Raw genomic sequence first — 72,089 nt, forward strand, 5'->3', positions numbered from 1 at the left:
AGAAAAACAAGTAACACACAAGACAATTAATTTAAAATCGGAGTCCATTGAGTTATGAGCTGGTAGCTAGGAAGAAGAGATTTCCAAACATCCTATTAGGGCTGCCATTATCTGGAAATCTGAAGCTTCTATCAGTTTTCTGTCACTGCAATTTTTGTTTTGATTTGCAGAAACAAATAAGTGCCCTGGCTTTTGAGATTGGATGGATTTCTTGTAAGGTGGGCATCTCCAGTTCACAAGCACACTCCTCCACCATCAGCATCTAGGTTGGTATTCATCCAGTATAGAATTCCGTGTGAGCCTGATCTCTCCAAGATCAGCAGAAGAAGTTCTGCCAGATGCTGTGTGCTGGGAGGTATTGCTTCCAGCTGAGCTGCTTCAGCAGGGCTTACCAGGGCTTCAGAGAGATGGAGCAGAAGAGCAAGTGGTTTAACAGCTTCAGGAAGGAAGCCTTTATTCTACCAGATACAGAAATACTTCAGTGAGACTCAAGCAAACCACGTTTTGGTCCAACAACTCTCACAATGTGGAGATTCCTCCGGCTGAGCTTTTTGGGTGGTAACAGGCACCAAAGCGAGCCTTGACTTGTTTGTTTGATAAATGTAACTTAACCACACAAACTGGGGAAGGGGATGCCTTTTTGTTGCTCCCTTCGAATTCAGCATGTTTGCTTAGGGCAAAAAGGGCTTATGTTTTAATAGCTGCAATTGTACAGCTTATTGAGAGCTGCTTCACTTTAGCTCATTCTATCCATCACATCCAGTATTTCTGCATTGCATGGCCTTTGCAAGTTTGGGGAAACATATTGCTGCATTTTTAAAAAATAGTGCCTTAGTATTTGTGGAAAGGGGGAGATTATGCTGTCAAGAACTTGTGAAAGATCATTGCAGTTGAGAAATAAATTGAACACATTCCTAAATGTTAGCAATATTTCAGGGGTGTGTGGATTTTATACTTACCAAAGCCTAACCACACAAATCCTTAATGTGCAGGAAACCTCCTATTAAAGTAGGTAAGGATTGCAAATATTCAAAATGAATTTTCAATAGCACTTGAATCACATCATCGTCTGTACTGGATTAAAAGTGGGATTTCATTGCTAGAGCCCAAAGTTTGCATGGAAAAGCACCCCCAAAACAAGGGGTTCAGCTCTCACTTGTTCCCCATATCTGAAACATTACCCCTTCTGTCTCCCCCCCCCCATTTTTTCTGGTGCCACACTGCCAAAATGTACTCCTATTATTCAATGTAGCATCATGATGAAAGTTATTTTTAAACTGAGCATGGTGATGGCTGCTACCTCAGGCATAGCTTTAACAAATTTAAAATGTCTGGTGTTTTAGATTCATCCTTTTAAAGAATAAAGAACATGTGTATTTATTTTATTATTTTATTTGAATAACATATTGAATAACACTTAACTACTTGTCTCTTGGGGCGCGTGTGGCGCTGTGGTCTGAACCACTGAACCTTGGGCTTGCCGATCAAAAGGTCGGCGGTTCGAATCCCCACAACAGGGTGAGCTCCCGTTGCTCAGTTCCAGCTCCTGCCAACCTAGCAGTTCGAAAGCACGTCAAAAAGTGCAAGTAGATTAATAGGTACCGCTCCTGCGGGAAGGTAAACAGTGTTTCTGTGTGCTGCTCTGATGTCAGTGTTCCACTGCGCCAGAAGCGGCTTAGTCATGCTGGCCATATGACCCCAAAAAACTGTCCGCAGAAGCAGACAAACACTGGCTCCCTTGACCTATAAAGTGAGATGAGCGCTGCAACCCCAGAGTCGTTTACGACTGGACTTAACTGTCAGGGGTCCCTTTACCTTTACTTGTCTCTATGTGCTTTACAGAGATACAATACCTAAAGTAAGAATCAGCTACACTATAAAATCAGACTTCAGTTAAAATGCTTGATGGAACAACAACAACAACAAAGATTTCAGTAGGCACCAGGCGTTTGTTAGGGCACATTTGCTAGATTTTGTTTGTCTGATTTCACCTGGAAGGGCGTTCCATAAAACTGGGCCCACAGAGCTCTGGGTAGATTTGGGTGATGCACTCAGACCATGGGTGGCTGCTAACAGTGATTCTGCTGAAGGTCTCAATTATTGGGCAGAGATATAAGGAATAAGACAATCTTTGAGGAATCCTGACCCAAATAGTTAAGGGCCTCGTAAATTAATACAAGAACTTTGAACCTAGCCTGGTTGCAAATGGGCAGTCGGTGCAGATTTTTGAGCACTGGCTTTATGTGCTGGCGATAGTCTGCAGGAACCATTTAGCAAGCAAACAGAAATTAAATGTTGGGGCTTGAGAGCCATGGAATATGTAGCTCAAGCACAGGGAGGCAATTTGTCCCTTATGAAGTGGTCTGGCGATATTGGAATGCTGTGTGAGGTGAATTTAATTGTTCTCCATTGCTCTGTGCTGCAGCTCTGTACTACTGTTTTCTTTTTTTGTGACACTGATTGGTTTAGTGGTTTCTATTTCCAAATGATTTTCAAATGTACAGTTTTAATTGTTATATTTCCGTCACCTACCCTGAAAGGTGGGCTATGAAAGCAAGTATATCATGAAATAAATTGTTCTTTTGGGCAAAGAAGCAACAGGGAAGCACTTGGAGTCAGCAGCTGTCAAAGTTTATGACATGGCATTCACCTTCTAAACTTACTACATCCTCTGTGACCTGAGGATGTTCACTTTGACAGCAAATGGTGGAATATTAGCCATATTTGTCCATGGCAGCAAAAACCACAACAAGACTGGCTTGAAGGCTGCCAGTATTTATTGAGGCAAAGACCGTTTAAAAGGAGAGGCTATTGACATGGACTTTAGTGAATTTAGACAGACAGAAGTTCATATGAGCCATCTCAGAAAGGTAGTTTGTATGTAATGTGCTTGCATACCATTTCAAGCAGAGATCTAATGTTACATCTCTCCCTTTACCACTTTATCAATTAGTGTTCTGTTTCAGTGGTTTGACATCTGTAACCAATATAACAGTGTTTTGCACAGAAGGGCATCCCCAGTGTCCTACAGACTGATCAACTAAGTGCCTTTGGTGTGTTAAAACGGACAAGGGGGGGGGCACTATGAGGGGCAGTAGTCCAACGGGGATTTTATTTTGTTAACTGTTAGGATTTAGCTTGCCTAGAAAAGTTGTCTGTAAATGATTTAGTCCTATTGAACTCAGAAGAACTACAGTACACCTCTGGATGATCACTACTATGGTTACTGTTATTAACATGCTGTCTTGCTCACGGAACGCTGCACTTGCTGGCTAACCCCCCAACCTCCACCCCAAATACATGAGTTACATTGCTGGCACTGGGCCATGCTCCCATATAATTCCCAGAAAACATATATCTGAAATAGATGGCTGGTTAAATACTCCATATGTTTCCCTAGGAAAACGATACTTCCTTTTGCTGCACAATTTCTCTGGAATTCGTATCGTTTTAAATTTGAAGTTCTGCATGCTTCCCTTATTTTTATTTAGAAGGTTTATAAAGCACTTGGCCAAAAAATGTCTCCAAGTGGTATACAAAGATGCAGAGAATGGTAGTTTCCAGTGGCCACGAAAGCTTCAAAAGTGAGTATGAGCATGTGACTTGCACTTCCTTTTCTGGTAGTTCTAGGCCATGGGTCAGCAAACTTTTTCAGCAGGGGGCCAGTCCACTGTCTCTCAGACCTTGTGAAGAAGACGAAGAGTTTGGATTTGATATCCCGCTTTATCACTACCTGAAGGAGTCTCAAAGCGGCTAACATTCTCCTTTCCCTTCCTCCCCCACAACAAACACTCTGTGAGGTGAGTGGGGCTGAGAGACTTCAGAGAAGTGTGACTAGCCCAAGGTCACCCAGCAGCTGCATGTGGAGGAGCGGAGACGCGAACCCGGTTCCCCAGATTACGAATCTACCACTCTTAACCACTACACCACACTGTGGGGCCCGGACTATTCTTTTTTTTGGGGGGGGGAATATGAACGAATTCCTATGCCCTACAAATAACCCAGAGATGCGTTTTGAATAAAAGGACACATTCTACTCATGTAAAAACATGCTGATTCCCGGACTGTCTGCCGGCCAGATTGAGAAGGTGATTGGGCCGGATCCAGCCCCCAGGCCTTAGTTTGCCTACCCCTGTTCTAGGCCTTTGCTGAAGGGTAGAAGCACACATCTCCTTTGGTGGGAGAATTCCAGTATTTCTCTCTGGATGTGAGAACTGTGCTGTGGGAAGCCACTTTTGTAAGCCAGCAGTCGTAGAACAAAGCCAGAAGTAAGGACTGGAGGATAACCAAACAGAAAAGAACTCTGGAAGACCTTGTTAGTCATGAAAAGCTTAACTGGAACAGAAATCCCTAATATAGCTGTTTCTTACTAAGAGAATCCAATGGCCAGCAGGGCCATTCATAGGCTAGAAGATACTAAACAGCCCTAGAAAGATGTTGCAACATATACTTCAGTGCCTTATCACACAGGATAATTGCATGCAGAGCTGAAGGTTGCCAGTTCAAATGCTAGCAGCTCCTAAAGGAAAACTGAGCATCTTCCTGTTTTGGATAACACTCAAATGGGGAGAGAGAGAGAAAAAAAAATATGAATGTGAGTCACTGGTGCTCCCCCAACTCCGTGCTTCTTCTGAACATTCAGAGTAGCTCATAATTAGCACCACCACTTCTTCTGCATAACCAAAAGTAATTAGCACCCAAGGAATTGGAGAGGTTCAAGACAGACACAGAAACACCAGAGAGCAAGTGAGGTGAAAATGAAGGAAGGCTACATGAGAAATGTCCATAAACAGCTGGAGAGATTTCTCGAATGCAGCATGGCAATAATACCACAATTGGCTTTTTACGTTTCTTTGTGTTTTTAAATCCTACTCATTCCCAAAGGCTCTGATTTATAGTTGCAGTAAATGTAAAGTAATATAACAGAAAATAAAAAAGGTTCATGTGAAAGTTTACCTCTCCTCCACTCCTATATATGTGTATGTGTGTGTATGTGTGTGTGTGTGTGTGTGTGTATACATTATTTATAGGCTTCCCTAGAATAATGATATATCTGGGCCCATCTCACAATAAAAATAGCAATTTTAAAACACAATGTAAAATAAGTGAAAGACAGCACTAGAACGATATTCCTTGTGTCTTTGATCAGTCTGATTGCAAGATTTTCTCTGCTTGCATTCTAAGTTTAGTTTCCCTCAGCACAGAAGAATGGGTTCTGCTCGGTGGGTGAGAGCAGTTGGATGCAACCTTGTCAACCACCGGAGTCATTTTAGCATTGTATGGTCATATCACCTGGAAAATCCCTCAGAGCCCTCAGAAATCCACTAGCTTCCAGGGGTGGACCATTCTAATAGGTCCTCCATCCTTACAGAGAACAGTAACTGTGAACCTAGACACCAGTAGGAAGCACTCTGACTAATCATGAAAAGAAAAGAGACGTGAAATCCTCTATTTTCAGGCCAACTTCTTTTTTCCCTAGTAAACCAAATCAAGAGCAACTCTGTGGTTGCCATAGCAAGCCGTGAAGTCCTGAGCCATCCCAGCTGCGTCAGTCAAATTGAATTCCTAAAGACTTCATCCGCCTACACCTTCTGAGTCTAAACTGGTGCTGAAGAGGCCATCCAGATTGGCACAGCTGGGAGAGAGCAACTCAGCTAGGTCAGTGGATGGATAAGAGAGAATTTATTATGAACCGACTTGTCATTTGGCAACAGCACTTTTTAGTTCCACTCTTCTAAGTTTCCCAACTTTCCAAAGTTTACAATATACAATGTATATGTCACAGCCACATTAAAACCTTCCCACCATGTTGTATCTCATGTTTCACTCAGAGAGCTCTGTCCTTCCTTTCTGATGCTTCGCAATGTATTATTTACTTATTTCATAAAATCTATATGACGATTAAAAACAACCCCCGCCGTTTCAATGAGAAGGATAATCCACTCCCTCCCCAAAAAGATCACTTGATATTTGCAAACTGTGCTATAAACTGCTGAATATAATGGCATGCCATAACTTTGTTGAAACCTGCAATAATTACAGAGTTCATTACGGCAGGTAACACGTACAACAGATCAATCAGATTTAGGCTACAATTCTATGTGCATATATTCAGAGGCTAGGCTGTGTACACACGATACCCCTGAAGCACACTCAAAGTATATTCCCCACCAACACCACCACTTCTCAAAAGTTCTGGGCACTGAGAAAAGTTTCCCCACTAGTGCTGTAGAAAACCACACTGTTAGGCTTCAGTCCTAAACACAGTTACTAATGTGTAAGCCCAATTGGACACAGTGGGACTTTTGAGTAGATATAGCTGGCATTGGACTTTGACATATTTTTTTTGTACCTTCTGTTTTGTTTATTTAATGTAACTCCTTAATTTCAGTCACCAAAATACTACAATTGAATAATAATAATAATAATAATAATAATAATATGGAGAGCAGTATTTGCCTGTGGAATGTGTTTTTTAAAAATGTATGACTTCAAGTTATCTTTTAAAATATGATGCACAACTATTTTCATACGATTTTCAACAATAGAATGCACATAATCTTCCATTTCTTTGCAATGTATACTAACGCACACTAATATTATTGTCATTATTATGTCTAAACCAGTTCATATTTTTAAGAAAAGAATCTCAAAGCGGATATCTACACTAATATGCGCTCATGTAATTGTCAGTTGTTTCCAACTTGATGCATTTTAAAAATAAAAAGTAGGCGTTGATTGTAAGTGAAATATGAATATAAATGAATCTTCAGGAATGACACCATGTATGTATGTACAATGTATACCTTAAACCTTTGAAGGACATTCTATCAATAATAGCTATTTGGTGCCACCTAGTGGTTAATAGGTTATTGAACTCGGTTTAACGGCATCTGTTTTAGGTCATTCTCAATATTTAAATTAAACACTTTGAAACTAATAACGACAGCACACTGTTTTCCCATATGTGCACAGTTCAGATATAACCCCCCCCCCCGAATACCACATAATTAGGGTTGCTTTGCAGACTTTACATGCTTACCACCATGAGTCCATGCCATGGTGGCAAGGAAACTGTGTCCAATGCCAGCTTGTTGACGTTTAATTTGTGCGCTTGCAAAGCTGTGCCTGCTGCATGAATGACCCTGGTTTTCTGTGCATGTGTGAAACCTGTGATACATGAAGCGCCCCAGAGGGTTCCATTAGGCCAGAGAGTTTGTGCTTTCAATGCATTGAATGCCCTGTTGGTTGGACTTCTGCAATCTTTTCTTGCTGTGCTTTGCACTGACGATGGGGAACCTTCATATCATTTGTACCATTTAAGGTGTCTTCACACATGTGCATTCATCACTGGGTGACAAAAAGGGAGGAACAGAGTGTGCAAAACAGCCACAAGGGGAGATACAGGACTCTACAGCCCCACTTAGCTCCCTCTGATTGCTGAGGTTTGGAGAGGCACTGAAGAAGAAGAAGAAGAAGAGTTTGGATTTGATATCCCACCTTTCACTCCCCTTCAGGAGTCTCAAAGCAGCTAACATTCTCCTTTCCCTTCCTCCGCCACAACAAACACTTTGTGAGGTGAGTGAGGCTGAGAGACTTCAAAGAAGTGTGACTGGCCCAAGGTCACCCAGCAGCTGCACGTGGAGGAGCGGGGAATCGAACCCGGTTCCCCAGATTACGAGTCTACCGCTCTTAACCACTACACCACACTGGCTCTCTGATGTGACAAATACCAGCATGGGGAGGAGGACAGCAGAGCAGAAATGGTTCATTCTCCATCCCTCAATGCTGCAGCCTCAATCCAAATCATTCAATTCATGACTGCTTTGATATTTTTATTTTTAAGAAAAGGCAACACCCATGAGCAATCCTATCCATGCGTGTCTAATTTGGCTTGTTCCTTTTTATACAGAGCCCATCTCTCTCAACCCGAGTCTCCTGTTTTAATTGCTGTATTGATTTAATGGGATTGCTTTATCCTGCCTTTTAATTGTGGATGCTTCTATTTTAATGTTTTAATGGGGTTGTTTAATTATGGATGCTTACATTTTAAGGTCTGTGTAACAGGTGTGTTTTTTATTTTATTCCTTGTAACCACTTAGAAGCCAGCTTTGGCATTAAGCAGTATATTAATGGTTTAATTCATTAATATAGGCAAAGGGATGATTGCACAGAACTTCCCCCTCCATTGAAGTTACAAAGCAAAACACCTTTGCAGGCGGAAGGAAGCCTCTGGGGGCCAAATTAGGCACAATCACTTCAAGTGCTAGGTCTCCATCTACAACCATAAATAGCCACTGAAACCTCACTATCAGTATTGCAGGAACCAAGGGATGCATCTTACTGCAGTCCTGGTGAAACCCCCCCCCCCCCCAGCTGCTATTCACTGTAAGGTGGACATTGCCTTTGGCACCAGTGGATGTTTCCCTCCATCAGCAAACAGTAGCTTTACATACCCTCCAACATTTCTCCGATGAAAACAGGGACGTCCCATTCCATAATGGCAATTTCACTATTTATACCCCACATATCTTACTGGGTTGCCCCAGCCACTCTGGGCAGCTTCCAGCATACATAAAAAACATAATAAAACATTAAACATTTTAAAAAAACTTCCCTATACAGGATTGAGGGTCAAATAATTTCACACCCTCCAACATTTCTCCTGTGAAAACAGGGACGTCCTATTCCAGACCCTCCAACATTTCCCTGGTGAAAATAGGGGTATCCTAAGGCATGGGTAAGCAAACTAAGGCCCAGGGGCCAGATCCAGCCCAATCGCCTTCTAAATCCGGCCTGCGGATGGTCCGGAAATCAGTGTGTTTTTACATGTGTCCTTTTATTTAAAATGCATTTCTGGGTTATTTGTGGAGCCTGCCTGGTCTTTTTACATGAGTAGAATGTGTGCTTTTATTTAAAATGCATCTCTGGGTTATTTATGGGGCATAGGAATTGGTTTATTCCTTTCCCCCCCAAAATATAGTCCAGCCCCCCACAAGGTCTGAGGGACTGTGGACCGGCCCCCTGCTGAAAAAGTTTGCTGACCCCTGTCCTAAGGAAAAGTGGGACATTCCAGAATCAAATTAGAAACCGGGATGGCTTCCGTTAATCAGGGATGTCCTTGGAAAATAGGAACATTTGGAGGGTCTGGCTTTGGGTGGGTTTGAGATTCATTGGGACAAAGGGGAGGGAGGAAAGAATTAAATCTCTCCCCATCTCTCTCTCTCTCTCTCTCTCTCTCTCTCTCTCTCTCTCTCTCACACACACACACACACACACACACACACACGAGTGCAGTGGCTTTTTAGGGTTATAAAAGGAGACATGGCATGTGAACCAACACATTTAGTGTGTGTTTTAGCTATCTACATGCATGAGTGTAGAAAAATAATTGAAGTGGAGTTATTTTGTGAAAGCAGTTCAACTGAAATAAGCAGGGTTCACTTTCAGGTGGGCTGTGCTGCAAGAGCCAAACCACCAGCTCTGTTCAACCCCTTGCACTTTAGAAAAGCTGGGAGCCTGCAGGTACAGCTCCAAAGTCCAAACGGATACCCCGGGGTTCTTGCTAAACCACAATATCAATAAAATCAGTGGGAGTTGCAGACATCATTTCACAGGGACATGGTGCATTCTTTGGCTTTTCAATAAACGTCTGCGTACGCTACTATCATGTGATAAATTGCACAGTTAGAAGAGGAAATAGTTTTACCAAAACATTTTATGATGGTGTTAGCAACCAGAAATCTCTAAACCTGTGTGTGTGTGTGTGTGTGTGTTTTATAATACAACAACAACAGCAGCACCTCAAAGCATGCAATGAGTTGGTGGTGATGGTAGGATTTGAACCCAGGTTCCTTAGATCCAGGACTATTGATTTTGTCCACATCATCACACTGGCTTATACTTCAACAATTTTAGAATTTTGAAATCTGTGTCTATCCAAGTGAAGAAGAGGAGTACTGTGACTTCAATCCAATCCTGATTTACCTACCAGAAAGCCCTACTGAACTCAATGAGCCTTACTTCTGAGTAGACCTGTTATACTGCTTAGAACTTGCACTTGATAAGCTATTCCGTTCTACTCTGTGAGAGTCCTCTCTCAGAGATGGTATATCTTTTTAAAAAATCAATGGAGAAATCAATACATCTTACCCAGGTTATCAAAAGTGCTCATAGATGCTTAAGTTGCTAAATAGCAGTTGGATCAACTTAGATGTATCTCACATCCTTCATTTTCAAAGTGAAAGGCAGTTCAGTTTTTTTTTTAAAAAAAAGAAGAAGATTGATTAGCAGTTTGCACAGAGACACCAATTTATTTCATATTTCGTATCGCCCCTCATTTTAATTGATTGGCATTTATTAAAAGCAAAACCGAATCAATTACCCCAGCCACACAATCATGGGAAATCAAGTCATATAGAACTGCCCTTGCATTTTATTTCTGAAACAAAGTGGCATTATTAATGAGGGTCTATGAGAAAGAGACCTTCAGGAAAAAACCAACAATGGGCAATGGAGTGTATAAAGAGGGAACAAAGACTGGAATTCACAGCAAGCTATTTCCACTGGATTTCATATCTCATCAATACATTATATTTCATGTGCATACAAATTATTTTTCATGGCAATTCTAAGAGGTAAATGGGTTGGCTTCATAATAAGTTAGGTGAGTTTAGGTCTATTGAAATCAACAGGGCAATTTAGCTCACTGATTTTAGTGGGAACGAAATTCAATTAACTTAGTCTGGATTCAACTCAGTATACTGGGCTCGGATATAAAGATTCAAATGAAGGCTGCTACCTCCGTCTTCTTTTTGGCAGCTTTTGAGTTTCCAGCAGTTCTGACGTGCCTGCATGCACATCAGCAGGGATGCAATTCTGCAACCGAGCCACTGAATTTGTCAGAGGTGTGGTTGTGTAGTCCTTCGAGGCATGGCTGTGTAATCCAAATGGGGTGCTTATCCCAACCAGACCAGCTGTAATGTGCTTCCCCACTTGTGGTGTAGTGGTTAAGAGTGGTGGACTCGTAATCTGGCAAACCGGGATCGATTCCCCGCTCCTCCACATGCAGCTGCTGGGTGACTTTGGGCTAGTCACACTTCTCTGAAGTCTCTCAGCCCCACTCACCTCACAGAGTGTTTGTTGTGGGGGAGGAAGAGAAAGGAGATTTTAGCCGCTTTGAGACTCTTTCGGGTAGTGATAAAGCAGGATATCAAATCCAATCTCTTCTTACTGTACGTAGCCTAGAAAAAGGTGGTTATCCCAAAGATGTCATAGACAGGACTCAGCAGGTATTGGAAGAAGGGATGCCAGGGTTAAACATCTGGAACAGAAGCAGAGGTTGTTCCATTGGAGGTTATTAAGATGGTGGTCAACATTTCCAATCAAAGTTAATCCAGTGTAGAAAGATTTTTAAATGCTTGTTTCCCTGATGTAAAATGCAATCCCTGCAAGGATGTCCTGGAGGTCTGAGGTTATAGAGGAAAGTGAGTGAAAAAGGTCTCTTTCAAAAGCCTCTCGATTGCGAGTATATAAATGCACACCATCATTGCTGCTGTTCTCTGGTAAGTGGTAAAAAGGGAGCATGCGGGGGGGGGGGGACGCAGATCAGGGGAGGTCTTGGATTCACAATATCAAAAGCCCTCCTATTCCCCTGAGCAAAGATCGCCAGTGTCGAAGCAATGATTCCACAACATCAACTTCATTGGACTGGTCATGTTGTGCAGATGCCTGATGATCGTCTTCCAAAGCAACTACTCTATTCCGAACTTACAAATGGAAAGCGTAAATGCTGGTGGTCAACAAAAGAGGTTTAAAGACTGTCTCAAGGCAAATCTTTAAAAATGTAGTTTAAACACCAACAATTGGGAAACACTTGCCTGTGAGCGCTCCAATTGGAGAACAGCCTTTACAAAAGGTGTCATGTGCTTTGAAGGTGCTTGAACTCAGGACGAAAGGGAGAAACATGCTAAGAGGAAGGCATGTTTGGCAAACCCTCACTGTGATCAACTCCCACCCGGAAATCTATGTCCTCACTGTGGAAGGACGTTTGGATCCAGAATTGGCCTCCACAGTCACACTCACTGTTAAGACCATGTTTATGGAAGACGATATTGGTTACGAGTGATCGCCAAAGAAGAAGATTCCCCTGAGACTGGAATGTTTATTTTCTCTCCCATTGGCATCAATAGATCTTCTATTGGGAGCCGCCCAGAGTGGCTGGGGTAACCCAGCCAGATGGGCAGGGTATAAATATTATGATGATGATGAAGATGATTATGATGATGATGATGAAAAGAAAAGAAAAAGGCTGAAAACACACCACACACTTTCCATCCTGTTGGTGTGGGTCCAGCAGGACTTGGCAGTTCCTTCACTTCCAACTCTCCCACCTCCAAAGGATTGCTCTGTCCACTAACAGCAAAAGCCTGCCGACCGCATGTTCTAGTGATATTTTGGAGAGAATTGTCACTTTCAGACAAGTAAAATCCATCACCCTTCTATCTATATTTGGCTTGTAGGCTTAGGGAAGTGTGATGGCAGTTATTAGCTGCTCAACGCAAATCCAGTAGTAAGATGGATTTATTTCTTGATTAATGGCGGAGATTATTCACATATTAATTTCAGTTTTGTATAATTTCACAAACTTGGTGCCAGCATTCTTGTTCCAGCCACCCTTAAAATTACTATGATTATTCTAATTGTTAAAAAGCTATTATTTGATTCTAATTTATGGAGTAATTATCAGCTGGTAGAACATCTGCCATTTCTTTACTACACTTCGGAGGGAATTTGCAGCAGTGGCCTCTCAATTAAAAAGAAAGAAAGAAAGATCTTCAGCTGAAGAACCACAGCTGAACAAGTCTCCTAGAAAAGCTTTTCAAGCATAACAACACTTTGGTCTTGATTGATTGTGATTTGTGATGCATGCCGTTTAATTTATTGTGTTGCATTTCAGAATTGCTCTCCGAATCAGTGCCTGGGTTTCTGACGGTCGTCTACAGTGTTTCCTGCAGCCTGCAAAACATTGAGAGGTGCCTGCATCCTCATTTATCTTTGCTTGCATATCATTCCCTATATTATATTTGGGCTCTTTCTAAAGATTCTGTGTTATTGTTAACTATTATGATTTCTTTGCATTTAAAGTTATAGGGATTCATGGACTCTCCATCTCGGCATCAAAAGTCGCTAAGCTACTAGGCACATATAGGATAATTATATCACACTTCCGTGATCAAGAGGTGAAGGAATAAAACACCTCAACCATTAATGCCAGGAGCAATGGCTTCCACTTTGAAAGTGCTGCCCTTCTGATGTGTAGATATTGCAGAAGAGACAGAATTATTAACTGCACAGTGATAGGTTTTTGAGTGCACCTTGTCCTTCAAGGTCTGTCAATGAACACAAAGCCAATAACCTGTTTGCACAAGGTAACTGAATACATTTCACCTCGATAACTGGTGATGAGCCATAACTTCTCCATGTGCTTCTTTGCAAATGGTGGAACATGGTAGACAAAGGAATGGACATTCAGGGCTGTGGCCTCAATTGAACTGAAGGAGGAAAATGCTTGTGCAGGACATTATCTGGGCACCATTGTCTTGGAATACATTCATGTGTGAAGGTGGCAGGAACAAAATGAACAGATCCCTTTTTATTCTTCCTAAAAAGATGACCAGGGGTCCGGAAATCAAGCCTTATAAGGAAAGGTTGAAGGAGCTGGGAATGTTTAACCTGGAAAAGAGGAGATTGAGAGGAGATATGATAGCCATCTTCAAATATCTCAAGGGCTGTCACATGGAAGAGGGAGCAAGCTTGTTTTCTCCTGCTCTGGAGGGTAGGACTCGATCCAATGGCTTCAAGTTACAAGAAAGGAGATTCTGACCAGTGGCGTAGCGTGGGTTGTCAGCACCCGGGGCAAGGCAAGTAATTTGCGCCCCCAACCCATGGATTTGCGCCCCCTAACCCTAACCCCCAGATGTTGCGCCCGGTGCGGCCGGCCCCCCCTGCACCCCCCACGCTACGCCAGTGATTCTGACTAAACATCAGGAATTACTTTCTAACACTAAGAGCTGTTGGACAGTGGAACAGTCTCCCTCTGGAAGTTGTGGACTCTCCTTCCTTAAGCAGAAGTTGGATGGTCATCTGTCATGGATGCTTTAGCTGAGATTCCTGCATTGCAAGGGGTTGGACTCTTCCAACTCTACACTTTTATGATTCTATGAAAAGAAAAAGACAGAAAGGGGGACATGGTTGTTCCCTTCCCTCTGCCCGGTTGGCCTTCTCTCTTCTCACCTAACCAGGTGTTGGTGGTGACAGCAGCAGTCACCGCAACAGCCTTCATCGCCCACTTTCTTCTCACAGCAGATGGTGTGGCTCTTGTGCAGTAAAGAAGCTCTATATCAGGGCACTTAACCCATTATGACCCAAGGGACACATTCACCCTGGACCAAGCCTCTGGGGGGGGGGGGCAACAATGGATGTGGCTATCCCACACTCTCTCACATACACACTGACATGCACACACATCCCCACAGGCAGGATGGGGGAGAAATGCAGTTCCTTTCATGCTTAAAGGCAAATCTATTGAATTTGAACTTTCCAAAACAATATGAGAGCTAACATGCACCCACTGTTTACAATTCGCACTTATCTGAACTTCGCAATGCAGTTAGTTAGCAAAAAAAAGATGTGTATATTAAAGTGCACATAAAAATGCACATATTGGTGGAAAGAACACACAAATAGCATTAAATTAGGAGAAATTGCTTGCAAAAATGTGTGCATTACTTCAAGCTGAATACACATTTTTGTGTTCACTAGGAGAAATTTGCACTAAAATGCTGATGAATTTGCATGAGGATTTTTAATTATTATTTAAAAGAAATCACAAATGGATGCATAAATCCAGAAAACTGAATTTGATGGGGAAAGTTAGAAACAGGTACAACCAAAATGGACAGGTCCGACACCCCCCAACCCACAGGATGCACAGAAGCAGACGAATTCCAACTCGGTTGATTTGTGCTATTTTCTGCTCTCCATCCACCAATTGATTGTTTTTCTTTTCACATGAGCCCAGAGGCACAGCACTCTGGGAAATGAACCTGGTAGGCACAACTGCTTGAAGCGTCTTTGCTCCACAGCAGTAGCAGTCTGTGAAAAGTAAATAAATGGGTAGGGAAGACATTGTAGTGACTGCCAGAGGTGCAACACTGTTCTTTTGTAGCAGGGGCTGGTTTGTGCTGCCTGGTGGTACCATTGGCACACAGCCTAAGGCAAGAACAGCTAGTTCATATAGGTAGAAAATGCACAATAATCAGCATGCACTAAATAAATCAAATAGCATTTTTTTTTGGGGGGGGGGAAGATAAACCTTCAATTTAAGATAAGGCCAGGACTGTCACAGAATTACTTATTTGCTAAATGCAGGATAAAATAACATTTCAACCAAGTTATATTACTTCTGCTTTTGCTTGTTTTCAGTCCTGAAAAATGAAATATAAAACCAATGGGGCTGAGATCTGATCAACACATTCAGGAAGATCATTTTATAAAGCCCTCTTGGAATGGTATGACTTAGAAATGCAGTGACCGGTTGCATATTCAAATAATCTCCTCTGTGGCAAATGCCCCGAACACAGAAAACTCTGGTAGGGCTACAGCAGAAACCATTCATCCTAAGAGGCCCATTTTGTCACAGGTGGATTTTTTGAACTGACGCAGCTGAACATTCAGTCAAATGATTCTCCCACAGTCACAAGAAGCTGGGAATAATGTGCTTTCCCCCTGAATATACAAATCAACCTTTACTTCAAGCAGTGTGTTGGGAACTGTCTGCCGGTATAAGAAAAACTGAGCCAGTGGAGCCATTTATAGGAGTCCGCATGACTTCAGCCTAAGCTATTTATGTCAGTCACTTGGCATTTAATATGTACACTCCAAAAGTAGCTGCACAGAGAAAAGGATAGCCTCCTGCCTTGTTTATTCAAGACACATACTTGAATTAAAACATATTTGTGCCTTTTTAAAACAAAAACATGGGTCCATTTGCCATACTCTTTGTTTGCCGTGTGATAACTCAGGTAAACACCGAGATATTGAAAGTAAACTTTGCACATATGTTCAAGACAGAATTCCATACCTGAAGTTTCAGGTATCCACAAAACTCTCACCCCCACTTTAATGTGAGGGGAAATGCAAAAGACAATGCAGCACAACATTTGCATTCAACACTGTGACGTCGGAATGAAAGTTTGTGTACACATTTCGAATGCTGTTCTAAGTTTTCAGGAGGGACTGTAAAATAGATGGCAATGTGATATCTGAAAAGAGGTCTCTCAGACACTGTGCCTTACTAACTAGTATAATTTGTATTTTGAATTATGGTAATTGTCTCTAAATGGTTTCATCTCAGGTACCAGTAGTTATCTGTGTAAGCATGTTCTCTTCCATCGCTAATCTCCCACTAACATTTCTAATCTTTCATCAAGTTAAATCTAAATTTATTAGCTGAGTTCTCTCTACACATGTTCCAGCTTCTCAACATCCTTCCTAAACTGTGGCACCTATAACTGGATGCACTATTCCAATAATACTAGCAAGAATGACTTCTAGAAAAGGATGGCACTTTTTCAGATGGCATAAAGACCCCACATTATGAATAAACATTTATGTCATTGGCTTCCCAGTCCATAGTTCCACATGAGTATGCCTAAAGAATACATTAACTGTATGGTATAATAGCCAATGCTTCTGGTTTATTCCTGTTGAAGCAGAAGATATGAGATCAGACTATCCCCATTACAATGATAAGTTCATTGTTAATAAATGTAAACAATGCAATGAACTTCACACTGAAATAGGACTATATAATGTGTTGACAGTCATATCATCGTTTCAGATTATATCAGCAGTAACTGCAGTTTTGTAAAAGTCAGCAACTCTTGCTTTATTATTGAATAAAGAAGAATGTACAGCACTAACAGCTTAAAGCTTTCTAAAGAGTAGCTATTTGCAATCATTATTGTTAAAGATAATGCTGTGAGGTTTGCTAAACAATTCCTGAACAATCACTTAGATGAAATGGTTTGTGATTTCCATGCAGCGATGTTGACTGTATTCTCTGAAGCATCATTTGCAACTGTGGAATATAATACTGACAGTGTAAAAACCAAAAGCGAGAGACACCCCCAAGCAACAGCTGTGACAATAAAAGACATCGGTTCACTGATTTGCAGTACAATGTCAGTCAAGTCTGACCCTAAGCACTCTTAATGCAAAACCAATTTCCATTAAAATAAATGAGACTCATTTCCAACAAAGCCCCAGTATTACACCACTGTCTTTTACAGCAAATACTTTTATCACGTTGTATTTGTTACAGTATGAATTGGTCATCAGGGATGAAATGTCCAGCTGAATTGGTCCAGTCCAAGTGCAAGTAGCATCCTCTCAGGTTCTGAAAGATATAGCTGAATGCATCTCCACTCTGTTGATTGAAAGGGCAGATACATAAGGAAGCAGGGAACATCTGTTGAACATTCAGGAAGATGTTATGCTGCACAGTTGAAGAACGTAACCCATAAAACAAATCAACGGAGTTCCATTTTGCTTCCCTGAATTGTATAATGGATGAAAACTTTCCATGGGAAAAACCAAAGTTAACCTCCAACCCTGGGAAAGCATTTTCACAATCAGCCCAGAGCATTTCCCAGAAGGGATCCCAAAAGTGGGGATTCATTTGAGAAGGCAAAACGAGTATCAAACAAGAGCAGTTTCCCAACGGTGCAAGGTAAGATGTGCTGTGATGTGGGTCATATTCCCTTTGGCGTCCTTGTTGGTGCAGTCTGCGGTGTTGCCGAAAGTCACCACACACAAAATTGTTTACATTTGCCAGATGCTCCAGTAATTTCCTTTGCCGTCTTCACACCTTTCCACTTGGATAAAGCAATCATTTAGTGAAAGATTATGCCTGACACTGTTTTTCCAGCTTTGGCCTCTCTTCCTGTAAAAATAAATATTTTCTTCAATATATTTGTAAATAGCAGCTAAGGTGAGCTTCCTTGTAGGTGAGGAAAGAATCGCATTAGCGATCAAAGTGATGTAAGCTAGTGGTGGCTTCTCTGGAGCATCTTTGGTTGTGTGTTTTGATAGACTCCTTTTGGCATATAGCACACCAATGCCTGGTCTGGGAGAAATTCCATTGGATGCGTCTACCTTTTCTTGGTAGGTTCCACAGGTGTTTGGAATGTCTGTGCTGCTCTCAAAGTTTCCAGTCATTGCAGTAGTCCTGAATTCCCGGGTTACTGCTTAGGTTTTACAGTATTTTATGGGAAGATTTTTGGTAAAAGTATTCATTTGATATAGCCGCTTGCAGCCAAAGTAAATGAGGTACATGCAACCTAAATGGGTGTTCAGCTCCAGCTCGTATTCTGCTCTCTCTTTTATACTGGGTTAGCTATCCATATTTACAAGAAACCAACAAGAAAGGCATGAAGATAAATAGACTGCCATTCCCTTCTGTATAATCTGGGAAAACACCCTTCAGTGTTCCCCACTGAAAGCCAAGGACTGAAGGAAAAGAAGATTGCAGTTTGATAGCATTGTGAAAGGGTTAGACCACGGGTAGGCAAACTAAGGCCCAGGGGCTGGATCTGGCCCAATCGCCTTCTAAATCCGGCCCACGGATGGTCCGATAATCAGTGTGTTTTTACATGAGTGGAATGTGTCCTTTTATTTAAATGCATCTCTGGATTATTTGTGGGGCCTGCCTGGTGTTTTTACATGAGTAAAATGTGTGCTTTTATTTAAAATGCATCTCTGGGTTATTTGTGGGGCATAGGAATTCGTTCAACCCCCCCCCCCAATATAGTCTGGCCCCCCACAAGGTTTGAGGGACAGTGGACCAGCCATCTGCTGAAAAAGTTTGCTGACCCCTGGATTAGACCCTTCGCTGATATGCAGAACAAACCGATATCACTGCTTGGCTCCTGTGCGTGACACCTAGTCAAACATGTTTGCATTTGACAGAACACATGCTTGCTTGATAAAAAATACAAATTGAAGTGAAATTTGTTGCGGACTTGGCTGTAATTATTTCCAGTCTATTGCACAAAATCAAAACAGAAGCTTTCATCTCTGAAGGCCTTCATTACTGATAGCCTAAACCAGGCATCCCCAACCTTTGGCCCTCCAGATGTTTTGGACTACAATTCCCATCATCCCTGACCACTGGTCCTATTAGCTAGGGATCATGGGACTTGTAGGCCAAAACATCTGGAGGGCCGTAGGTTGAGGATGCCTGGCCTAAACTTTTGTTAGTGCCTGACCAGGTTCGGTCCAAGAAGATTCCTGATGAAGAGCAGGACCCACAGCACTTCCAGGGTCTCTGAAGAGCAGTTGGAGCCTGCCATCCCAATGACACCCCATCAGTAGCACAAGAAGGCCCCACACCATCTGCCTGCCTGATCCAGTTCGAGATACCACCACCCCTGATCATTCTAGGCCCTCCTGGAGCAAAGGCTATGATGAGAAAGATTAGAATGAACAATGAAGCACCCCGTTAGCTGCACAAGGTCCACCTACCTATAGTCCTGTTTAAAAGATGAGGGACGCTCATGTAGGCATGTGTTCAGAGTGGGATCCAGCAGAGAGCCAAGAATAGATGGAACAGCCAGCTCTATGTTTTGATCTGCTGGTCCAACAGGTCCTTGTAGGCTCTCCTGGGGGAGTCAGTGCTCTCTCTCTCTCTCTCTCTCTCTCTCTCTCACACACACACACACACACACACCAGGTGGTCGAGGAAAAGCACAGTCTTTGAGTTCAAACCTTTCTTCTTGGTAGCCCTTACTCATGATGCTGGTCACAACTTGATCCCAGAGCAATGATCTGTAAAAAAAAATCTGCAAAAACAGTGTTGCCAACAAATTTAAACTAGAGTGAATTGCAGAGGGAATTTGGAAGATTCCTGCTGAAGCAAAACAATCATGTTTCCCCCATGCGACTGAAAGGCATGCATGCTGCCCTCAGCAGAATGAACAAGTGAGTGGAAAGGAGCCTGCCAGCTGGCCTCTGAACAATGATGAACAGTGCTCACAATTGGTTCATTGGGACCAAAATATTGTTTGGAGACAGGCCTTAGTTCAGACCAGAGAGAAGACTTCACTTCTCTGGGTGAGCCAGATCCTTCTCCTTTTACATGGATTTCTGCAAAGAAAACTTCACTTTACTCAATGTCTTAGGAGGTGTCTTTTTTGGTATGATTATAGCATGTATTTAAACAACCAAACTAACATGTGGTAGGCATCTGCTATCTCTTCAAGAACTTAATAAAATGGGTGGTAATGATAAAGTTCTTAATAAAATGGCTGCAAATAGACTTCTTCAATATTTCCAGATAAAGAGTATCATTAAGAGGAATGGAAAATTACCTCAGTTTGGGAAAAGACAGCATCTGAAACATTAATTGCATCAGTTAACTCAAAAGGTTTAGCTGGGAAATGATATTTTTCATCAGATTCAGATACCAGAATCTAATTACATGCAAAAATGGAAAAAGGGCATTGGGATTAATATTCTATAGAGAGAATGGATCTGAATGTACAATAATACTGTTAAAAACTTCATAAGTTGTTTGTTGAAGGAAACCTTTATTAAAAACACAGCTTCAATAGCACCTCAATACCTTAACCTCAAGATAACAGAAATGTATGAAAAAGCTGCCACTGATAAACAGTTATGTATAGTGCTATTTTTATTTATCATGCAAACACACCAGTCCATGAAATGCAAGCTTAGCAGGTGATAAGCTGACCACTACCAATGTATCATGTGATTGTGCAGTGTGGTCCTGGAACATGTGGTCCTAGCCAGGACCAGCCCAGTACATTTTGGCATCTGAGGGAAACCACAAAATGGCGCTCGCCCATCCACCAGGGAACAAGAGGGGACTAAAAATATCTCTGCCAGGCACAAGGGGAGGAGTGAAGATCTACACGAGGCACAACAGTGGAGTGCAGTGGCAGCAACAATGAGCAATGCATTCCTTGGAAGCCAGATCTGCCACCTAAGGCAGATCTGAGGTGTTAGGTGGCACCTAAGATCTGCCACCTAACACCTCATGGGTGTTATGATACTGAAATTCTGTACAGGCATGACTGTTGTGTGTCACATGCCTGTTTACACTCCAGCACAGCTTGCTGGGAACTTCCGTTTGTGTGTATAGCTATTGCTTTTGCTGCTTGCTCTTGGACATGAAGGGAGAAGACATGTTTTTCCTTTGTTCTGATGTATGCTGAATAAACTGCCTGTAAATATGCTCTCACAGCCGTCTCCTGCCACTTCTGTTGCGTGTTATTTACTGTGCTGATTAGAGCGTGCTCCAGCTTCTGAAGGCTTCTGAAGCTGAGGGTTGCTATTTCATGCTGAGTCAAGGACCGGAGGCTGAAGTGAAGGCACAAGACTGAGGGTTGATCATCAGTGAGCTGCGCACAGGTGAGCTGCATGCAAGCTGCTGGCCAGCCCTGTGGAGCCTCCTTTTATTGAGACAAATATGCAAGCCAGGCAAATACATTTTGGGCTGCGACCTTTACACATCTTTCGTCCCGAGATCGTGGGGTGGTACAAAGTTATTTTGGCACCTGTTTCCACCGTGTCATTTCCGCCTTGCACAGTATATGACGAAGGAGGCAAAAGGTCTCAGGGACAAAGGTTACAGGCAGGACACCACAGACTACTGAGACCACAAAAGGTCAGACAGAGGGGACGATATTCCGACAGCCGTGGCTTGTCTGAGGGGGGGGGGGTTGCCCTGCACCCCAAGGTCACGCGTGCAGGCAGACTGTTGCTGCTTGCTGGTGGGGAGTGTGCTCCCTCCGGACCCCACTGCCCACTCCGCGATTATCCCTACAGAGATTGTCCGACTTACCGGCCGGTGGGCTGGAGCCAGCTAGGAGCTTGCAAATTGCCCCCGTTTCCTTGGAAGCCTCCCAACAATGGGTGGGCCAGCGCTGGTTCTAGTTGCTGGTACGAAATCCTTCTATCTTCCATGTGCTGTGCACCAATTGTCAAATCTACAGAAAACCCACAGCTGGCTTTTGGAGCTGGAGATACTGAAGAAAAGAAGTGGTTAGCTAATAACGCATACGTGAATTGTTGAAGCAGGGATGGCTTGAATATCTGGAGGGGGCCCCTCCTGTACTTGTTGGATGCCAACTCCCATCAGTCCCAGCCATCATGGCCAATGGTCAAGATGATGGGCAATGTAGTTCAACAACATCTGGAAATCCTCCTTTTCCCCATACCAGGATAATTTTTGATAGCTTCTTGGTTTTTATTCTTATCAGTCTGCTTCTATTTCTCTTGCGGAAAGGCCAAGAAATTTGTTTGCTGCAAATGAGGTTGCCTTGGCTCAGTGAGATACAGTTTGATACACAGCACATCTGATCTAAACACACCCATGGGATAGATCAGACTGGATAAATATTTTAGCAGTTTTCATTACCTATTTTGGTGTACAGAAAGACTACACACACATTCGCCTTTTACACATGTCTCATGCATAATGAACCACCTTTTATATACATATAAAAACAGCTGAAGATTACAAAATGAACACCTAGGACAGAGGCCTTTTCATCTAGCTGTAAAAGCTTATCCAAAAGATTGCATCAATCAATTAGTTAATTAAGACCGATTCTACCTTCCATTATGGTCCAGGGACTTCCCAACTATTTATTTAAAGAATGTAAAACAATCCTAACCACAACAACTTTAAACAATTAAAACAACAACAACTAAACATTACAAAATAAAAAAGCCACGGCAACAAAAAAAGTCCAGTTTACAAAGGGCCAAGACCCTTACAAAACCATTTTACGTTCCGCTTGCCAATGTAATGTATCTAAGTACATGAAATGAAGCCTGAAAATGTACTATACAAAACAGAGACGTTAAATGTCAATATGTTGTGACTACCAATATGTTGTGACAGTAAACTGGACAGAAAATTTATGGATGTTGGTGGAGCCACATGTGAGGCCAAGTCAGAGAGTTCTTCCAACAGAAAACACCCCTGTTTCGTATTTTTCTTGCTTGAATTTTACTTGCTGAGATGGTGAAGAAATTCAGAAAGGGGTAAGACTTTTTTTATGCAATGTGTGGCGACTGCACAGAAAAAGAAAGGAAAAGGAAATTCCATGTGAGGGAATTTGGAAATGGATTAAAAATAAAACCGCCAGTATGATCATTCCCTTAATACAAGTCTGCAGTGTGGATCCCAAGTGCAATACGGTATACAGTTCTGCTCACCCCATCTGAAGAAGGCTACGTTGAGCTGGAAGGGGTGCAAAAAGGTGCAATCAGAATTCTAAGAGGTTTGAAGTAGTGTCTATTTGGAAAAGAAAGCTAAAGCATATGGGGCTTATTTACTTTTAAAAAAATGTGACGGGGGGGGGATGGATAAATGCTAAGCATTTTGATAAAATTAGACATGGCATGAAGAAAGCACATAGAGAAAAAGTATTCTTACTCCTTGTCCCATAATAGAAGAATCTGGGGTCATCCAATGAAGCTGATTTGTTGGAGATTCTGAACAGATAAAATAATTGTAATTTGTGGGATTTTGTGGCAAAAGACATAGGGATAGCCTCTGGGTTAGATGACTTTAAAAAGGATTAGACAAAGTCACATGGGGTAAGGGTGGCAGTGGCTGCTAATAATGGTGGCTATATGAAACCTGCATGCCTCTGTATGCCATTTGCGGCAGAGGCATATCAGTCGGGGCTTGTTGTATTCATGCCTTGTTTTTGCGCTCCCCGGAAATACCTAGCTGGCTACTGTGGGTAACAGGATGCCAGACTAGACGGGACTTCAGTTTAATTCAGAATTGATTCTGAATACCAATATGGAGCCTGATTGTTCAATAAACATGGACTTGCACCATATGGAGTTCCTTGTTATTCAGATGTAACTGACATCAGTGTATTCACATTCCCTGAACTGCTACATTTCTGCATCAGTTAATGGACTTTTTAAAAAAGTCCTCATGGAAATTACTGTTATTGTTGTTATTGTTATATTTCAATATATATGTTATATTGTTATATTTTTATGTTCACATTTTTATGTTCAGCATTTCTCCTAATACACACATTTTTGCAGGCAATTTTCCCCAATACAATGCACATGCATTTTTCTTTAATATATGTATTTCTTTAATATATGTATCTTTTGCAAACTGTCCCCTAAGACACACATCTTTGCACACATATGAGTGGAGAAATTTCAAAGGACGGATGAGTTTTGGCTCATATATTGTTTCAGTTAAGTGCAATTTAGGTAGGTTCACAATAAAATCCTAACCGAACCAAATTTATTCCCTACCTGTAATCTATTCAGGGTAGGCTTTATCTCTTTGCACAATGGGCAGGTGCTTTCAAATGCTGACACAAAGTCATTCCATATAGATATAAATGGGTGGAGAAAGACTATTGTAGGGGCTGGTCAAAAGATGACTCATGCAATGCCGAGAGCTACCTGATACAATGTAGTATTCAGTTATAATGGGATGATATCTGACAGGCACCATAGCAGGGCAGATTTGCCACACTTGCACCACATAGGACACATCTGTTTTGCAGTTGCTAGCTGGCAATGATCATAATCTTCTATTAAAATCCTACAACGTTCCCCGCTGGCCCTCTCTCCCTCCTTCCATCTTCCCCACAATGCTTCATGTGTTTTGACACGAGGCACTTTCATCCTTTGCTTCAAGTGTAAGGGTTAGAATCAGTGCTGTTTGTCTAGAAAAAAAAGTGCCAGAACTCACCATGATCACCTCCGTTGTTCTCTTAGAACGGCAATGGAACCCACCTGAGAGGTGCTGGAACTGAGTTCCATTGAGTTCCTGCTGAAAAAAATGCATTTGTTAGCATCTTATCTTTTGAAAAGCATTTAAGCTGAAAGTATTGTGGATTTTTAGGACACTATGCATTAAACCACAGGGGGAAAACTGTATAGAAAGGATATTAAATGAAACTTAAGGCAGCTAAAGGAATGACAGAGACAAGGAGTGGCATCAATACCAAATTAAACCAAATTAACTGATTACAACCCTAGGATCTGTCTGCAAAGTGTTGATTAACATGGTTCACGGAGGGCAGATACTGGCTCCCTGCCCTTAAAAAAATACACGTATGCAAGGCAAGTCAAACTGCCTATTTTGTGCATAACATAGAAATCTCATACAATATAGGAATCCTCAAGATGACAAAATAAACATCCCAGATCAGGAATCTATGGTTGCTTTCTATCACTTGGAATGTCAACTTAGTATATTATGAATACGTATGCTTTTATGTTTGCTTTCATGATGAAAGTGGTTTCAGGTTTTAAGTTGTTGGCTGGTTGACATCTGTTTCAAAATGGATGTTTTCACAGTAATGCTATCAGACTGAAGGCCTTTGGAGAACAGGCAAGCATAGTTAAAAAGCCATTGCTTCTATTAATAGAGCAGAGTCCCTTCTGCAATGTCAACTGTAATATTAATCCTTGTTTCAAATCACAGGTCTCAAATATCAGCTGCCACTACTCAGACGGGTCTCTTTCAGTTTATATCAGAGAACCCAATGGAGTCTTTTGAAGAACCTGGTCAGGTTAGTACGGTGAACTTATTAGAAGTTCCCACTTTAAGCGATTCTCTCTCAGAAGATGAAGATGTTAAAGCTACACTGCAGCACCGCTTCTCCCCCAGCCCCCGGAGGCGGAATTCAGATTCTTCTGAAGAAATGGAAGCAGAAACCCCATCCACCATTGCAAGAAAAGTTTCATTTGCTGATGCATTTGGTTTTGACCTTGTATCCGTTAAGGAGTTTGATACCTGGGATGTTCCAATTACATTACCAAATGACGACTTAGAAGATGAAGTTGTGCCTGTGGAGGAATTCTATTTATCTCCACTGTTTATACTGCCTGCCACACAAGAAGAGCTTTTGCAAAAAGTGCGTGCACAGAAAGTATGGTTAGAGTCTGTCGAGTTCCTGCCAGGGATAACATGTATGAAGGGCATCATCCGTGTTCTGAATGTATCCTTCGAAAAGCTGGTCTATGTCCGAATGTCTTTGGACAACTGGCAGACATATTATGACATCTTAGGAGATTATGTGCCTAATTCTTGTGATGGCGAGACTGACCAGTTCTTGTTCAAGATTTCATTGGTTCCTCCTTATCAGAGAGAGGACGCTAAGGTTGAATTTTGCATCCGTTATGAGACATCAGTGGGAATATTTTGGGCAAACAATGACAATCGCAATTATATTTTGATCTGCCACAAAAAGGAAACTGCGCCACCAGCGGAAGAGAATAAAGCCCAGGGAGAAGTTACAGATAAAGTCCAGGAAGGTGTTACAGACAAATATATCAAAGGCTGCTTAAAGACAATACCAAGCAGGTGAGGTGGCATCTTGCACTTCTTTCCTTTTAAAAAAAGTATTGTAAAACCTCTTTCAATGATAGTTTCCCCAAAAGATGTTCCTATCTCTTCAAAGAAGGAGATGCTGTTAATAATTTTTCAAAATCTGTCCCTGTGGTTAATTTTGTGCTTCCATACTACTTTAAATAAAATGTGTGTGTGTGTATATATATATATATATATATTTCCAGAGAGGTTAACTTGAGGGAAATGTAATTACCGTAGTCTTACATCCTAAGTGTATTACCAAAATAGTATGAAAGTCATAACTACTAAGTATAGGTGAAGCAGTTCATTACAGGTGAAACAGCTCATTCCTGATGCCTAAAATGTCGAGCATAGTTAGACTTTGATCACTTCCTATTTAATTTCACTGTAGAAATTTAGCAATAAACCTGCATAGTGGTTGTATACTCCTGAGAGTTTAAATGGGTTTTGACGATAGTTGGGAAATGTTTGAAGTGTTTTTAAAGGCCCATAATCCTTTAAAAACAATTATATTGGTCATAAGAGAGCTCTGGTAAAGAATTAGTCTGTCCAGGGGACACTTTGAGGTGGAAGAAGAGGTGGGAAGACCATCTAGTATGCTATGCCACCAAGTTCTGTTGCCACAGAGACCAGCTTATCTTTCACCTTTAGATTGGTAACTTGTGAAGGGGCAGGTAGCAGCATCCTTAGGGGTCCAAGTTTGCTTCAGAGGTCTGCAGCTGTTGACTCATGCATGAGAGGAATATAGAGGAATGTATTTAGGATTTTGTTATATTTCAGTCATAAAGAAAACACACATGTTTTGGTTGCTCTGAGAAAAGCAATAATCAATTTTGTTTTGTTCTGTTATTAACCATCATCTAGGCCAGGGATGAGAAACCTGTGGCCCTCTGGAAGTTGTTGGACACCGACTCCTATCAGCCCCAACAAGTAGGCTCAATAGCTAAGCATGCTGGGAGTTGTAGTCCAACAGCACCTGGAAGGCCACGGGTTCTGTACCCCTGATCTAGATTCTGCTGTTTCCTATGTGTTACCAGTGTATGTTTTGACCGCAAGTCTACAAGTGTAGAAATGTTTATTGCAGATGAAATGTTGGGTCCCTAACAATCTCCGTTATCTCAGAGATCTCAGCTATCTTTTTGCAGGTTTAAAACAAGCAGCCTGTAATGCCACCTGCTCTGGTTACATAGATGGTTTGCTTTGTTGCCATGGCATAAAATAATGCACGGAGATGCTTACTTTGCACAATGATCCATTAGCCCTGTTGTGGTCACAATCAGAGCTGGCTCTATATCTGAGCTGCAAACCATTTGCCTAGTGGGCTCTTGACATTGGCGGGCTGCCGCAACATTGGTGGCTCCTCTTTGGGCATGTTAGTGGCAGTGGGCAGCAGTTGCGCCATGATCTGTAACAAGGAACTACCATTTCAAATGTCGTTCAATGCCCTGTGATCGCTTTGGCTGCTTTTCCATTTTACTAGGTAAAATGGGCCCAAGGGAGCACAGGTGGGTAGGCAGGCCCAATTGGCAGAAGGCATCCACAGGTGGAGATGCTCAGCGATTACCCGAAGTGCCAAGGTCTGGTGGTGGGATTGTGCAGATTGGATTTATAAGATTAGATCCAATTAAGAAAAGCCTTGCTGGATCAGACCTGACCTATCTTGTCTAGCATCCCGTTCTCACAACCACCAGCCACATGCCTACAGGAAGCCCACGAGCGGGATATCAACAGAGAGGTGCCACTGAGAGCCCTGCTTCAAAGCAGTGCTTTCGGACATCCCCTTAGACTCACAACTTGTATGGTGTGAGGAGGATGTGCATGAAACACGAGTCCAAAGCCCTTTAGGGTGTGGGGAACTAGTTGTGCAGTTCTGTTGGATCCTGGCCCTGACCTCCAAACGCATAACACCTATTCTGCCTTTAATCATCTGCTAGACCTGCATTTGATCACGAGTTTTCTGTAAGCTCTAAACTAAGCTCAGGCACCTGCTCCCTTGATAGTTTTGACCCTAAGGGGATATTTTGATAACAATGACCTATTTGTATATAGTTGGTCATGATTCTAAGGACTCAAATATAAGGCTGGCAATTTGTGACGCAACTGAATAAGTCTTAAGGGTTGAACTATGCAGGACAGTGGCAGGGTTTTCTCCCCCACGTGCCTGCCTGCCTTGTTCACAGATGGGGGGCAAATGTATTCATCTTAATTTGATTTTGCTGAATTAGGATGGCTTCTTCTGTGGAACTGATATAACATGTATGTTGTTGCTATGTGACTATTATTATTATTATTATTATTATTTGAATTTATATCTTCCCCATCCTCCCCAAGGATATACAATTCAACAAATATATAATTCGAAAGCCCAAAACAAAAATATTCTAAAATGGATTAAAACATTCCAAAAACAATTACAGTTAGAAACTTCTAAAAGGGACTGCAATTAAAAACCTCTTTCTGTCCAATGATCTCGAGGTAGCCTGGAACAGCCACAAAGGAGCATTTTCAAATTCTTCCTAAAACGATAACAATAACAAGGAAAAAAGCACACCTCACCAGGGAGGACATGCCACTAATTTATGGTGAAAGACTATAATCTCTCTCTCTAACAATTGGAAGTGGTTGGATCTGACTGAGCACTAAAAGAAGCGCATAGGAAAGATGCGCTAAATCCTCTTTCCTGCCTCCTTTCCCCTCAGTCTGTGGCTTAGACACTTTTCTCTATTCCTCGCTCACTTCTAGTATCAAAGCTAAGGTGGGAGAAAAGTGCCTGCTGCAACTGCATGAGGGGAGATCAGGGGGTGTATGTGTCAGGGGGATGCAGTGCCCCTCTCCCAGGAACAGGTGGTGTGCTTACTGATGCAATAGAGGTGTATGGTGGTGCTGAGGTTGGGAATGCCCAGCCACACCTCAGAATCCATGCAACGTTCCCATTGGTGTGCCCATCCAGCCCCGACCTCTCAATCACCTGGTGGCCCATCCTGGTAAGTGGCAAAAATGCTGCTTTTGGGGAGGGCGACCACTCAGCACCTCTCCAACTCATCAGATGCTCCTTTGTGCTCCCAAATATTCCTTTCAAAGGTTGCACGTGTGGCACAGATAGGCATACCTGCATCTGTAGAGACCTTCCTTAGTACCCACAGGGTTTCTTTCTTTGGCTGTACCACCTGCAGAAATTAACCTTGAAAGATGCACTCCACTAGAGCCAATAGGATAGTCTGTGGTGTGTGCTTTGTTGCAGGGTGTGTGTGGTGTCCACGATCCAAAGGTTTTACTCGTAAAATAATGCCCCATCTCACAGGTTGTATGGGAATAAGGGAGGTGTGTGGCTGACACCATCACCATGTTTTTTTTGATTATTTTTTTGTGTGTTTTTAATATTTTGCTGGAAGCCACCCAGAGTGGCTGGGGCAACCCAGTCAGATGGGTGGATGATGATGATGATGATGATGATGATGATGATGATTTGTAGTTCCAGATAACCTGGTTAACCCCTTTTCTGTATTAATTGTAAAATGTAATCTGTTGCAGATTTTTATATATAGTCACATATACATTTAGAGAAAATACAGAGTGTTTATTTATTTATTTATTTATTTATCTTCAAACTACCTTTCTTTCTCCTTCCCTGCCCCATGTAGTTTAAATTGTTTGCTAACGTTACCTGGAACAATTTACAATTTTTACAAAAATTTTCCAGACAGAGATTAGGGCCCAATATTTTGGACAAGAGGAATCTTCATATTTTTGTGAACTAGTGTCTCTGTGTTTTTAATAAAATGCTTCACTTGTAACAATGAGGTATCATTCAAAAATATGCAGTGAAGAGAAATACCTGCTGTAACAAAAGTAATTAATAGACCTTGACATTAGAATTTTGAAATCTCCCCAATTACACTTACAAGTCACCTCCTGGACTCCAATTTGCTTTATCCATTGGTGATGTCACAGCAATTAAGCCAATGGCACCCAGGTATCCCTCTCCCAAACTTCCTGCTTGTGGAGAATGAACATTCTGGTAATCTGATTTAGCGCAGTGCATGGAGACTCTCTGAATGGGCGGCTTGATTCAGGGGTGGCTTGTGGGCCAGTTAAATAACCCCCATGGGCCGCTTGTGGCTCATGGGCGCCCTAGGTTGCCTACCCCTGATCTAGATGGTGCTGTGAAAGTCATTCTTCTCTCTCAGACTAATGTTTCTCACTCCATAGTAGGGAACATAAATGAGACAATATTGCAATGTGTTCTGTACACATTGTTTTCCTGAGGCTGCTGCCACCCCCCAGTAATACGATTGTTGTTGTTTAGTTGTTAAGTCGTGTCCGACTCTTCGTGACCCCATGGACCAGAGCATGCCAGGCACTCCTGTCTTCCACTGCCTTCCGCAGTTTGGTCAAACTCATGCTGGTAGCTTCGAGAACACTGTCCAACCATCTTGTCCTCTGTCGTCCCCTTCTCCTTGTGCCCTCCATCTTTCCCAACATCAGGGAAAGTCTTCTCTTCTCATGAGGTGGCCAAAGTATTGGAGCCTCAGCTTCATGATCTGTTCTTCTAGTGAGCACTCAGGGCTGATTTGCTTAAGAATGGATAGGTTTGACCTTTTTGCAGTCCATGGGACTCTCAAGAGTCTACTCCAGCACCAGAATTCAAAAGCACCCATTCTTCGGCGATCAGCCTTCTTTATGGTCCAGCTCTCACTTCCATACAGCACTACTGGGAAAACCATAGCCTTAACTATACGATTAGAAAATATTAATAATATAAACATATAATAAAGCAGCTCACTGTGCCTGGGAGCTTGGAGTGCCCCCTTTCTATACCTTGGCCCCACACAACTGAATCATCAGTTTGTCTCAGTCATGTCTGGTGATACTCAGAAATGTTATCAGCCATGGATGCTGGCAGACTGAAATAGAAAATGGGAAGTGAGCAGGTTGGCTTTGGTATTGGGCTAGGGATTGGTTGACAAGGCTGTCGCTCTACATGGCCTTCAAGAATGGCTGAGACATGGCCATGTTAGCAGTGGGCAGAAATGGCCAGAAGTCAAGAGAAATCTTATCAGGGGTGCTGAGGCCAGTGGGATGGTTCAGAGAGGTGGGGCAGAGTTTGTTGCGTCATTCAGAGCTCCAGGGAAGCAGGGTGCATTCCTGGATCACAGTCACACATTTTCAGTTTACCATATGATCTGATTTTGTAATCTGTTCTTTTTCAAAGAAAGACACAGTCAATAATTTTTGTCATCACTGTGTTAAGATAGTCAGATATTAGTTATATAATTCTTTAGAGCCCAAGTTGATGCATCTGAAATGTTAGTGAAGGCTTTTTTAAAAAAGAGATAATACGTGATGGAGTACTAGATCTATTCTATCATAGGTCTAAGATAAACGAGAGACCAAATATTTTAATATTGGAGTGTTCTATCACAAGGAACCACAACTGAAATATGCATGTAACAGTGGTTGTTGCCAATGTAGGTAAAATTTCTTATATAAATCTGGACAATTATGTAGGATTTTGATTTGCTGAAACTGTCTGCTTTCTTTTAAGGAAAAAAAACTACCTCATTTCTAGTGCAAAGAGCTGTGGAAATGTTTAGAAATATTAAAGTGATGGGTTCTAACCCAACTAAGTTCTACTTGGAGTAGACCCATTGAAATTACTGGCCCTGTTAGCCATGCTCATTCATTTCAGTGTGTCTACTCTGAGTATGTAACATGGATACAACCCAGTGTCTGTAAAAGCATTAGTATTAATTCATACATTTAGCAAAAGTATGGGGTACAGATTATCCCAAGATTACAGCATGACTATATATATGTGTGAGAGAGATCACAAATCTGAGTGTATCACCTGATGATGATGATGATGATGATACCTAATACTGGGAATTGTACAATAAAGGAAAATATTACAACCTTGCCAATAGCTTACATCTATAAAACCTCATATTGAATTCTGCTTGCATATGCAAACCTGTCATTCCTAGGAGCCAACTCCTTGGAACCAAGGTCCCTTCAGCCTCCCCCATAAAATATTTGAGGGGACTCGGGGCCACTAGGTGGCGCGTTGGAAGATGGCCGACAATAACATCTCTCTGACCCATACGAGGTATTAAGGGGCTGCTATGGGAAGTAGGCAGCCTTCCTGGCCCCCCCAAGGGGATGGGGGGGACTCCCCTGCCAGCGGTGTTCACAATGCACCCCCTGATTTGAGAGATGGGGGTGCGGAACACTTGGCACAAGCCCTCGGTGGAATCAGATCTTCCCGACGCCGATTCCAATCAGCGCGTGCTGGTTGCTTCAGCTTGGAATTATAATTGGAACTAATTGGAGAATAATAGATTTGGAAGGCTGGAGCACATATATCAAGTGAAACTCGACGATAGGACTGCTGACTAATGGATCTCTGTGACCGGGAGTGATGGATGGATAAGTAAATCTTTTGCTGAATTACTACCAAGAGAATGTATGGCTGGAATGAAGGGGGGGTGGAGGGAAAAACCTTTCCGATTTCCCTTGCATGATGTGATAATAATACCCTCCACCCCAGGAAGAAATAAGATCGTCACGTTCTAACAATTCATAAACAGAACTTTAAGATTTGTGTGGGAGGAAATACAATACAACAAGAGAAGATCAAACGGTGAGAAGGAGGAATTTCTATGACGCAGTTAAAAAGAAATGGCGTCTCGCCAAGACAGGCCGGCCGGAGAAGAAGATGAGGGGGAGGAGTATCAGGAGGTGCGAGGAGGAGGAATGCTGGAATGCAAGTTTGACCTGACAGAGCCCCCTAATTAATTTATTTGATTTACCGGGCCAGCCTGAGGAATAATAATGGACAGACCGAAGATTAATTTTGTTTATGGAAGTATCTAACAGAGGCTGTTCCTGAATAATATGAGTTTGGAAGACTACAAAACCCACACAGTGACACCAAATCTTTCAATCTGTTTGTGAAAATTATCAGAGATCGCAAAGAAAGGAATAAATGATAACAACAAGAAGAGAAAGAAGGTAATAAACGTCTATCCGAATCGAACCGGATGGAACTGTCGAACAAAAGCAGCAAATAAGTGATGTCTGGAGTCATCTGGAATTTGGACTCGTGCGGAGCTTGATATATGGGTACCCCCCCAAAAAATTTAAAATTTGGCTGTATAATCTGGAATTAATGTGATTTGAACAATGTGATATGATTGGCCTGTTAATAAAAATTATTTAAAAAAAAAAAAAAATAAAATATTTGAGGGGACTGCCCCCCCCCAAGTTAATGGGCATTGTCATTCAAATGGTGTGCGTGTGCCGTGTCATGTGATTGGTTATGTGGGATGGGGCTTACCTGCCCCCAATGTTTTATTCAAGTTGGCACTCCTGCCAACTTAGGGAGAAGAACTGGTTGTGAATATGTTTCTGGTTGTAATTCAAAGTATTTGTGATTGAAGCCTTTAAGTGGCTTAGATCCAGGATACCTTTGGACCTAAAGTATAGCTCTAAGGCTTACAATATTCCATATTCTTCTGCTTCCCTGTCAACCTGCCTGTTCCCTAACATCAGAAGTAGAGGCTCCTCTCTCTTTGTTCCACCTAGGATGGCAAGAGAGGGACTTCTCAGTGGCTGAACCCTGTCATGGAATACCTTGCCCTGAAATGTTTGGTGTGGGGGTTTTATTTTTTGTTGTTTAGCTATTAAAGACTGTTTTATTACAATAGGCTTTTTTGTGTAATTGGCAGCTGATATTCTCATTGTGATTGGTTTATGCTGGTTCCTCTGTCCTTGCTTGCTTGTTTTATATTGTTGTGTTCATGAATTTGCAATTTTAAATGTCGCAAGGTGCCCAGAGTGCTGCTTTTTCACCGGAAGGGCAGGACACCAATGTTTATTTGTTCTTTCATTCATTTATTTAATGTTAGCCAGACTTTTTCCTGTGAAATAACTTGTTTCACATGCAGAGAGTTAACAACCGAGTCAACCTATACATATCCACTAAGAGTAAGACCCATTGAGTCAAATGTTGATTGCTCCCAAGTAAGTGTGTCTAGGATTGCATGTGTTCAGAGGTGGCAAAATCCTGCAAGGGCTGTACCGCGAATCTCAGTTAACTTTTTGAATTGTCTCTCTGTTCCTTTGAGTGTCGGGTCATGCATGCACAGAGCACCCAGTCATGTTATCATGTGAATGCACCCCTGTTGCTATTAATTCACTTTTGACTTTTCTCCTGCCATCAGTCTGCTCCTTGCCAAATGAAAAAAACCATCAACTACAAAATCTCAAATATCTGATTTTAAACAAAAGATGCACATTAAGATGCTGGAAAACAGGCGAATGCATATCATTTCCTTGCTAGGATAAGTCAGAAACGCGGGGTGCTCATCTTGCAGAAGCAGGCTGGGTTTTTGTTTTTGTTTTTAACAGACCTTTGGGTACGTCTTGTCAAAGCCTTCACTTGATAATGCCGACAGCTGCTGATCTTCTCTCTGTTTAAGAAAACTTGCTCGCCTTGTGTTTTCCTTTAAATGATTGCTCTCCAGCAATTAATAACCTTTTTCTCGACAAAAGAAAGACATGTGTTAAAAAGAGTATACGTCTTTACATAGCTCTGGATTTTTGCTCCAAGCCCAAAATTGAAAGAGCACCCTGCAATCAGCCTGTGGCTTTGGTTAAAGCCCTTTGCTATTATTAGGAAGTGATGATGTACACGGTCTTTTCCAGCACATGGTCTTTTCCAGCAGAGCAGCTGTTCTCTGCTACTGTGAGGGTGGGCTTTGCATTTACAGGGTGACAACTGAGAAAACAACACTCTCGCTGTTCTCAGATCCTCTTTAATATTCTTTACACTGGACCAGCAGCTACTGCTAAGAAATTCGCGGTAATTTTTGGGCAGCTAGGGAAGTCTCGATTGTTTGGGCACTTCTGGCAGCGAAATTGTAAAAAGAAATATATTGCTTTTTGCAACTTCTTTGGGGCCCGACACATAAATAATATCCAATTGACAACATTATTGTTGTTGTTATTGATATTGTTGTTCTTATTATTATTTGCCTTTCACACTGAAGTGCATCAAAGCTGCATGCACAATCAAAATAGAAATAATATATAGTACAAATCCTACTCACCCCACTTAAAATGATGCACATAAGAAGAGGCCACAGATATAGCTAGTTACCCTTCAAATTAGGACCAAATGCCTGGCTGTAAATAAAAATGCCTTTGCCTGTTGCCTAGAAACAGACAACAAAGGCACCTGCTGTGCTTCCCTCAGAAGAGTATTCCACAAATAGGAAGCTACCACTGAAAAAGTAAATGGAGAAAGGGCAGAGGGGTTTAATGTGGTGTCCAGGTTGGTTTGTGTGTTGAAACAAAGACTGAGCTCAGTATCAAGAGAGCCCCTTCACCCTTGACTTCCTAGCTCACACCTAGCCTACCACAAAAAGCCTCTTACCTGTTTATTTGCATCCATTTGTGTGTCTGTGCGTATGTGTAAGTTAATCATGTTTTTTCAATTGCCATCAGATTCTGCATGTGCTGTTCAGAGGTTCAGAAACATTTTCTCATCATCTCAGCCAACCATTGGAGTGTGGGAAAGGATGGAGAGGTTAACCGACCATCAATAAGAAGTTCCTCTTATTTACAATACTGTGGGTTGTATTAAGTGTTGGCCGTACTCAGAGTAGACCCATTGAAATTAATGGAGATGGTTAACCTAGGTTCATATTAATTTATATCCCACCCCTTCTCCCAAAGGAGCCCAATAACTTCAGCAGGTCTACTCTGAGTAGAATTTACTTGACTACACCCTAAATCTAAAGAGTGTCAGTAAAAGGAAAAGGACATAAACCCAATACCAAACATACAGAATATATATATATATATATATATATATATATATATGTACAGGCATGGTATTTATGCAGTCACTGTGATGTAAAAGGGTAAGATTTTTGGTAAATGCAGTTATTTATTAACTTATTAAAATATTTATACAGCAATGCAAAAACTTTTAAAAGCAATCATTAAAACAAATGGCTACTCAAGAAAATGGTTAAACTATGTAGATCTGCCGGCATTTAAAAAAATCATATTTATATAACAGTTGCAAAAAACCCTACTATGTCTTTAAAAATGCAGACTCATATACCATCAGCCCCCAGAGAGGGAAGTGTTTCTCTTTTGCTCATCTGATCTTGACCATAGTTAATAGAGAATAGTGACAGGAACTGTGGACCACGGCAGCAAGACACACAGCACCCCCCACCCCAACACCAGGCTCCAAGCTTCAATCAGCTTCCTAATGTGAATGTAAAATGTGCCTTTGGCCGGGATGCTCATTTCCATTACAAAGACCCTCTCCTCCACTTTCTCTTGCACATGAGAACAATGATCAGGCACTGAAATAAACAGCAAGAGAGAAGCACAAAAGCAAATTTAAATGTGTGTGGAGGGCAAATGCTCAAGAGTGGGCGTGTTGCAGCCATCAGAGAGGCTGGCTCTGTTGGCCGTCCAACGGTGTGTAATTGGCTACAGCTGGGAGGGAGAGCCCTGCCGCCTTTGTCAGACAAGCACCACAGCACACAATAAACAGTGATGTGCTCAGGTTTTCATTTACCAAGCTGCCAGTATTGCAGCTGGCCATTTTATGTCTTTCTGCCATGGAAACTCATGCTCCCCAAAGCCGTCAATGATATGATTTCTTAGTGAGCATGCTTAGAAAATTGGCTTCCCCGCCAAAAGTAAATTTCTAGTACTCATGGTGCAAAGCAAAATGTTGACTAATGTCACTAGGGTGTGTGTGTGTGTGTGTGTGTGTGTGTGTGTGTGTGTGTGTAATTCCTTCTCTTTTTCAGCACATGCCATTGGAGCAAATACACTCTATTGCTTTGTAATAGGTATGGGAAAGAAGCTGCAATTTGAAAGGTGTTGTGAGAAGATACACACTTCTTGTGCGCTGCAGGTAGTGCTGAAACTCAAATGAGTTTAGAAGCCATTACAGCACGGGTAGGCAAACTAAGGCTCGGGAGCCAGATCCGGCCCAATCACCTTCTAAATCCGGCCCACGGACGGTCTGGGAATCAGCATGTTTCTACATGAGTAGACTGTGTCCTTTTATTTAAAATGCATCTCTGGGTTATTTGTGGGGCCTGCCTGGTCTTTTTACATGAGTAGAATGTATGCTTTTATTTAAAATGCATCTCTGGGTTATTTGTGGGGCATAGGAATTCGTTCATTTCCCCCCCAAAATATAGTCCAGCCCCCCACAAGGTCTGAGGGACAGTGGACTGCCCCCCTTCTGAAAATGTTTGCTGACCCCTGCATTAGAGTGTTAATAAATGCTCCTTATCTCTGGAAACAGTCAATAGGATAAATAGATCTGGAGAAATTATTAGTCAGATTGAAGGGTGGGGAACAAACAGAGCAGGAACTAGAGTAGAATGATTCTGGTTTGATCATACACATCTCTATGGTGAGCAGACTGGATTGGCCAGTTCAACACACCGTTTCTCTATTCTATTCCAAGGCTAGGAAGCAAGAGCAAAGTTTGCACTGCGTAATGGCGTTTTAGCAGTGCATACCTTTTTTTTTTTGCAGGCAATGAATCCTTGCTGGACATCAAATTGGTGTGCCTAATGATGCTGCCTGTAACTAATGGATGTAAGCAGCAGGTCTCAGACACAGACATGTTAAAAGAGCCAGAAATTCAGGGGAGTCTGCATTTGATCAACGTGAATCATAGAATCGTAGAGCTGGAAGGGACCCAAGGGTCATCTAGTCTGACCCCTCTGCAATGCAAGCATCTCAACTGCAGCATCCATGACAGATGGCCAACAAACCTCTGCTTAAAAACCTCCAAGAAAGTAGAGTCCACAGCCTCCTGTGGGAGACTGTTCCGCTATTGAAAAGCTGTTATTGTCCTAAAGTTCTACCTGATGTTTAGTCAGAATCTCCTTGCTTGTAACTTGAAGCCATTGGTTCAGGTTCTATCCTCCAAAGCAGGAGAAAACAAGCTTGCTCCATCTTCCATGTGCCAGCCCTTTAGATCATATCTCCTCTCTTCCAGCCTAAACATACCCAGCTCCCTCAATTGTTCCTCATAAGGCTCAGTTTCTAGACTCTTGATCATCTGCGCTGCCGTTCTCTGAATACGTTCCAGCTTGTGATACGTTCCAGCTTGAAAGCCAGTGTGGTGTAGTGGTTAAGAGCGGTAGTCTCGTAATCTGGGGAACCGGGTTCGCGTCTCTGCTCCTCCACATGCAGCTGCTGGGTGATCTTGGGCCAGTCACACTTCTTTGAAGTCTCTCAGCCCCACTCACCTCACAGAGTGTTTGGTGTGGGGGAGCAAGGGAAAGGAGAATGTTAGCCGCTTTGAGACTCCTGAAGGGGAGTGAAAGGCGGAATATCAAATCCAAACTCTTCTTGTCAATATCCTTAAATTGTGATGCCCAGAACTAGAGACAGTATTGCAGGTGTGGACTGATCAAGGCAGAATAGAGTGGTACTATTACTTCCCTTGATCTAGTTCTATTGATGCACCATAGAATAGCATTATTTTTCGTTGCTGCTGCTGCTGCATCACATTGTTGACTCATGTTAAACCTGTGGTCTACTAAGACCTCAAGATCCTTTTCACATATGCTACTTGTAAGCCAGTTGTCTGCTGCCTTATATTTGTGCAGGTGACTGAAGTATGGTGTACCAATAAACCAAATTATTTGCCTTTGGTACATTCTGTAGTATCTGCTGTTTATCCTGGTTATGTTTTACTCCCATACCCACTGGGTTGCTAAAGAGCAAGCCCTGAATTAGATCACCAAATCAACACTTTTAATAAAAACCTTAATTCTCATTGATATTTCCATATTCTATGCTACATCCTGACACTATAGATCCTTGGAAAATACAGTATTTGTGAATTCAGATGTGAACTGCCCTTTCCAGAGTAATGTGCAGACCACAATGTGGCAATTCATTAGATTTCACACTTCTCCAATTACAGCGATGCAGTTCTCAGATCTAAAATAATACACCAGAATGCATTTAAAGAGCTGCATTTTGAGATAAATGCACCTTTTTTTTAAAAAAAATGTACACCATGAGAGAATATATACCTACAAACGCCCTTTTGCAGGCAATTACATTTAAATACACACTTAAATGCAAACCCCTAGATTAGTGCAGAAGCAGAACATGTTTATGAGTGAATGCATGCAAAGTGACACAGATGAAAAATAGACCAATCTGGTGGTGTACTAATCTGGTCACCACAAAGAAGCCCATGAAACAAGACAGGCCAATTGTCACAGCACCATGAAGAGTTATCTCATAAATTTTTAAAACTTTCCAGACTCACGTTTTAAATCCCCTCCCCATTGGTCTGTTACCCTCTAAATATTGAACATGATCAGCATTCTAAACAGCTCAAATATCATGCTCAAATATACTCATCTGCTAATCATCTCCAAAGGTGGTAATCTGCAGTGACCTTAGGCATGTAAGCTTTTAATGTTAGTCTAATATATGACTAGATAGACCAATGTTCTTGCCCATACTTACCTTTGGAGACACTCAGGAGCTGGTTTCCCTGCCCTACACTATTGGTTTAGACTCCCTGTCCTACACTTCCTGTCTCTTTCAGGCATGTACTTCATAGATGTGAAGAGTGTGTAATGTGTGGTCTATGAGGAATGTCTTGGAGCTCTCTGCATCATAGAAGAAGGTGCTACATTCTGTGCTGCCTGCTCTTTTTCACACGGGGCGCTGATCACATGAGCCAGCTGCTCATATGAGTTGAAAATGAGATAATCAGTGACAGAACCTTGTGAGAGCATTGGCCTTCATGTTTGCTGCCATTCATGCAGCAGACTGAAGCTAAGGATTTACAAAGCAAGAATCATAGTGAACAATGTGGATTAATGGGTGTAATGCCCCCTTTATTTCAGCCAAATGGGTCTTGGAGTTGGACTTGGGGCACCTGTCTCCCAGGTCCAATGCTTGTCTTTCAAGCTCAGGGTAAGGACCTTCAGGGTGGCTTTGAACAAGAACACCCTGTCTGCATTAAAGGTAAAGGTACCCCTGCCCGTACGGGCCAGTCTTGACAGACTCTAGGGTTGTGCGCCCATCTCACTCAAAGAGGCTGGGGGCCAGCGCTGTCCGAAGACACTTCCGGGTCACGTGGCCAGCGTGACATCGCTGCTCTGGCGAGCCAGAGCCGCACACGGAAACGCCGTTTACCTTCCCGCTAGTAAGCGGTCCCTATTTATCTACTTGCACCCGGGGGTGCTTTCGAACTGCTAGGTTGGCAGGCGCTGGGACCGAACGACGGGAGCGCACCCCGCCGCGGGGATTCGAACCGCCGACGTTTCGATCGGCAAGCCCTAGGCGCTGAGGCTTTAACCCACAGCACCACCCGCGTCCTGTCTGCATTACCATTGCTCTACTGAAGCATTCCCAGGGTAACCGATTATGGACTCATCTGAAATAATGCTCCAAAGAACTTGGTACCTCCTACCATGGGGACAATCAGATGGGACTGTAGAGAACATCAAGAAACTCCTGTGTACAGTCTGAGGGCACAATCCACTGAGAACTTCCCCTGCCAAACTCTGTTGAAATGAACGGGAGCTTTGCAAGAGTTCTTGCAAGGGCAAGGCTCCATTCATTTCATTGGGCTCATGCAGGAGAACGTCCTTGGTCCACTTGGCCCCAAGAGCTTAACATGTTAGTATCTCAACAATTAGAATATTTCCCCCTTGTTGTTAACCCTTAACAACAATCCTTCTGCAGTTTAAACTGGGTGCTTTTTGTCCTGTTATCAGGAGGAAAAGTGGAATGGTTGAGCCCTCTCTTTGTCAGAGATAAGTCTTAATATTTGCAAACTGGCAGCTTAGTCTCAGGGCTGTCGCAGGCAGAAGTATTTGCAAGTGTCGGGTGAACTGAAACCGTCTCTTGCCCAGTTTCTGCAAAGCCACACTGGAATTGTGCCAATCCCTGCTAGTCCGAGCCGATTAAGAGGATCAGTGCTGGCTGCACAGCCGGGCTGCTGCCAAATCCTGCTTACCAGATGGAATAATGCCGGGTTCTTGGCCATGCGATGCTGGCTATATTGACAGGGAAAGAAACACATCTTGCAACGTCACCTTAAAAAAAACCATTCCTCCTGTTAACTCAGGCAAACGGGTGTTGAGCTGAGTAACGAAGGTGAACGCAAGCTTGCTGACGATCGGAGCTTGTGATGAAACTTTCAGATGACCTTGTCATGAACAGGAAAATCATGGCTAAGACATCTGCACCTACATGCCAAAAAGGTTATGAGAACTAGCCGTCACTTGATACAACGTAATGACTACCCAGGAATGAGGTCATGTTCCTCAGCACGAAGAAGCCTCCATTTCCTATCTTATGCCTCTGGCACTCTGACCCTGGGTGTATGATAAGGCACAGAGTGGAGCGCTACCCCAGTGGTATCCTATGCGATGTGAGGTCAGAACTCTCCTGCCACCATGTCTGGTTCTGGAATAGTACATTTCTGGGTTGATTCTCATATGCTTCCATCTCTGCCCATTTGGGGGTGGTTGCTCTTCCTTAATGTAGCAGTCGCTCACCTTGCTGAGAGAGCATGCTGAGGCCCAATGGTTATTTTGCTGCATCTTAATACTTATTGAGTGGTTTAGTGGCTCACAAGAGCAGGGCTTAAGATCCACTTTATTCTAAGAAGTTAAAAGAGCGGTCAGCATAAAAGCATCTCAAGAAGTGTTGAAGAGTCTGAAAGTGGAGGGCCTGTTTGTTACAATGGGAGGATCGCTGCCAAATAATGCAGGATTGCCCCTTTTTAGAAGGCAACACTCTTGGTGATACTTTAGAAATATTGCTCTTGGGGATACTTTAGGAATAACCAGGAGAAACGCAGCAAAAATGCCTTACCACTTGTACGTCCTCCTCTGAGAAGATGTTGACCTTTGCTAACTTACACGAATCCATGATTCCTACAAGCACTAGTGGCTCTGTTCTTTGGAGAATGAGAAGTGTTTCTACACCTCATCGCATGAGTCAGTCAACTCTGAATACCGACTAAAGCTTGAAAATAGCGAAACAATCTGTGCAATTATCTGACAAGCATAGGATTTAATTTGCCTCCAGTTGCTACTGTAACCACACCTAATCCCTTATCCAAATTTAATGTAATCCAGTAGAAAGCTGACGTATCTCAAGAAAAGCCAAACCTAGTGTGCCAGAGAGTGGCACTAAGGTTTTGATCCAGAATGGATTCCCTACACTGGCAATTGGTGTAAACAAACAAACAAACAAACAAACAAGCAAGCAAGCAAGCAAGCAAACACACAAACGCTACACATAAGGGTACAGCTACATAACTAATATAACATCTAATTTCACAGGAACAGGATTTAAGCCATCTTTTGCATCTGTGGCAAATAGTATAGGTTTGGGTTTGCACCTACTTAGTATGGAGGAAGTGAGACAAGTCTGACATACATGGTGTGAGGAAGAAATATAGCATTTGCTCGTGAAAACTGGAAACAGGATCCTTGGCTTTTAATGGAAGAGGGAACTGGTGACATGATACCTGCATCCTGCACTGCAGATATGAGGCATCGCTCAGCACTCAGAGCTGCTGTGTTTACTGCTATGTATGTTTACGGCGTCATTAGCAGAACAGATGCGATTACAAAATTTTGACTGCTTATTCTTTTTCTGTGGGGTCTGTCCAAAGCTATACTTCTCTTGTCCTAAATCCAGCACTCTGCAGGCCCCACACCAGTTGTCTGTGCTTCCTGATCTTAAAAAAAGTCCATGTGTGGAAAAACCTCATTTTGTCTTTCTCTGGGCTTTCATTGAAGCAGCATCTGGGAATGCTGCAGAGTACAAACGACCAAAGAGAATATTCATAGAATGAAAGAAGGACATTCATCACTAGCAACCCATGCCTTCCTCAAATATAAGGGAAGCAAAACCCAAACCCTTAGTCTTGCCCACGAGTATTTCACAGAAATATTTTCTTCCCTTGAAATATTTTTCAGCACCTCCCTCCACCCCTTAAGAGAAAAATGTGGGAGACATATTCAGCACAGCACTAGAATAATACCTTGTAATTAAATATGACAAGTATTTTAAAAGTCATTCCATCGCCTCTGTAAGAACCTGCACATGAGCCAATAAGTTCTTTACCTTCTTATCAGCTACACCTTTTATGAAATTCAAAACTTCACTGAAATTCATAAAAGACAGAATTTGGATTAAATATTAAGGTTCCTGTGGTTGTGGATGTTGATTATACCAAAATCCCTTTCACATGTTTAGCTCTGGCAATTTTTTCTTGATGTGCCATTCTTAGCTACCACCATTAGTCATTCCTACAATTTCTCACAATATATGTAGCCTTGTTAGCTTTAAAGCTCCATTTGTGGTGAACCATCTTTGCTTATCAGTCCCATAATATTTACATGAGACCTACTGAAAATGTGAAAGTGGCAGCTGCCTTGATGTCTTGCCCTGCTCCAAAAAAGCTGCAATAATCCTGCATAGCGCAAAACAAGGCCAGTTGGAGATGGTAGTTTGAGATGAGCAGAAAACAGTGGGTAGCCAGGATCCAGGTAAGTCAGACTGGGTAAAGGAGACTCTGAGAAGGCTAGACTTGAGAAAGGAACCTGGGACAAAACCCAGAAGCAATGTACGATGCTTAGCAGAGGCCTGAGCTCACCTGGGCACCTAAATATCGACACAGAGCCCTGCTTACCCCTTAAAAGCATAAGGGTAGCAAGAATTCAAAGAGGGCAGTGCTGTGGCCTGTGGTGCTCCAAAGCTGGAATGCCTCTCACAGCACCCCAGGGAAAGAGGGGTCCTGGGCAGCTTGAGATATGAGGGAACGGTGAATTCTGGTGCCTTGGTTTAGCAGTCTAAATCCCCATCACCAGAGGAAAGTGTCGGATTTCCTTGTTTTCAGTGGTCTGTTGAATGCTTTTTTTCAGGCTGCTGACCCTCCCTAAAAGTGGCTTCCCTTTTACCAGAATCACCGAGATCTAGAATCATCCACAGTTTCAGAAAGGACAGCTTATGCAAAGCCCATGATGTGATGTGTTGTAGAACAAGATATGTGTAAAAGGCAGACTCCCTCTATAATACGTTGGTTCAAGAACAGAAATGAATTCACATGAAACTAGAAGGTAGAATCAAAGCGAAGGATTGATACAATACCAATAGAATGAAAATGTAACTGGAAGCATCTACAAATGTCCACAAGGCAATGGTTTTTGCCCAGTGGCTGTGTCAATAGAAGGCAGCTTGCCCAACCAATCTTCACCTTCCCCATCTCTTTCCTGCAGCCCCCAATAACCCCGAAAAACTTATTCAAGGGGACCTACTGATCATTGTGGGTTGTGCCACAATGTAAGATGGGGGAATGAGGATGTGGGAATCACCTAAACCAGACAAAGGAACCTTACACAAGCAGAGCTCCATTGGGGAAAGGTCCCTTAGCCCAATTTTGTATCATTTCACTCTCTGTTCTGCGCTTTCGTTGATGGGGTCCATTGAAAACAGCTTCCCTATGCAAACCAGGAAGTGATCTCTCCAGACAATGGTATGACATTTATTTTCTAATCTCAGTGGCTGCGACCTCCTGTGTGACGTGGACACTGTTAGGCAGTTGAATGTGTATGTGTACTCTGTCCTTTTCCCTCCCTCCTTCCTGCCGCCTTCAACGCAGCCCCGGGCACTGGCAACCCACGCTACGCTACTGATTTAGCCCGCAATGTCTCCCAGATCCTCTGAAGATTGCAGATGGTGGAGGGTAGGACAGATGAGGGGAAAGGTAAGATTGATTTTGCAAGTTGCCTTCCACTCCCAGAACCATTGGATACAACTCAGTGGATTTTCTGTGGGAAGCAACTGTATGGGGCCAGGAAATTGGAAATATATATTTCCTTTTGTGGTTTTCACATATCCAGGACACTTATCCAGGGCAGAGATGTTGCTTGGCGATAGAGACACTGTTTAAATAAAAACATTATTTGTCCAAAACAACTTTTCCCACTGCGAATAAGATACTGGTGAACTAAGGAAAGAAGTAAAGGCTACATTATAAATTTAAAAAGGTGGTGACAGGTCATGTGTAGATTGTTGTAGCCAAGTATAAATTTAGCAACCTGCCGCTGAATATTTTTGGAGAATTATTTCAGCTTGCCTGCAAGATGTTTGAATAAAATGGAATGGGAATAGATGTATAATTCATTATAACTCCAGGATTTTCCCTAATGGCAACACATAAATGCCTCCCCTACCCAAATGGAATTATATAGGGCAGAATCTACAAGACAGCTCTCCTACAAGAGAAGTTCCTATAGTTGGGAGGAGGGAGGGGAATAAAACTGTAAGGCTGGAAATGGAGCTGAAGGCCGTCTAGTCCAGGTTAGGATGTTGTTGTTGCAAACACCCCTAAAGCAAGGATGCAGAATCTGTAGCCTTCCAGATGCTGCCGAACTACAGTTCCCATCATCCCTTGGGAGTCATGCATGTTGTTTCTCTCCATTGCCATGTGGCAGCATAAGTGGTAAATGTTGCAATAGGAAAAAAATACAAGAGGCCTCCATATTTAGTTAGAAAGTACATCTAACTATTTCAAGTGAAATAAGCACTTGCTACAGAGGAACCTGCAAGCTGTATACTGATTTAGCTTTGTAGCAGATTCCTCAAAGGTTAACTTAGGGGTGGAGGAGAAATTTGGTTTTGTTCACATTTTAATGAGAATGTACCTAGTTCACACTTTCTGAACCAATACACGAACTGAAACAAAGCTATCCTAAGAAATTCACTCTTCTCTCAATTTCACGATGCATTTCTCTAAGAATGCACATGTCAGAGAGTCATGCATAAAAACACATTATACTAGTGAACATAGCATTCTATCAAGGAAATTAACATGCAAAAGTGTAGGTATATTTCAGTCACAACTCTGTACAAAAAAGTGTTTAATATGGTAAATTTGCACCAAAATGCTCATGAATTTTCATGAGGTTTTTTGTTTTGTTTTTAATTGCAAATTTCTGCAGAAAGATAGGAAGAAAATGAGAAATGGAGAGACCAGGAACTGACATATCTGCCCCCCTTACTTATACTTGATCTTAAAACAAATGTCCCAAAGGGTATTTCTATTATAATACTGTGGCCGATGCTGTAACTGCTGCTTTTGCCACTGTTGTTACACAATTCTATGCACTGCTTTTGCAGATTAACAAAATTGTTAGCCAAAACGACAAATCCCTGATCAAAGTGACTTGCAGTGAACTTGATCTTATTTATTTGCTCCTGATGGAGTGTAGGAATAGGTCTTGGACGAGTTTGTTTTTAACAGGGATCATTATAAACCCTTTGTCCATCACTTTGCAGGGGTTATGTTCTGGGTCTCCACACACATAAGTGAAACTTCATAAAGTGGGGAGCACCCTGGAAACACCCTTTAAATGCCCTCTCTGACACTCTCTCTTAAATCCATACCAAAAATACTGCATCCAAAATTATCCACAACTAGAATTAAAGCTCTTGGGCTGGCAGGAGGCTGGAGGATGCCCAGAAAAATTGCTGCTGCTGCTCTATCCCACACACCAGCTGTTAGATGGGGAGGCTGAGCAGCGTAAGCAAAGCCCTGCTGTGCCTCTGTCTCTTCGGGGCTTCCTTCACCCTCACTGATGTCCTCTTCAGGCTCCAGGAAGGGTCTTGTCGCAAGGCACAAGGACTCTCCAGCTCTGTCCTGCCATTTCCAGTTAGGAATTAAATTATTTTATTATTTCCTGGCACCATGTGCATGCATAGAATATGTGTATGTGTGCGAGGGGGAAATACCTGTAAGTCCTTATAGTCAGGGCTTTTTTCAACCGGAACTCAGTTCCGGCACCTCTCAGGTGGGCGCCATTGCCATCTTAAAATAACAAGGGAGGCGTTCATGGTGAGTTCTGGTACCTCTTCTTCTAGAAAAATAGCACTGCTTATAGTGCTATTAAAAGAACATACTGAGAGGATCTTTTCTGTGGTAGCTCCATGTCTCTAGAATTGATTGTCAGCTCACCACATTCCAGCACTGTAGAGAGATTCTGAGGACCTCTTTGTTTCAGGTGACCTAGACATGAATTACCGTATATCTTTCATTGCTGTAGTGCTCTTTGAACTGGAATAATAAGGGAAAACAATGTTTTCGTATTTGGGATTGAGCAGTGTTTTCCTATGGCTGATTCATTTAGTGCTGGGGTGTTTTGTACAAATCATCTTATATTTTATATTTTTGAATGTTTATCATGAAAGCTGCCTTGAGAGCATTCTACCCAGAAGGGCAGCCTATAAATACACTCAAAGTCAAATAAAATATATTCTTCATTTCTTCCAACTTCCATCTATACTCCACCTCTTTGCCATCCTGGCACTCAAAGCAGCAGACTTGGGGTTCTCAGGAGGTCTCCCACTTAGGCACTGACCAGACTGACACCTGCTTAGCTTTAGCAAGGGGTGCACTGTGATCAGTTGTGTGCCAGTTGACTTGTGCAAAATTCCCAGTGATGCGATAAATAAACAAGTGATTTTAGGGACACATTTGGCCAGGGGTGGGTAACTTTCTTTGGCCTGAGGGCTGCATGCAAAGGCCATAGGCAAAGGTAGTCAGAGAACCAACATGAATTTTCCCACCCTGGCACTGTGTCAACCTACTCATCACCACTTATTGGCTTACTCCACAATAAAACTGTCTTTGTGCTTTCCAGTTAACATAATACTACATCAGGGGGAACAGAGAAGATCAGTAGGGTTAGGATAAAAAATATGAAACCTTTGATCGTTTGAACTGAAGCCTTTGTTAGTGAGCTACACAGCTAGCTTGTGAGTCAGTTGTACAAAACATTTGCTTTTGTACACCAGCAATGATGTAAGGATAGGTGTCACTGGAACTACTTGGGTTTCCTTCCTTCCTTCCTTCCTTCCTTCCTTCTCTGACCATCACAACAAACATTCTTTGTATTATCAATTTCTAAAAACGCTTTCATTCATGTAGGGAAAGACACTGACATTTCAAATCAGAATTCTCCTCAAGCTGCACCAAAGCAGTCTTTCCCAAGGCACACGCTATTGAAGAGCCTGGGTATAAATAACAATAAAAGAGAACAAAACAGATGGCCTACCTCTCCTTGTCCTCAGCCACGGAATGTGCAAATTAATCTGAGAATGGAGAATGCATGAGACAACACAATTATCGACAGCAAAGGAACAAAGTGTGTTGTTGGAAGATGTCTTATAATCAGTCAGAATTCAAACAGAATCATGCCCCTGTTGTAGAAAGTGCTGAGCAAGTGGTTCTTGATATAGTTTGTGCTCACAAATGTGGGTCTTAATAGATCTAGCAGTCATATGCATGTATATCTTCTTTAGGGGCACAGAATGGCATGAGCGACCCCATATGACTCTCTTCAGGATTAAGACACCACTATTTGTCACCAGAGGGACACGGGTGGTGCTGTGGGTTAAACCACAGAGCCTAGGAATTGCCGATTAGAAGGTCAGCGGTTCGAATCCCCACGACGGGGTGAGCTCCCGTTGCTCAGTCCCTGCTCCTGCCAACCTAGCAGTTTGAAAGTACACCAGTGCAAGTAGATAAATAGGTACCGCTCTGGCGGGAAGGAAAATGGCATTTCCATGCACTACTCTGATTCGCCAGAAGCGGCTTAGACATGCTGGCCACATGACCCGGAAGCTGTACGCTGGCTCCCTCGGCCAATAAAGCAAGATGAGCGCCGCAACCCCAGAGTCGGTCACAACTGGACCTCATGGTCAGGGGTCCCTTTATTTGTCACCAGGGCTGTCTTAAGCATATACGGCATCAGGGTGCAAAGATGCCCCCTCCAGGTTGCCCAGTCCCAGGCACGCAGGAGGGCGGAACTGGTTGGCCACCTCAGTGTCTCACTGGCTCAGTTGCCCCCGAACTCGCAGTGCAGAGCCGCTCACAGCAGAAGAGCCCGCTGGGTGCTCCGACTGATGGGCGGTCTCTTCCCCGGACTCAACTGTCAGGCTCCGGACTCTCGGCCTGGCGCCCTTGAGAGCCTGGTGCCTGGGTGCCCCGCACCCGTAGCGCCTATGGATAAGATGGCCCTGTTTGTCACATTAGTTTGTTGATCAGGCATAGACCTGGTTAGATGAGTCCATTTACTATTGCATTTAGCAATGTTATTTATATCCTTATTACATTTTAATATTATGTGTGGGATTAAAGTTGTATACCCTCCCAATACTATTTAGGAATACTTAGTATCCTTTTTTTTTGTCTTCAACAAACACAGTTTCTGAGTTCAGCTCTGGAGGTCGGTATATCATTTGTTGCGTCTTATATGGAGTCAGGCCAATGGTCCATCTTGTTCAGTATTGCCTACACTGGCTGGCAGCAGCTGTGCAGTTTCAGGCAGGAAGTCATTCCCAGCCCAGTATGGAGATTGAACCTGGAAACTTCTGCATGCACAGCCATTGATCTATATGTCATACACAGAATGGACCCCAGTGAATTGCAAACAATGTGATTAATGGACAATTGCCTTGTGGATATGGCCCAATAAACAACGCAAGGAATGGGATAATCAGTCTTGGGGGGGGGGGAATGTTTTGGCCCTCTGCTTTCAGCCCAACTCATTTGGAAAGGACACAAAGATGTTAGGCTACCTCTGGCAACTGCCAGGGTCTTCCTATGGTGGCCTCAGATGATGATACTTCAAGCCACATGGGAACCCTGATATTTAAAGTTATGTTTATGGGGAAATGCTAATTGCTTATTCTGCCTCATTAACTTCGGTGCCATTAGCTTTGCAGATAAAAAGATTTCGAACTTAAATTCTGGGGAGCATCACTGACTTTCTTTTCTCTTTTAACAGTAAAGAAGAAATATTGCCAACGGCTGATGAAGACATATGGAATAATTCCAGGAGTTCAGGTATAAAACTCCATTCAATTAGTTCTTCCTTACCGCACATCTTAATTTTTAAAAGTAACAAAACACCCTGATATATGTGTGTGTGTCTCTTTCTGTGTCTTAACTCTTCAGAGTCAGACATCCCCAAAATTCTTTATTCACACGTGGATGATAATGAAATTCAACAACGTAAGGAAAATGTAAGCAGCAAAGACGTGGAACGTAACGAAGATGATAATGAAGACAATGAAAAAGAATTAGAGTTGTTGGTAAGTGTTGTGCATTATTCACATAACTGTTTGATAATTTGAATCCATTTCTTCCTCAAAGAAAGTTAGTTCTTCTCCAGCTTCAACAGTGCTGATAGGTACACAGAGATATGCCATTGGTATGCCAACATCAGAGCTTTGATTGCATCTTTAACATGATTGGTGGTAAAAAGTGCTTTGATTCAGTCTATTCCATTATGTTCTGCTGCCCTTAATTCAATAACTTATCTCTTTTCTTCTTTTTATCACAGGCGATAAGGGACAATTTGAGAGCCCTAGAAGACTATTTCAAAGTCCCGTCTCTCTGGTCTCTGTGATCAGTGTACACATGTATACAATTTTTGTTCAGTAGACTTCCTTTGTTCTACATGTAGGCTGCCTCACACAGACTATGACTGGATGTACATGGCTGTTTGCCCTGCAGTGGCTGCTTGTAAGCTCACCACAGAGCAACAGCAGTGATGTGGGGAGTCAGTTATCTTGGCATCCGGCCAATGGGTAAGGTGAATCATGCTGTACCCCACACCCCTGGTATGACAACTTCCTCTTTTCTTCCTGCTTATGAACCTCTTTAAGACCAATATTTGTGCACATCTTGGTCATGAATCTCACCTGCCAGCTATAAAATATACATCCCCATCACCTCTGATTCATATCAATTCCCTTCTAAACGACAAGCATTTAACCTGTGTGGGTCATCCAAAATAGGCTGCCTTGCATTTTGTGGGAAGAAATGGCAGCAAGTCGGGAGCTCATATTGCTTGTGTGCACATAGCTAAATAAGTATGGAATTTAATACTGTTTGTTTGAGAACACAGGAAAGCTGATACCCACAACAGGACTTGTAGCCCTTTTGGACAGTGAGCAAGAAAATGAATTTTTCAAATATAAGCATGAAGACACCCTTTCTATAACTTTAGGGTAGTTAAGAGTTGTCATCCGATGCAGGAGTATTCACTGTCTGAAAATCAGCATCTTTGTAAATTTATTTTTTTAAACTTTTTTTTTAACAGAAAGACAGAAATAAGAAGCCGGGGTGGGGGAAATCACAGGATACTCTTAGCATTCCCTGAGACAATGAATACACTAAAATTTAACAGTTTTTAACAAGAAGGGAAAATCAAAGTGATCATCTGTACAATAAATGAAGAGTGTATATGTATGTCATTCAGATTTTAATTTACCTTATGTGCTGCGTAATGAATTAAACAATGGAGGCCTATAATAAATGGAAATGCAACCAAATCTTTGAAACCCATAGGCAATTGCTCACAAGACAGCTCGGCAGTTGACAAGTAACATGAGCCTTATGTGAGAAGAAGGGAAAATCGTAAGATTTGCATATAATTATTGAGATCATGCAAATGTCAGTTATGAGGAGGGAGAGAGAGGAGGGGGAAAACCCAGGCATCTCACTATTAAATCCTGACAGTTGGCATCACTGAAGAGCTCAGATACATTTGAGCGCCAGTTGGCAGAGGGTCATTAAAACAGAATTTGCAGAAACATTAGTTCCTTCACTTTTCTTTGAGTGACGTTTTACTATTAATAGTTTGCAGAGGCTTTGCAGAAAACATATTAATAAGAGTCACTGTAATGGGGGTATCTGCAGCAAGTGTAAATGTAATAAGGTGGCCCCCAAGAAGCTATCCTCTAATTGATTGGTATGAAACCATCAGCCTGAGTATTCGAAAGCAAGGAGAGAATGCCATGACAAGGAAATGCTGTTGAATTGTATAATGCAATATTTGGAGGAGAGAGAGAGAGAGAGAGAGAGAGAGAGAAGAAACTTACTCGTTCTTGGCCTTTCCTTCACTAACTCCTTTTACACTTTCTGGAACTCTCAAAACATTCCGGTATGCAGCCTGTAAAATGGGTGCTGAGAGGAATGAAGAAAAGGGAACCCTTAGAGTATCTGTCAGTGTGCAAATGTATCTTTATTTTACCGGACAATACCATTCATTCTCTAGCTTTGATATGCGTTGTCAATGCAGTCAGTTTAAAATAAAACATGCCTGGGAGGGAATGTGCTCTGTGAATGAATTAGCTTCTCTTGTAGAGAATATTCTCTTTTGGATTCATTTGTCTGAAATGGACTTGCAGCTTACTGAGCTCATGAATAAAGAGGGTGGGGAGATGGGGGTGGGGGTGGAAGCGAGAAAGAGAGGGGACTCAGGGCTATTTTATTTCTAGCTTTTACACAACCTTCTAACACCCTTTATTTTAAAGAGGACACGCAACATAAAATCTGTAACTGATTTGTTTTCTCCAAATCCGTCTTACTGAATACAAAACTTTCCTGATTAAATCCTTCCTCTTATATATCTAAGTTTATGTGTATGCACACATGCATTCTGATCATTTTTTTCTTATTCTGTTCTTTCAGCTAAGTCAGCACTTCACTAGAGCCAAGGATGAAAGGAAGTTATACACAACCGAGCCAGTTAGATTTCCAAATGAACCAAAAGAACTGGGGGGCAAGATGGACTCTGGCTTGCTTAGGCAACCTCTGGCGATAAGTTCATCTGAACATGCTTTACAAGACAAAGGTCTGCACAATAACCAAACATCTTCCACAGGAAATGATTTTTGTATGATACCCCCAGAAAAGTTGACTCCACTGGACTCGGTAAACAATAGGGCGCAGTCTTCGGAAAGCTTTAGTACCATTGAAACCCTTTCATCACTGGAGCACTGGTCTGGAACGAAAGAAAAAGAGACCGACCGTTTTACAGATGTTATCTCAAGTAAACATGGGGTGTGTCCTGCAGATGTTCAAAAGCATGAATCTGAAGATGCCTCAGGAAGCGAAACAACAGAGAGTTTGTTAATCAGAGAGGGAAATTATGATCACCACAGAAAGGCGTGGGAAACAAGGCCCAAAATAGTTCCCTTAGAGTATGATGAAGCCATCGAGTTAAAAGAGGAAGTGTTGGAAAGAGTGGATGACAAGGTCAAGCCATTTCTTGGGCAACATATGCAAGAAACATCTTCCCAAACTCTTGAATCAGTTTTAGAAAACATTGACAAAAAGGAATTCAAAATTGAGAGATATGGGAACAAAAAGGTGTATTTAAGAGGAGAATTTAATACCAATACCTTAGCTGAAGCTAATGTCACACCGAGGTCTTTCACAAGTTTGCATACCAAAGATGACATTGTAGAAGAAAAATATAAGTCTGAGTATAATCTTGATAAGGTGAAAGAAATAAAGTTGAGCATTTTAGAGCAATCTTCAGAAGAGGCGCAAGCATGCCCTACCAACAGGCATGGAAAAGATTCCACTGAAATACAAAATCAACAACCATTGTTGTTCACACCAAGTAACAATGAAGGCAGTAAAATAGAGAAGTTTTCTCAAAGAGAAATGATGAGTCCTGGTGTGTTAGATGTAGCAAAAGATGAGGAATTACATGAATCCATGGATATATCATGGCTAAATGCTGGAGAAATCTCAGGCAAAAGAAATAAGGAGGAAAGCACAAGTTCTGTTGTAGGTGAATTAAGTCAAAATTTAAAGGGAGCAGAGAGTAGTTACCCAGAAGACATTCAGACCAGAAGTGGGATTTGCTTGAGCTACCCAAATTTGGTACAGGCAACTGATGAAAGTATATCCACGTATTCTGCATCAACAAATGTAGAAGATGTGTTTGATGCCGGAGGAAATTTAGAAGAAGGGAAGCACAGTCAGGGCTATGACCTAGCAAACAGAAAGATGTTGCAGGCAGAGCTGTGCCAAAGTGATCCTGGCAGGTTTACTGATGATGATCAGAGCAGCAGGGTCATATGGGGGGATCAAAGTTGGAGAGGCTTAGGAAGTCAATTGGCAGAAAAGGAAAGTGAAGCCAATGAAGGAGTGCGGGTGGAAGAGCTAACAGGTGGCGAAGCTATGTGGGGAATTAAAGACGATACAAGATGTTTGGATGTAACTCCCACAGATGAATTGTTTACCTGCCAAGACCCGGTGAGATATGAAGAGTCTTATGTAGTGGAGCATGATAGTATAAGGGAAGCAGAGGCAGTTACAGCCTCTTATATAATTAAAATGACATCAGAAAGCACTCCAGAAAAAATGTCTGCTGGTGAAAAAGCAGTAATTGTTAAGCTACCTCAAGAGACTGCACTAAGTGACAGGTCCACAGAGGAAAAGGAAACAGTGTTTGATATACATGAAGGGAGAAGTGATGGTTCACATTATCCTCTTTGTCAATGCAATACAGTGGGTGTATTATATGACACCAAATTTGAAGCGGAATCAGTTTCAGATATTTATAATGCACGCATACATGAAACGGTGCACGGAGAAATGATGTCAGTACGCAGTGCAAGCGAAAAGCTTGGTGGAGCAGAACATAGCACTGGGAATGATTCACCACCAGATGAAATATTATGGACTTCTGCTGCAGGAGGAAAAGCCATTTCAGAGCAGGATTTATATCCTGAAACATCTCCGAAAGCTTTGCAGGGCCTACCGCAAGGCCTATGCAACAAAGAGGCTGAAGAGGCAAGAGTCTGGAGAATGCTTCCTCACGACAGTGCTACAGCAGAAAGCAAAATTTCCCCTTCTGAGGTCATTGTTGCTGGCAGCTATTGCGAAAGTTCATCTGTGACATCTTCGGAAGAGTCCAGGGGAGCTCTTCCTGCTGAGGGGGGGCAAGTGTTGCATCCAGACACAGAAGCCTCAGTCGATATTGCAGCTGACTCAGAATGCGGCTTCACCCTAACTGGTGAAACAGCTCCCATGATTCCAAATATTTATTTGGAGACTGAACTCCAAGAACTTCCTGAGAGTTCAGCAGTGCTGCCTTCTAGTGAGAAAGGAGAAAGTAGCACAGGTCTGTTTCCCCATCAGCCAGAGCTCAAACAGGAGAAGCTATTAGGGCCAACCATTTTAATTAGTGAACCCCTAGAAGAAAGAGAAGAGAGAATCTCAGAGTCTGAAGGTTTGATAACTGAAGAAACATTGAACACTGACCACCAGTCTGTTTTTGGTCACACAGCAATTTCTGGCCAGCAAAGCGAAGTTTATAGCTTACCATCTGAGTGTCTCGTTTTAAAGCACATTGGTTACAAAATACTTTATTTTCTCTTGTTTGTTGTGTTTTGCGTCACATTGTACCACTACGATTTAATTGTTTGCTTTGCACTCTACTTCTTTTCATTGTATTGGCTATACTGTGAGGGCAGGAGGGACGAGGAATCTGTCAAAAAAGAGTAGTATAAAGCTTCCAAATGTCTACATGAAGCACTTAACATTTAATATTAGTATATCCCAAAGCACAGCCATGTCCACACAGAACCAACTCAAGATTGCCCCCCCCCTTTCCCTTGAAACAATGCTTAAAGGAATGTACATGGAGTTTGCTCCCTCATATAAGTAATTATTCTGCATAGGACCATTAAGTTTGGATCATTAAATACCTATATGAATATGAGTTCTGAAGCACATCAAGTTGAAATTAAATACAGCTGCTGCTCCTTTTCTGGTTAGGAAGATGTGAAGCTTGAGTCTCTTCAGAGTCTCTTACAATTTTATCGCACTCATTTGTTTTGTAGTAAAGCTTTATTTTCTTTCTGAAAGGCTTTTAAAAAAACGGTTTTATATAGCAAGTAAGTAAAGAGGGAATGGCATTATGACTAACACAGTAATAGGGCATGTCCACTTAGGAGTTTCCTGTATTTTATACTTATGCATTAAAATTGAAGGATGAGAAGGAGGCCCCACAAAATAAGGTATTGTGTGGCCAGGGAATTTTGCACACCATTCCTCAGTGTGGACTATATCACCTCCATTCATCCCACGATTTTCCTGTTTTGCTGGGTGAACAGATGGGAAAACCAAAGCTGCAGTATTGTTTGCAGGGATCTGAGGCACCGAGCTGGAGCCCTTCTCTTCCTCCTCTTTCAAACTATGCAATGTGGACATGCCCTTAATATATTAATACTGACCATAGGCACAATCCACTGGGATGTCACTCTGCATGCACCACTGAAACTGATAGGAGTTGTGCAAGAGTGCAAGGAATGTGCCCCATATGCATTTAATGATGTACAACTAGAATTAGCAAGCATATTTTGGGAGAAAAACTCAACTTTATGGGTTAAGTGGAGCCGTCATCAGACATTGCCAATCAGAATTAAGGAAACATATGAGGAGGGCCATGCGGTCAAGTATGCCAGCTCTGACCTTTGTCACCATTCTCATCTCCCTCCAAATCGAGGAGGTCAGTCTTCTGAAGCAGAGCCTTCTGCCCTCATGAAGGCTCACGTGTGCTTTAGAACCCTGATTTTCTAGCGTTCTAAAGAACATAGAAAGATTCCATGAGTACAAGAGATCCCCCACTTCAGAAGATTGTCTTGTACACAATGGAGGGTGACAGAAATAGTGACAAGTGGGGGGCAGAGATACCCCCAGCTCTGATGTTAACTTAATACTTCTTGATAATGCCTGAAGAAGGCATAGGTGGCTGCTGTTGTTTTTCCCCCAATGTGGTGATATTAATTAATAAATGTCTGCACAGTTACAACTCTAGACTCCAGTGCAATTGTGATGTAACTTTGTATGTGTCAAAAAAAAAGTGCTATGCAGAAAAAGCAGGCTCTTGTTCACACCACAGAGCTGATATGGACTGATGTAGACTGAAGGATACAAATTAGAGCCTGGTTGTCTTTAGATATTGTTTTTATATATAAATATACTTTTTGTAAATGAAGACTGTGTAACGCAAGGGAAGAATTTCACTTAATCTTAGCATTATTCCAGTTGGACTTTCTGAATGATGTTATTTAAACCATGTTGCTTTAGAAAGGCAATCCCAACAAGTGTTGAATAATAGTAATAATAAACAAATTTTGAATGGTTGGATTGTGTGTGGATTACTTTGGAACCCCGCAAGATAATAATGAGTCCTAAGCCTTCTTCTGCAGGGATGCCATGGCAGAGTGTCATCAATGTGGTTGGACTCTGATTCCCATTATCCTTGATCATTGGCTATGCTGGCTGGGGCTGATGGGAGCTGTAGTACAATGAACATTACTTGGACTGTTAATGGTTCTAATAAGGTTTTTTTGTTTGTTTGTTTTTAAAAGGGAAATAACCCACGATTTGAGTGATAAGCAAAACTATCTGCTGCATTCATTCAGTTACTTGCTGAGAGAGAACATATTTTCAGAAGTACATTTCAAATGTATGCCCAAAACATTAAAAAAAAAAAAAATTCTACATGACAATTTATTGTCTGGGAATGTGAGAACCCTGGGAGTGGTATTCTATTTCCAAACATCTCCAGTTCCTGCTGTATTTTCTATTGCTGCAAGGTTGAGGCTCTAAAAGTTTGGATCAGTTGACAAGCCTTGGCTTTGTGAAAATTATGGAAAAGCTAATAAAGAAAGAATTCATGGAAATCAGTTGCTTTGGTCAATATATTTCCCCTAAGCATCCATATTGGGCCAATCTTGAAAGAAAATTCTTTCTTTCTTTCTTTTTGTGGGAAGACAGGTAGATTTACCTTCTCTTGCGCCAATGGTTTGCATCAGTTGACAGACTCCAGACTCCATAACTGGTAACTTTGAAACCCTTTTAAAGTAATATCTAGCATTTCCCCATATCCCTATCTCCATATGTGTGCAGCTGTGCACTGCACAAGAATCCGATGGCTCCACTCCCACACCCTGAGCAATATACTTACATATCCATGCTTTGATATTTGTATACTTGTTTTCTTATATGATCAAACTGTTTTACACAGATTTTCTCGGTAGAGCACATTTTCCCCATTTAAAAGATGAGGGAAGGTATGCTGAGGCTGATTGTACCACCTTGTGCATTCAGAGTAATCTGAGGTTTGGGTAAGAGACTTGTTGACTGGGAGTTTATGTGATTAACCACTGCATTACCTTTTCTCAGTTTATCCTTTATATTAAAATGGGAAATGAAAAGTTGTGGATCCAAAATGGTGGTCAAAAGGTTGACAGCTTGGTTACCTAGATTCTTATCTAGTTGTTTGACTTTTAAAATATGTAAAATGCACTGGGACCTGCAGATAAATATTTCTATATACTTCCATGGCTGCTGAAGTGAATCAAATATATATCTGAATAATCTATACTTGAATAATCAGACAAATGGGTAGTGGGCAGGGGAGCAATAAAATGAATTAAATAAACATCTAAATTTCAGATAAAATATCTGCCATAAAAAGTAATGAAATAAAATGAAATAAAATACATATTCTACATATTTATGCAAGAGACAGAATTGTACTTCTCTTTTTACTGACAACGACAAAACTAAATACCTTTCAGGTTGTTGTGTTCTATTTATTTCTTCTAAAATATTTTTCATTGCCTTCTTTTACCTCATCAGCTATTGTCCAGAACAATTTTACTAACATGTTAAATATGTAAGCATACGTTTTTCATTTTCAACCATCATTGCCCACCTTTGAAGCTAAAGGGGTAGCTTTTTCAAAAAAACAACAACACCCTACAATATACAAATATACAAATGATATATAAATATATAAATACATATATTTATCTCTATGAATTTCCAATAGTTGCAGGCCTCAACCAATCACCTTTATATATATATTTTAAGCATGTGCAGTTTTCAGCATTCACAAGCTATTCGGTATCTATGGAAGAGCTGGATATAGAACTTTAGAACACATAAATAACATCAAACCTCAGAGTCACATCTGAAGAGATGCTGATGGAGAGGGGAACACATTCTGTTTTCTACAGAGAGCAGGGAAGGAGTTGCATGGAACAACCAGCATGTGAATATGTGCTGCAAACCAAATTTAGGGAAGGCCACCGCTTTCTCCTCTTCATGTGATAGATAGCTCATAACTATCATGCCATTTCTGGGCTGCAGCTCTGACCTTTTGCTTTAAATCACATGTCGAAATGCACCGTAAACCCCCCAGAATAGCATGGCACTGTTTCACTAATTTGATAATGTGCAAGGTGTCATGGAAAAGCAGTGTTTAGACAAAACGGTTTGTTAATTTAGAATTGTCAAACATCATAAGGTGCAGAGTGCAAGAAATTCAACACTAGCAAATCCTACCATGACATTTTGGATTAGATGATGTGGTCGGACAACCACCTGCAGCTGTACGTCAAGTCTTAGTGCAGGCATATGGCTTGCAAAGCAAATAGATGCCCATGATTTTCTATGGTGGAATATATAGCCAGGAATGGAGGATTCTGTCAGTTTTGGTTTCTCTCACTTTCCCCTTCTTAAATTCAGTTCACTATATTTCCTCATCAATTTGCAATTTTTAAAAAGTCTGTACGAAAATTCAGTGGCATTTGAGTGCACATATCTCCCAATATACCATTCTTTTCTATGCAGTTTTGCCTAATATGCCATTTTTTTGGCAAGTATTTCCCCCTAATATAATGCATTTTTAATGCAATCTTCACAGATATATGCACTTTTATCCACACTTCCCCGATATATGCTTTTTTGAAACTTTGGATGCATGTTCATCAACTGTCTTCAGCCATTCACCACAGAAAAGACTCAATACAAGGCCATCTTCAAACTTGGCAGTCGTAACAATATTCTTATACATGACAATTCGGCACCATTTGGATTAGTACCCAAAGAAGCAAGAAACAATAGCACAACAGGAGCTAAGCTTTGAGGTTCTCTTCTTCGGGACATGATGCAATGGTGTTTAGAGGCAGGGGACCGCGTTAAAACGACGTCTTCTAATGGCAAGATGTGTTCTCTGTCTAGAACAAATAAACATGCATCCTGTTTCACTCTTTTCTGTGTCACCTCTTATTGCCTCCCATAGGAACACAGCTGCCTTACACTGAGACAGACCATTGGTCCATCTAGCTCAGTATTGGCTATATTGGCAGTGGCTCTCCAGGGTTTCAGGAATATTAGTCCTACCTGGAGATGCTGGGGATTGAAATGAGGACCTTCATGCAAAATAGATGCTCTACCACTGAGCTACAGCCCACCTCTGGTGCTTATAATATTGCTTACAATATGGAGAACAAGAACATATGCATGCAGTTAAAGGAGACATCCCAGAGAAATCATGCAATGTCTCTCTTCTTGTCAGGGGCTGGACTGAGAACGAATGGTGGGGACCACCCCCCGTCTTCTCCTGAACCTTCCTGAGAAAAGGAGAACAGTATAGATTTAGATCAGCGGTTTGCAGAAGGGCATAGTTCAGAGGCTGCAGAGGGCAGAAGCTGGGAAATATTGGAAAAGGATCATCAGGAAGAAGAAGCAGCACCAGGGGACAGACAGCTGACAGACTCAGTGTCCTTGGAAAGCATTCCTGACCCCCCCTTCTCCCCAGGACCAGACGGGCATTGAGGTAGTAGAACAGAGAGCTCAGCGGCAGAAGGCTCAGATTAGCCTACGCAGGACTGACGTAGATTAAGGGAGATGAATGGGGGTGGGTCTTTACTTGGAGCAACACCATCATTGCATAGAGACTACATTCCTTTGACTTTCTCTGTGAATACTGAATAAATTACGTAGTAAGGACTCTTCGTGTTATCTGCTTTTTGGGGGGATGGCTGTCACCGGTGGAAGGATAGTGTTCCCTGAGCCTTGACACCTCTGTATAACCGCCTTGATTAAGATGCTAGTGTGCCACATCCTACCTGAATCACTGCAAGTTTGTTTCACAGCTCCCTCTGATAATGTAACACTCTGCAGGCCACATTCAATGTTATGCAAATGTAAGCCATCTCCCATAATGGAGACCTGTCAACCCTTCTCCTACTGCAATTCACTGTCCCGTTTGAAAAGCCTCTCCTGAGCATTGGGGATTGGGCATGGTGATGGCAGAAGGAAAGTTGGAATTCAGGGGCAGGGCTGCCTTCTTGCTTGCTCACCCACCTGTGCTGACTTTGATTCCAGGCAGCTCTGGACTGTCAACAGAGCCCAAGCCAGCAGTCTAGCATGTTTTGATCTTTGTTTTATACATTGCACATCAATACATCCACTCTCATTTCTTTTTGCATCATTATTGTTGGCAACTTTGAACTGCAAGAGACAAGAAGAGAATTAATTCTGAGATCTTAATTAGAAGAGAAAATTCCTCATGCCAAATGTTAAAACTAACAGTTGAATAAATCCTGCAATAATTTGTTCCAGGCTTGTAGACAGAATGCAGTTTTTATTTTAATGTCTCCAGCTATTTCAGTTTTCATAAATTAATGTATCATCAATAACAATCTGCAATACACAAGTTTGCCTACAGCATTAGATCATTTAAAAATGATCTAGCAAAGAGATGTGGTATTCCCAGATGCTCAATGCAAAGTTATTAACTTTTGCTTTATTTCTTTCACATACTCAGTCACATTTATTCGCTTCAATCCATTTTAGTCAGCCAAAGCAAAGGAGTGAGCCAGATATGAAGAGATAACAGAACTATCCATCATTCACTTATTTATTTCATCATCAAAATCAATATATAGTCATTCAGAAGGACCAACTCTAACCTTCATCTTATTGTTCTTGATTTGCTTCTTTTTCAAAAGTTTCACTCTTCAATATAATCCCTGAAGCTGAAATACTTGTGGTGTATTTTTACACAGAGTGGATTGATCCAGGACCTCTGTTACCCCTGGGTTTTCTAGTGCCAATACAATGTCAAGTGTAATGAGTTGCTGGTGATGGTGATGGTGATGGTGATGGAAGGGGTGGAAAAACCGTGGCCCTTCAGACATTTTTGGACTCCAACTCCCATCAGCCCTAGCCAGAGTGGCCAGTGGTCAGGGATGATGGGAGTTGGAGGCTAATGCCATCTGGATTTTCCATCCATGTTCTTATCTAATCCCATGTCCTCAGACAGAAAATACTATATCTATAGCATCCCAGGCAGACAAAAATATTGAAGACTCCCCTCACACATCAATTTATCCCATGCTGCATTGCTTAAAAGAAGTATCTCCTAATCTTTAACAGTATACAGTGGTACCTCGGGTTAAGTACTTAATTCGTTCCGGAGGTCCATACTTAACCTGAAACTGTTCTTAACCTGAAGCACCACTTTAGCTAATGGGGCCTCCTGCTGCTGCCGCGCCGCCGGAGCACGATTTCTGTTCTCATCCTGAAGCAAAGTTCTTAACCTGAAGCACTATTTCTGGGTTAGCAGAGTCTGTAACCTGAAGCGTATGTAACCTGAAGCGTATGTAACCCAAGGTACCACTGTATTTCCCTCTAATTTAAAACCAATGGATTTCATTCTGTTAGGTGAAGGCAGTTCTTTTTCTTCTTTCTAACATCCTATAGGGAAATATTTTAATGTGTCCCTTCTAATTTTTCTGTATGTCAAGCAAAACGGTTTCCCCCATATGACTGATTATCCTTGTTGCTTTCTTCAAAATCCTTCCTCACGTGTCAACATATTTTCTAAACTTACATTGCTTAGGGCTGATCACAGAACTCCAGGTTTTACTGTTGCTGAACAGAGAGCATCAGTATAGTCTCTGCATCTTCACTGTCTCACCTCCATTGTGGAAGACCAACAGTTTGCACAGGTTTGAACAGGTTTGTAGGTGACCTGGGTGGAGGGGCATGTGAGTGAGTCCAATACCATAGCATCCTCAGCCATTGTGTGCAAAATAAGTCTAAGTTTAATTTTGCATAATTCAAATGCAAAAAGTAAATACAGATGTACAGGTTAAATAGCAACATACATTGAAACAGTAGGCACAGCACTTTTCATCAAATATCATTAACCAAGTCATAAGGAAAGCTCTGACTTAATGAGTTATAAAAGTTTCCATATGAACGCAATAATCATTTACAGTTCCTCTTGTTGCACAGTCCGTTTATCCCTAATGCACCTTTTCAAAAACTGCTATTCCTGTATAGTGATTTTTGAATGATTTTGTCACAAGTTTGTCTATTCAGAAAATAGTGCCCTTGCTCTGAATTGACTTCATTTGACTCAGGGACATCATCACATGGCCAAAAATGATTGGCTGCGTAGCATCACAGTACTGTCCTATTTATTATAAGATCCTTGCTTGACCAGAATCACTCATGTATAATTCAGGAAGCATCACCCTCACTTTAAATTAACTTCATTTGACTCAGTGATGTCATCACAGGGCCAAATAGCATTGGTTAAGTAGCCTCATGAAGTCATTCCAGGCACTACCTAATTCTTGATTGGCTGGGGTAACCTGTTTGGCTAATCCATGTAGACCAGTGATGGCCAAACTTGGCCCTCCAGCTGTTTTGGGACAATAACTCCTATCATCCCTGGCTAACAGGACCAGTAGTCAGGGATGATGGGAGTTGTAGTCCCAAAACAGCTGGAGGGCCAAGTTTGGCCATCACTGATGTAGACGAAAACAAAGTAGAAGCAGTAATTTGAACAATCAGCACCCAAGCTGAAGCAGATGGAGGATATACTAGTAGTGAACAGAACTCAGCTGAATGTCCCTTTGTTTACTTTTTGCACCAAAAATAGCAGATTAAACTGTTAATCCCATGTTTTCTGGAACCTATTTACAGTCATTGTTTCTCTCCTGACTAAGGCTTCACCATTATTTTTGCTTTCTGTTTCGTAAAATGCCTTCCAGTCTGGTATCCTCTACTGGACATGATGGTGTCATGATGCTACACAGACAACCAGAACAGGATATATGTTGATGTCACCAATGACAAAGGAGGCCTGTTTCAACTTAGAACAATACAGTATTTCCCAAACTGGTCTCATGGATTATCCTAATCAGTTGTGGATCAATCTGAGGTTAGGTACATATTTGTTGTTGTTTAGTCATTTAGTCATGTCCGACTCTTCGTGACCCCATGGACCAGAGCACGCCAGGCACTCCTGTCCTCCACTGCCCCCCGCAGTTTGGTCAAACTCATGCTGGTAGCTTCGATAACACTATCCAACCATCTTGTCCTCTGTCGTCCCCTTCTCCTTTCCCAACATCAGGGTCATTTCCAGGGAGTCTTCTCTTCTCATGAGGTGGCCAAAGTATTGGAGTCTCAGCTTCAGGATCTGTCCTTCCAGTGAGCACTCAGGGCTGATTTCCTTAAGAATGGATAGGTTTGATCTTCTTGCAGTCCATGGGACTCTCAAGAGTCTCCTCCAGCACCATAATTCAAAAGCATCAATTCTTCGGCGATCAGCCTTCTTTATGGTCCAGCTCTCATTTCCATACATCTCTACTGGGAAAACCATACGGATATTACTGGCTTAAAAAACCAGCAAGCTTGTTTTTTCTCTGGGTATTTCAAATTGAATTTGTATTCTGCTGTACACAACAGCACACTTCAATGTGTATCAAAGTCTCCTGCTATATGTCCACACCAGTGAGTGGAAATGGGATGTGGGGGTGTGGGGTGTGTGCATTACCCTGCATTACCTTGCTGGTTTCCCCACTCCATCTCTGTACCCAGAAATCTGCTTTGTTTCAATTGTACACACCTAGGATTCACTTGTGCACTGAGTAAGCCTACAGTTCTCTTTTTTATTGGATTTTATAAACAAGAAGAATGTTATACAAACAAGTATACCAAGTTTTCTGGTGTCGTTTGTATATCACAAAAATAGCATAATAAATATCTACAACGTATGTTTTATTATTATTTCTCAAGTCAGAGTAAAGCTGGCTTGGGGAAAATGGGATCAGAATGCAGTATTTCAGAGGAGACTTTGAGATGCATGAGGTCATGGGTAATGTCATGTGTCAACAGATTAAAAAAACCAGAGGTGGGAATGCACAGGAGCCTGAGTAAATGGCAAATGTGTACACAGTCTAAGAATCAAATACTTTGTCAGACCTTGAAAATGCTGTTGAAGGATGAGGGACTTTTGATGTGAAGTGATCGCCCATTTCGTCTTAAAGGAATAAACAAGAGTGAATATTCTCACTGCTAAGTGGTTTGTAGGGGCAATGTTTCTGTTCCCATCAAAAGCGCTACTTTCAAAATGGGATCTCATTCGGGGCTATCTGCCAAGGAATATTGTTTGGAAAGGAAGGAGCTGCCAAGGCTCTGGGCATCTGTAGCTTCCACGGGATTAGAGATGCTGCCAAAGTCCTCCCAAGACAGGGAAAATATTCAAAAAAAATCATGCAATTTAATAAACTAAATAATACAAGGTCAACCTAAAAATCTAAGCATGGTATATGCATGTCTATGTCTATATGAGATCGATGTTATTTATTTAATCCCCCCCATGTGTATTCATTAAATTATGTGTTATTTTTGCATACTTTTTCCTGTTAGCCTTTTTGTTCATTTTGGGTTCATGTCGGCAGCTAGATCTTTTTGTTTGTTTTTGTTTGTTTGTTTGCCTCAGGCAAGGATGTCATTAAAGAAAATCTTGTAAGTTGACTGGCAATGCTCACTGGTGGCATCTGCAAACCTCTGGAGCCTGGTGCTATGTGAGAATTCTGTGCCCACCATGGGAGCTGCAGTAGCAGCCCATCAAAGCGGTACTTGAATTCAGAGAGCGCAAAAGGCCTTGGATGTCATGTCCGAAGACGCTCAAAGAATATGGCCCTACCAAATAGCGCCTCAAGCCTCTGTTAGATCAGCTGAGCTTTCCCTGCCCTGCCCTGCTCATTCATATCACTTTAAACAATGACGCAGGCGAGTCAGTTTGTTTATGCCACCGAGTTTGGAGCATAATTTATTTTTAGATTATGAAATGTGCACAGAACTGTTTTCGACGGCTGATCCTGATTTCCTGCCTGTCTCTCTCTAAAAAAAAAGGAAAAGCAGAACAATGAAGATACGGCTTGCCAAGAGCACTCATTAGGCCAGATTCTCACCACCACTAAAATACACACATTGTAAGTTCCATTCTGAAACACTCTCTAATTCTGACACTAAAATAACATTCACAGTAGCATTATGCTATTCATGTCTGAAATGCCCCTAAACCAGAGGAAATGAAGAGGGAGCAAGGCAATGCTATTAAGCCCCTGCCATCAATCTAGATGTGAGGAGGGATGGAGGAGAGGCTTCTTGGTCAGACAGACGGCCAGCTCAGTTACAAGTGTAAGAAAATCGGACGTCTTCTTTTAAGCTAAGGCTTGGCTTTTTTTAGGGAAGAAAAACCTTCATGAAGAAATTAATCCTTGGTTTCGAAGCAATGCATCCTGAATGTAATTGAATGCCGGAGAGAACAAACACACTGTAAACAAACAAACATGAAAGATGCTTTTAGAATTGCAGCATTTACTGCAGGGGAAGAGTTTGTATTTACTGTGGAAACCGAGAGCCCCTGTAAGTTCAAGGAAGAATGCCGTATGGTGGCTGGTGCATTATGTGTTCTGGAAATTCTAATTTTATGTAAATTTTGGAGGGAAATGTATGCATGTACCGAGGCTGGTCTTTGTTCTTGCACTGTTTTAGCATGACTAAGTAGGAGAGGGTGCCACAAAACACTGTTTTCAAAAACAGCAGATGGGGGTGATTTTTTCCCTAAGGAACCCTAATTTCCCTTGGAAAAACTACTTATATTTGTTATCTTGTCTCAGTAGGGATTTTTATTTTTTTGTAAAATCGCCCCCTCCCTGCTCCAGCTTCCTTATATTGAGCCCTTAGCCATTTTTACATTACAAAATGTAAACTAAATTTCCTGCATTTAGAGATTATATTGTATGCTGCGTTTCAAGCTGATTATTGGGTTAAAAGAAAAGAAAAATGAAAACAACAACAACTTTGAAGTCGGCAGTTTTGAGCAGTGCCTCCCTGCAATAGTCATTTTATGCAGATTTAGAAAATAAATGCAGTTTCAATGGGTTCTGCTTTGTTCAGCCACTGTTCGGGCATGTCAGCTTAGTAGCGGATGCCACACAGCAGGGACTATAAAATACCAACTGAGGGAGAAAAGCAGATGAGGTTTAGAGTCATTTTACTCTCTGTCAAGCCCAGAGTTTCTATGCAAAAGGACACAGATTTAATGCGGTTGTAATCAGGGCACTTGAAACCTTTAAAAGGCTTGGTGTTTGTGTTGTCAGATTATTTGCTGCAGTTGCATAACCAAGCAAGCAAAAAATGGCTTATATTTACTGTGTTCTTTTCTATAGCATCAGCCTCAAGAAGATTTATGGCTAACAGAACTTTGATGTGGGATGTTGAATCTTTATCCTTGCAATCCTCACTTTGTGTATCGTCATTCCCGATATAAAATGCAAAGATGGCTCAGAGTCTTGTTGTCAGTCGGATGGAATCTATAAATATTAAACAGGAACCATGTTGTTGGGGCGGGGAGAGAATGGGATTGCTGGATTGCTTTTCCATAAATACATACTTTTCAGCCATATATGCGTGTAGTTGTGTACATATATACATAAACACACACACACACCCATGATGGGGGTTGTGGTCCAAATGTATTTTGAGGGCACAATGTTGGCTACCAACAGCCTATCCATTTGGAAGCAAAATGGCTCCACGTATAAGTTACATGGTGGTTTCTATATCCTCAGGGTATCCCATTAGCTGATGTAGGCAAGCCTGTAAGAAATATAAAAAAACCTCTCTGGGGGAAAAAAAAGGTTTAGTGAGGATAGAGCGTGCACACTTTTCATTGCTGAAGTGTTCCTATTATTATTATTATTATTATTATTATTATTATTACTACGCCCAGAGAGGTTTGCCTCAGTCCAGGGGCTGTGGGTGCCCCCCTGGCATGTTCCGTTCTTCTCTGGTGGGGACTTTATCTTCTTTCCATCTCTGGGCCAATAACAGCCGCGCAGCCGTGGTCGCATACATAAATAGTCTTTTCCGCTCCCTTGGGATTTCGGCACCTAGAATTCCAAAAAAAAAAAAGGCTTCAGGTTTTTTTTCTATATAGAAAAAGTTCTTTTAAACATTTTTTTTCATTAGATATCTGTAATGGTTCTAGGGGGTTGCTTGTGCGTAAGTTGCCTTTACTCCTGGCTAGGTTGCATGGTTGAACCCTTTCTGTCAGGACAGCCTCAAGATCTGTGGCTGCCTCAGTCGCTGGCAGAATCCATCAGTGGGCGTTTCTTAAACCGCTTCCAACATAGAAGCTGTTTGACGCCCAGTCTCCTCCCCCATTGCCTGCGCGAAAGTTTCCTGCGCAAGGTGGGTGTGGGCAACGGAGCGCTCGTGCCCTCTCCGCTGGTCTCCTGCGAAGAGTCCTGGAGCCACCTCTCCGATTCCTCTATCTCCTCCCCTTTCCCACTGGTGTTACGCTGATTACCTTCCCCAGTGGATGGGCTATCCCTCCTTCTACTAGGACCCTCTCCACCATCGTCCGGGAGCCTCCTCTCCGCCTCCCGCTCCGATGGCAGTTCCCTGACAATATCATTTCCCAAAATTATTTTAGTACCTTACATTTCCACCACATACCTTTCTCTCCCGGATCTGGCCACAGTGATCCATGTGACAGTCACCTCCAGGCTTGATTATCATAACTCGCTCTACACGGGGCTGCCCTTGAAGCTGACCCAGAAACTCCAGCAGGTGCAGAATGCTGCGGCGAGACTCCTTACGGGGTCCTTGCCATGGGAGCATATTCACCCACTGCTGTACCAGCTGCACTGGCTCCCGGTAGAGTACAGGGTCAGGTTTAAGGTGCTGATTTTGACCTTTAAAGCCCTATGTGGCCTAGGACCCTCGTACCTACAGGACTGCCTCTCCTGGTATGCCCCACGGAGGACCTTAAGGTCCACAAATAACAACACTTTGGAGGTCCCAAGCCACAAGGTGGTTAGATTGGTCTCAGGTAGGGCCAGAGCCTTTTCAGTACTGGCCCTGACTTGGTGGAACGCTCTCTCACAAGAGACTAGGGCCCTTGACATCTTTCCGCAGGGCCTGCAAGACACAGCTGTTCCGCCTGGCTTTTGGTTTGGACTCAGTCTGACCCTTATGTTTCCCTCGCCTTATGGTTTTGATCTATGGGCTACTATTAAAATGAGGCTGCATTTTAAATTGTATTTTAACCCGTATTTTAATTAAATGTTTCCCCACCCCCCTATTATGTTTCATTGTAATTTTATTAGTGTTAGCTGCCCTAAGCCCGGTTCTGGTCAGGGAGGGTGGGGTATAAATAAATTATTATTATTATTATTAGATAAAAGGTGCCTTCTTTTTCCTCACATTGGTTCCTTGAGACCCTAACAGCTTAAAGCAGAGGTAGCCAATGTAGCACCCTACTGATATTGTTAGACTACATCTCATATAATTTACAGCCAGTGTGGCCAATAGCCAAAGGTTGCTGGTGCAGGCAAACCCCTAAGAAGAATGGTGGATGAATATATCTTTGAATATGCAGAGATGGTAACATTGACGGCACTGATAAAAGGTACAAATTTAAAAGCTTTTAAAGAAGACTGGAAACCATTTCAGGTCTCTCTCTCTCTCTCTCTCCCCCCCACTCTCTCTAAATTATTTCCCATATGCAAAGACCACAGCAGGGTTTGAAGTGTACAAAAACAACAGAATACATTAAGAAGAATGTTGGAGAGAATGAAATTAGATAAGACAGAACCTTAAAATGCAATTGTACATTGTACATTAGGCTATGAACATCAATGTTGGGAGAGTGGGGAGTCATCCGTTTTGTCAAATTGGAATATACTGTAATTGTTGAGTAACAAGTGTTATTTTCTACATGGAAAAAAGAATAAAATATTATTATATTTAAAAAGAAATAAAATTTCATTTTCCTTCTAAGAGACAATATATCACAGCTCTACTCTCCCCTAATGCAACCAAACTACTTTCTTCCTCCAGAAGGAACTAGGGCATCTTCCTGTCTCCAATGCCACTCTGCTGCTGGCTGAGATTTAAATGTTGCCTCGTCCCAGCCACTCTCCCCTATAAACTCTATCGTGAATCTGAAATCCGAGACTCCCTGTTGTTGCTATTTATGCCTAGTGCCAGATTGCTTCTGGAACATTGCATTTGAAGCAGACGATCTATAGCAAATGCCCTTGACCTATCCTGGTTTGGGCTTGCAATGACCTTTTCATTTATATTTGAAGCAGATAGCTGAAGGAGTACAGAAATATGGTCACAGATTGAGCTCATAAAGCTAGAAAATTCTCAGCAGCTCATACTACACACACACACACACACACACACACACACGGGATCTTTTTGTATAGTTGGACTGACATGTGTCTGGTGGACACAGTTTGAAGAAAACAGGGTGAAAGGCAGTGGAAGAGGAGCTCCTAAGAGGAGTCATGTTATGTGGCATGGTAGGTCTCTCTGGACTAGGAAGCCAAGCTGGTAAGGACACAGGCTGGGAACTAGGCGTCCTGGGCTGTTGAACAGTTGATCTGATGAGGGACTCATCCCAGGAGATCCTTCTGCAAAGAAATGGAAGGTCCTGCAGTAACTACTTCCCATGGTAGGGATAATATAGGTCAGGCCTGTCCAACAGGTCAATCGCAATCTACTGGTCGATTATGGGGTGCCTGCTCGATCCTGCTCGATCTTAGGTTCCTGATTGATTGTCCCTCCAAAAAGCTCAACAATTTTGGCTCAACCTTCCCCCCAGAAAGCTCAACAACTCCAATGGGTATATCACTGCCAGTTTTTTATAGTGGGAGTAGATTGCAGTCTCTTGGAAGTTGGATGTGCCTGCTTGATATAGGTGATGAATAAGGGGGCGGGGGCAGAGAGAGGTAGGGGATATGAGCAGTATAGTATGAGTTCCATGGATTTGTGATGTGGAATGATGGATGCTAAGAGAAGGTAAGGATCCTGTCTACTCTACACATTCTTTGGCTCTCTTCCTCCAAATCAGAGAGATTTGAACAAAGCCAGGGAGTAGGAACAGAAGGATTAAACATAACATGCCATTCCCCCCTCCACGAGTTTTATTTTTCAATGAATTTTTCTAAACAATTTTTTAAAAGTTTTGTAAATCACCCAGAAGATTTGGCTGATGTCTGAATAAATACAATTAGATATCTATTTTAAAATGTCTGCTTCATAATACTGTATGTGAATCTGTCTCCAGTCCATTTGCAACAGCAGCGCAGTGCTCAAATGCTGGATTACTTCCATGGGCTCTTAGGGGGCTGCCCTTGGAGTTGGTCTGGAAGCTCTAACTGGTGCAGGAAGCAAGTGTAGAATGAGGCAGCCTACTTTTAGGATGCAGCACCCTGCTGAAGGATCTGCAACAACTGCCAATTGTTGCTGCATCAAGTTCCAAGTTTTCTTGATAGTGCACAAAGTCCTAAACTATTTAGCACCTGGTTATTTGAGAAGCCACCTTCTCCCATGCTGCTTTGTTTGGTCACTGAGCCCATCTCACAATGACCTCCTGGTGGTGCCACAAGCCCTCAAGATTAATTTGTCTACCACTTGGAAGGGGGCATCTACTTTGATGGCACCCACTTGATGGACCACATTCCCTTCTCTTTTATGGCATGTAGTGACAGATGATTGCTGGCTGCTGTCAACATGAAGATAAACCAT

General features: G+C 42.1%; 1 protein-coding gene and 1 long non-coding RNA gene across 2 annotated transcripts; both read left to right on the forward strand.

Moving 5' to 3' along the window:
- The first annotated feature begins 3,491 nt into the window (after nucleotides 1-3,491).
- LOC310658362 lies at nucleotides 3,492-16,039 on the forward strand. Its single transcript, XR_014502274.1, has 3 exons — nucleotides 3,492-3,584; nucleotides 12,959-13,034; nucleotides 15,487-16,039. It is a non-coding gene; the product is annotated as an uncharacterized lncRNA (long non-coding RNA).
- Nucleotides 16,040-25,578: 9,539 nt separating this feature from the next.
- On the forward strand, nucleotides 25,579-57,524 carry PPP1R3A (protein phosphatase 1 regulatory subunit 3A). The gene is made up of 4 exons (XM_083399392.1): nucleotides 25,579-26,449; nucleotides 50,356-50,414; nucleotides 50,526-50,662; nucleotides 53,049-57,524. The coding sequence occupies exons 1-4, from the start codon at nucleotides 25,629-25,631 to the stop codon at nucleotides 55,878-55,880; spliced, it is 3,849 nt and encodes a 1,282-aa protein (XP_083255518.1). The 5' UTR covers nucleotides 25,579-25,628; the 3' UTR covers nucleotides 55,881-57,524.
- Nucleotides 57,525-72,089: the final 14,565 nt, after the last annotated feature.

The sequence above is a fragment of the Podarcis tiliguerta genome (genome assembly GCF_965153285.1).
Source record: "Podarcis tiliguerta genome assembly, chromosome: 10".
Taxonomy (NCBI): domain Eukaryota; kingdom Metazoa; phylum Chordata; class Lepidosauria; order Squamata; family Lacertidae; genus Podarcis; species Podarcis tiliguerta.

Bases quoted from the DNA above. Each gene is read 5' to 3' on its own strand.
- PPP1R3A (XM_083399392.1), top strand. From the start codon at position 25,629: ATGGAGTCTTTTGAAGAACCTGGTCAGGTTAGTACGGTGAACTTATTA. The intron at 50,415-50,525 runs GTATAAAACTCC...TTAACTCTTCAG, and splicing joins GAATAATTCCAGGAGTTCAG to AGTCAGACATCCCCAAAATT. The intron at 50,663-53,048 runs GTAAGTGTTGTG...CTGTTCTTTCAG, and splicing joins AAAAAGAATTAGAGTTGTTG to CTAAGTCAGCACTTCACTAG.